This window comes from Lepus europaeus, chromosome 14, assembly GCF_033115175.1.
Source record: "Lepus europaeus isolate LE1 chromosome 14, mLepTim1.pri, whole genome shotgun sequence".
Taxonomy (NCBI): domain Eukaryota; kingdom Metazoa; phylum Chordata; class Mammalia; order Lagomorpha; family Leporidae; genus Lepus; species Lepus europaeus.
In genome coordinates, this window is record NC_084840.1 from 21894721 (window position 1) to 21965864 (window position 71144).

The 71144-nt window shown below is 45.2% G+C and overlaps 2 protein-coding genes across 4 annotated transcripts in view; both read left to right on the forward strand.

The window, feature by feature from the left end:
* Window positions 1-591: 591 nt before the first annotated feature.
* On the forward strand, window positions 592-31399 carry LOC133773163 (C4b-binding protein alpha chain-like). 3 transcript variants are annotated; one of them, XM_062210259.1, is made up of 12 exons: window positions 592-804; window positions 8556-8733; window positions 11041-11223; window positions 12014-12113; window positions 14189-14274; window positions 14432-14626; window positions 16997-17179; window positions 20493-20687; window positions 23287-23475; window positions 28833-29003; window positions 30273-30448; window positions 30985-31399. In XM_062210259.1, the coding sequence occupies exons 2-12, from the start codon at window positions 8592-8594 to the stop codon at window positions 31153-31155; spliced, it is 1791 nt and encodes a 596-aa protein (XP_062066243.1). In that variant the 5' UTR covers window positions 592-804; window positions 8556-8591; the 3' UTR covers window positions 31156-31399. The 3 variants fall into 3 exon arrangements, with proteins under 3 accessions (XP_062066243.1, XP_062066241.1, XP_062066242.1); XM_062210257.1 differs by having other exon boundaries at window positions 8565-8733; XM_062210258.1 differs by having other exon boundaries at window positions 8568-8733.
* Window positions 31400-44506: 13107 nt separating this feature from the next.
* Window positions 44507-71144, forward strand: part of LOC133773387 (zona pellucida sperm-binding protein 3 receptor-like) — a 34603-nt gene continuing 7965 nt past the window's right edge. The window contains exons 1-8 of the mRNA XM_062210756.1: window positions 44507-44663; window positions 45665-45844; window positions 47107-47206; window positions 51483-51568; window positions 52088-52279; window positions 54364-54546; window positions 55413-55610; window positions 61213-61413. Of these exons, the coding sequence (XP_062066740.1) occupies window positions 44507-44663; window positions 45665-45844; window positions 47107-47206; window positions 51483-51568; window positions 52088-52279; window positions 54364-54546; window positions 55413-55610; window positions 61213-61413 (1297 nt within the window). The remainder of the gene's footprint in view (window positions 44664-45664; window positions 45845-47106; window positions 47207-51482; window positions 51569-52087; window positions 52280-54363; window positions 54547-55412; window positions 55611-61212; window positions 61414-71144) is intronic.

Below are 71144 nucleotides of genomic sequence, written 5' to 3' on the forward strand. Positions count from 1 at the left end.
GGGGTCCTTACTGGATCAACATGAAGGTAAATAGTTTGTCTTTTATTGCATTCTTCTGAACAGCTCTCAATGGTAGAACACCTTCTGGAGGTCCTATGGGGCCCAACATGCAGTGGTGGTGATGGAGGTTAACATCAGTTGAGCCCTGAGTATGTCTGGACAACTGAACACACTGCAGGAACTCAATGAATATCTGATGAGTTCCCGTATTCCATACTTCTTTGGAATGGGATGGATACCAGGACAGGGCAAGACTCTGTCCCTGAGTCCCAGGGAAGCTCGCCAGGCCTGGTGTCATGGGAAGTGATCATTTCTGTAGAACTTCTCTGAACTCTGGAGCAGCCAAGATTTCCAAGCCAGCTGGATTACGCCGGCACAACCCTCTTGTGTTTGCAGAAAGGAAAAAGAATTTTGACATCAAATTCAAATTACCTTTCACTTAGGGGAAATGGTTGGCAGAGAAGAAAAGAAAACGATTGCAACATGTTATCAACAACGAGGAGGAGCGAAGAGGAAAGAGTCCAGGCCCGCTCTGCTGCTGCTTCGTTTCTGCTGTTAATCATTGACCGGGCAGGCAGGGAGTGTCTGCTCGTCCACTGCCATTCAGCTGTCCCTGTCCGGCCAACAGCATGGCAGCAATTTAGGGATGTCTGTGGCGGAGCGATTTCTGGCCAGCCTCGGGGCCTTGTGAGAGACTCTGACCTGCGGAGGAACTGCGGCCCGCAGAGGTCAAGGGTGTCTTGTTCCTTGGGAAACCGCGCAAAGCACCTTCAGAGTCTGCCACTTCTCCCTCTGCTGCTGCAGGTCAGTGGGCTACTCAGGGCTCGGGGGCCCTGGGGAGAGGCTGGTGGTTTGTGGCTTTGAAACGAGTGCAGGATTGTAAGGGTAAGACAGAGACAGAAACTGGCAGCAGGCGGTTGTGTGACTTAAAACGTGCTTTTATCCCCTCCTGATCCTCAGTTTTTTACATTATAAATGGGAGGATAATAATATTGCATACGAACAAGACAAACTAAAGAAGAAGAGCAGTGTAAGATGCGTGTGCTGGTCTGTGGATCGTTCACAACTCCCCAGAGAGGCCTCCCTAATGGCTCACGGAGACAGGGTTTTCACAATCTAGATTCTGAAACTGGGTGCCGCTTTCTAAGGAGATTCTGTAAGGCTCCAACTCCCCACCCTTGACAGCTGTGGCTCTTAGATTTGGCAACAGGAGGACACTGGTCCGCCTCTGGTAGGGTCTGGAGCGGGAAGTCCCAGTCGGCCTTGTGTCTCCCACCTGTTCTGAATTGGACAATGCTTGCACCTTCCTTACTGAAGTTCTTGGCTACCTTGGTTAGCCAGGATGTAGTTCCCTTCTCTTCTGTTTGAGTCTCCAGGCACTCGTCTCTTTGTTGGTTCCTATTCTGTCCCTAAATGTGGTGATACCAGGAAAATGAAGAGTAGAATGCACAGGAGAATGAGAAGTGTGAAAAGTTTGTATTAACCTATTGTGTCCCATCATCCTATAAAAACTTAAATTGAGCAATAAATATGCCCGTATAGTAACTTTGAAATAAATGTTATATTTTAGATTTCTATTCTTTTGGGAAAAGTAACAGGTGAATGATTATTGGAGTGTTTGAAAATATTTTAAATTTATTGCGAAATGCATAAACTTTACACATAAGTAACTTTTACTAAATAGTCAACTAAGCAAAAGATTATATATATACCCAGCATCTAATTTAGGAACTTCATTCATAAAATTATTTTCTAGAACCAGGTTGTCATTTCAAAGAATGCACTGTGTTTCAAGTGGTCAATGCTCTAAGACAGCTCTCCTATAAATAAGACCCTGGTTGAATGTGGCCTGCATGGTAGGTGCGTGGTAACATACTGCTGCACCATAGGCTCAAACGTCACTAGCTGTGTATCTGCTGAGAAGCTGTGACCTGTGTGTTTGTGAGTAGCTTTATAAATGCTTGAACTGGTAGAGATCCATGGTCACACCTGTTCTTGTTGATGGTCTGCTCACTGCTCATGACTTGTTGATACATCTTCAGAATACTGGATTCCTACCTATAGGCAGCATGAAGAAAAAAGACAAACTAAGCAAGTTTCCTCTGAAGTGCACAACACTGATGAAAACAGAGGGTCATATGATTACAGATTCGATACAAATAATGAAATCTTCATTGTAAAATGGTTAGATAACCAATGTGTCACTGTTGGAATGAACCACTATACAGGGGAACCACTTGGCAAAGCTCAATGATGGAAAAAAGAGAGTAGCACCAACGTGACTCAACCAAAGGTATGGAGTTGTAACAACTGCAGTGGTGACAATTATTCAGTGAATAAACATGACTGGTTTCTAGACATTCCACTTATCTTAGAGGTAAAACATTCTACTGCCCTCTCTTCATTCAAGTAATTGAGATGCGTATTGTAAATTCATGAGTTATTCACAAACTTGCCAACAAAGACAAGAAAAACCTCATAAATCGATTGCATTTCAAACGAGACACCTGCTTAGCATACTGAAAACTGTCGTGGGCTCTGGGCTCCCTGGCTTGGTTTGTTCCAGATTCTTCCCTCCACACGTGGACGAACTCTAAGTGCAGGCCCGGTGGTGCGGTGCAGCAGGTTGAGCCGACGCCTGCCACGCCCTGTTCCGTATCAGAGAGCAGGTCCCAGTTCCCGCTGCTCCACTCCAGCTCCCTGCTAACGTTCCTGGGAAGGCAGTAGAAAGTGGTCCAAGTACATGGATCCCTGTCACCCACTTGGGAGACCTGGATGAAGCTCCTGGCTCCTGGCTTCTGCCTGGCCCAGCCCTGACCCTCTAGGCCACTCGGGGAGTGAACCAGTGGATGGAAGATCTCTTTCTCTCTCTCCCATCCTCTTTCTCTGTCATTCTGTGTTTCAAATAAATAAAGTAAATCTTTTAATTAAGAAGATGTGCGGGGAAAAAGGATTTATTCAAAGCACAGGAAAAGTACAGGCAAACTGGAGAGAGAGAATGAAGAAAAATCCTAAACGCAAAGACTGACTTCAAACACGGAAACAAACCCTCACAAACAGACAAAATCCTCACAAGAGTTAGGCCTCTTTATACTATCCAGAGGACTAGGAGGTGATGGCTGGGGTGGGGCTTAATTTGCATATTCAAAAGAGTTGAGTGTTGTACATTTCTGTGTCTTTTTTTTTTTTTTTTTTTTTTTGGAAATATCCATGTCCTGGCATCAGGTGTGTGATAGGAGTGGGAGTGCTCCCCCTGCCCCAGTAATTTTATTATAATGGCATAAGGTCATTGCAGGGAACATTTTGCAGCCATACTGGATATTTGCAACTAGCGTTGGCTGTACATTTGCAGTCTTGGGGAACTTGTGGTTTCTACTGCGTGGGAAGGGGGTGTTGGTAGTGCATGGAAGGCTGCCTGGGATGGTGTGCAGGAAGGGGACTGTCACGTAGGCTGGGCCGGGCTGTCACATGGGGACCGGCCACAGCTGTCCCAAGGCTGAGTGTGGGCAGCTAGAGCCATCTCACAGTGAGTGGCTGTCAAACCGCAGATCTCTTAGAGCTGTCAATCAATGAGGTGCAGGTCTGGTCGTAGGCTAGAGCTGTCAATCAGCAGATCAGCTGCAGGTGTCAAACTGCCTTGTGGCTGCACCAGCAGGACCTCACCTCCTTTCTCTAACACTACCCAGCTGCCCACATCGAAACGATGCCAGGAAACACAGCAGGAGGAAGAAAGTGCCATACTCCTGGGCCTACTACTGTCCAAGACGGTATCAGATTTCACGTGAGAAGCTGTGTTATTCTCAAATGGCAAGAGCAGCGACTTGTCAAGATGAGCCATGCCATGTAAAACTGATAGCATATTGTCAGAAATTCAGTGTTGCCCTTTTGTCTGAAGTGTTTTGCTCCTTCCACTGGAAATAACTGTTGAACAGGTCATGACTGCTGTTTCTTTGTCCGTTGTGTAATGTATGGAAGAATATCGTAGTTGCCTGATGTCTTACTTATAGGACAGCTTCTATATGTAAGATTGACTATATGTGGGCCAGCACCGTGGCTCACTAGGCTAATCCTCCACCTGCGGCGCCGGCACCCCGGGTTCTAGTCCCAGTTAGGGTGCTGGATTCTGTCCCGGTTGCTCATTTTCCAGTCCAGCTCTCTGCTGTGGCCTGGGAAGGCAGTGGAGGATGGCCCAGGTGCTTGGGCCCTGCACCCGCATGGGAGACCAGGAGAAAGCACCTGGTTTCTGGTTTCAGATCAGCACAGCGCGCCAGCCGTATCAGCCATTTTGGGGGTGAACCAACGGAAGGAAGACCTTTCTCTCTGTCTCTCTCTCACTGTCTAACTCTGCCTGTCAAAAAAAAAAAAAAAAAAAGATTGACTAAATGTGTAGAACAATCTGTATTTTCATTCTTAACAATAATAAAGGGCATATAAGCTCTAGATTATGATTTCAATCCTGTTTTAATGCACCTGTATGAATTTTGTGTCAATATTCATAGAATATTGAGACTTAATGGGTTAAGCTTAGAAATACATCAGAAATGCAAAACAGGCATGGAAGGATGGAGCTGACAGAAATTAAGAGATTCTAGGAAGTGAAGGGGCAGTGTGGAAGCAAGTTCTGTTTCCAAATTTTTATTTATTTCATTTATTGAAAGGTAGAGAGTGAGAGAGACAGGTGGGAAAAAGAGAGAGAGAGAGAGAGAGAATGAATTTCCCATCTGCTGGTTCATTATCCAAATGCCCACAACACCCCAGGCTAGGCAAGTTCGAAGCTGGGAGCCAAGAACTCAGCCAAGGTTTCCTAGGTGGGTGGCAGGGACCTGAGTGCTTGAGCCAACACCTGCTGCCTTCCAGGGTGCTCGCTGGCAGGAACACCGGAATTGGCTCGCTGGCAGGAATACCGGAATTGGGAGCGGAGTAGCCTGGGCTCAAACCAGACACACTGATATGAGGTGTGGGTGTCCCAAGCAGCCTCATAACCGCTACACCAACTTCCTGTCTCGTAACTTCCGTCCGGAGTTTGCACGTGATGTGACTGAGAGTCCAGGTACAAGGAAGACAACACTCTCCCTGAGACCAGAGAGAATTATTTTTTCCACAGGTACCTGAAGGTTAAAAGGAGAATTTCGAGAAACACTTTAACTTAAAAATAACCTCTAGCAGGAGAAATTTGGGGACTGAAGATTTTCCTAGCATCTCTCAAACTGAACTGCCTTGACCGGTGCTGACGGCGTTTTTCACAAGACACGTGCCGGGTTGATAATTCTTGAGTTGGTTTCATTTGTCTAGGAATTAAACAGGTGATGTCATTGAAGTAGGAGGTATGGTAGTCTCAGCTTTTCAGTGGGGAGTTATAGAAAGGCAGAGCTTTTAAGGAATAACATAGATCCTCTACGTTTAATGTCATCACCCTAGAGGCGAGCAAACTGAGTTCCGGGAAGCAGGGGCTTCAGGATCAGAGAATTAGACCGGGGTGTTGCTGGAACTCAAACTCGGGGCCTCTCACCTTGCAAGTCCTGGCATTTCTCGGTGGGGTCAGGCAGTTCTGCACCAAGGAGGTGACGGTTCATCTGGACGGTGATAAAGGAGAGATTACAGGTAAGAGCATTGGCGCACAGGAGACATTATGTGCAAATGCTTGCAGGTGCTTAAACATGTCCAGGGTGTGTTTTGGGAACGGTGAGTACGTTCACGAAGCTGAAGCACAGTGTTCCACTTGAGAAAGGTGAGGGCAGCTGGGCGAGGAATGAGGACCTGCGTGAACTGGGGACCATGGGAGTTTTTAAGCAAAATGACATACTTTAAATTTCTTTTTTGCAATATAATGACATCTACATGGAAGCAGGCTGACAGATGTCTGGAGGCTTTTGCAGTGGTCTAGGTTAGGGTGGAGGGAACTGGGAGAACCTGATCCTAGACTGTGGAACTGGAGAGGAGGAGAGAGCAGATTCTAGTGCCGTGGCTGTGGCCAGCTGGACAGGACATGAGGCTCTAGGGACGGAAATGGGGCAAGTGAGAGGGTGCAGGGAGTCGTCAGATTTCTAGTCTGGAATGTTGATGAGAAGGCATGGAGGTCCAGGGGAGGTGGAGGAAGATATTGAATTTAGTTGGTGATCTGTGGATCTGTTGGCCTGCTTGAAAATACTGATCTGAACCTTAGGAGTTGTGAGTCAAGGTTTTTAAATCGTGGTTTTTTTTTTTTTTTTTTTTTTTTTTTTTTTTAACTGATATAAGAAATCTAACATGGTCAAAAGTTTTGATTTACTTTCGGGATTGCAGATGAAGAGGAAAATGTAATCATGTATTTCTGCATTTGCAAAGAAAACTCCTGAGTTTTCACAACTTTTAGAAAACAGAAGTATTCATTCAAATATTACATAAAATAATTTGCTAAGATAACCAGAATTGTAGATTTTATTTTTTTTAAGATTTATTTATTTATTTCAAAGGCAGAGTTACATAGAGAGGTGGAAGGAGAGAAAGAGAGAGATACAGAGAGATCTTCATCTGCTGGTTCACTCCCCCAGATGACCACAATGGGAAGGGCTGGGTCAGACTGAAGCCAGGAGCCCGGAACTCCATCCATGGCTCCCACAGGAGTGGCAGCGGCCCAAGGACTTGGCCCATCGTCTGCTGTCTTCCCTGGCACATTAGTAGGGAGCTGGATCAGAAGTGGAGCAGCCAGGACTGGAACCAGGGCTCTGTAGACACAGGGTGCTGCTGTTACAGACAGCTGCTTAACCGGCTGTGCCACAACATGGGCCAGGATTGCAGATTTTCTCAAGGTGAAAGGCCACTGTCAGTGGTAGAGCAACAACCTCTAAAGTCTAGGAAGGGCTTTTTGTTAGAAACAACAGTTGCAAGGCAGATGTTATCTGTTTCTCTGCAGCTACAGAGGGAGAGCAAAGATTTTCTGAGATTTCTTCCCCCCCCCCCCTTTTTTTTTTTGACAGTGAGAGAGAGAGAGAGAAAGAGAGAGAAAGGTCTTCCTTTTGCCGTTGGTTCACCCTCCAATGGCCGCCACGGCTGGCGCGCTGCAGCGGGTGCACCACGCTGATCCGAAGGCAGGAGCCAGGTGCTTCTCCTGGTCTCCCATGGGGTGCAGGACCCAAGCACTTGGGCCATCCTCCACTGCACTCCCGGGCCATAGCAGAGAGCTGGCCTGGAAGAGGGGCAACCGGGATAGAATCCGGCGACCCGACCGGGACTAGAACCCGGTGTGCCGGCGCCGCAAGGCGGAGGATTAACCTAGTGAGCTGCGGCGCTGGCCTGAGATTTCTTTCATCAACTTTAGAAAGGCTTATAGTTTTAAGGTTAAACCCTGCAATTCCACTAGTTAGAAACCTGAGTGAAGAAGACAGGCCTGGGGCCGGTGCTGTGGTGTAGGGAGTAAAGCCGCTGCCTGCAGTGCCTGCATCCCATATGGGCACCAGTTCGAGTTCCGGCTGCTTCACTTCCGATCCTGCTCTCTGCTATGGCCTGGGAAAGCAGTGGAAGATGGCTCAAGTGCTTGGGCCTTTGCACCCACATGGGAGACCTGGAAGAAGCTCCTGGCTCCTGGCTTCAGATTGGCGCAGCTCCAGCCATTGTAGCCATTTGAGGAGTGAACCAGAGGATGGAAGACTACTCTCTCTCTCTGCCTTTCAAAATAAATAAATAAATCTTAAAAAAAAAAAAAAAGAAGAAGACAGGCCTGATTGGTTGACAACTTCCATGTAGAAAGGTACAGGGCCGTGTAAGATAATAAATTATAATTTTTTTAAGATTTATTTATTTATTTGAAAGTCAGAGTTAGACAGAGAGAGGAGAGGCAGAGAGAGAGAGGTCTTCCATTCGATGGTTCACTCCCCAATTGGCCACAACGGCCAGAGCTGCGCCAATCTGAAGCCAGGAGCCAGGAGCTTCTTCCAGGTCTCCCACACCGGTGCAGGGGCCCAAGGACTTAGGCCATCCTCTACTGCTTTCCCAGGCCATAGCAGAGAGCAGGATCGGAAGAGGAGCAGCCGGGACTAGAACCGGTGCCCATATGGGATGCCGGCGCTTCAGGTCAGGGCGTCAACCCGCGGCGCCACAGTGCTGGCCCCAAGATAATGAATTACTAACAGCTGAGCTTATGGAGCGTCTGCAGGGCCCAGAGGTGTGCGACTGCTTCATTTATGATGGCCAAAGCCATGGATGAGCTCCCAGGGACACAGTGTTGGCTGGGGGGAAGAGGAATCCCTGGGACAGCCCCTGGGGGCCCTAGCATCTCTCTACTCTGGGCTTTGCACCGGGTCTCACTGTACCCAGGGTTGCCACGGAGACCAGACAAGAATTCTGTGTGCAGCGCTCAGCTGCAGCCTCCTGGAGAAGCCCTCTCTCCCCTGGGGGGCAGCCCCTCTGCCAAGCAGAGAGCTTCCAGGGGCCAAAACGCTGTCTCGTTTCGTCATGCTCGTGCCCTTGCGCTTTCTTCCACTGTAGGCTGTAGTTTCCTGGCAGACAGGATGCCCGCGTCATTGGCCCTAGTACCTTACGATCAGGAGCGATTCAATGACTTTGTCTATTACATTGAGTTCTTTCAGCAGACAGTGTTGGGGAAGCAGCTGATCATGCACATCCCAAGAGCTCCAAAAGGGACCTGTCCTAGGACGGAGGACATCGCAGCCAGGCCAGTCCCTAGGTCCTGGAAAGTCTTGGATCAAACTCTGTTCCAGATGATCTTGGTCGCTGCTCTGTTGGTTCCTGTTCTTGGTAGGTAATGGGAAGCAAGTTCAGACTGACAAGAAATTGTTCAGATCATTCGCATGCTCAGTTTGAAGACTGAAAAAGAGATGGCCGAGCTTCTAGACTCAGCGACAAGGGATTTTTTGACCTGCTGGAATTAGAGGAATTTTCTTTACGTGTGAAAGAGGCAGTTTTTTAGGTATTTCCTCCTAGAATTTCTTCTCCAGGAATTTCTAAAGCAATCTGTCTCCTAACCATGACCTGAAACAAATCTGTATTACTGATCAGCCTAAGTGAACACTTTGCATTGCCTGTGGGTTTATCCAGAATGGAGCAGTGAAGTGTAAAATGTCACTGGGGTTCTTAAAACCTGACTCATGGGGCCGGCGCTGTGGTGGAGCAGGTAAAGACTCCACCTGCAGTGCCACCAGTCCAATCCCGGCTGCTCCACTTCCGATCCAGCTCTCTGCTATGGCCTGGGAAAGCAGTAGAAGATGGCCCAAGTCCTTGGGTCCCTGCAGTTGTGTGGGAGACCCGGAGGAAGCTCCTGGCTTCAGATTGGCTCAGCTCCGGCTGTTGGGGCCACTTGGGGAGTTAACCAGCAGATGGAAGACCTCTTTCTCTCTCTCTCTTTTTCTCTCTCTCTCTCTTTCTTTGTTTCTGCCTCTCTGTAACTCTGACTTTCAAATAAATAAATAAATCTTAAAAAAAAAAAAAATGTAACTCAAGAGCAGGAGTTTGGCCCAGCAGTTAAGACATCGCTCGGAATGCCTGCATCCCACATCAGGGTGCCTAGTGTGGTCCAGCTCCGTCTCCTGCTTCCTGGTGACGCACGTCCTGGAAAGCAGCAGGCACTGGCCCAAGTAGCTGAATCCCTGCCACCCGTGCGTGAGACCTGCACTGAGTTCCCAGCTCCTGCCTTTGGCCTGACCCAGCCCTGGCTGTGGTGGGCATCTGGAGAGGGAACCAGTGATGGAAGTTTTCCCAGTCTGTCTGCATCTCTGTTTCTGTGCCTATCGAATAAATGAATTAAATAAATTTAAAAATTTTTTAAAAAGATAAATCAGTCCAGTATATAATTGATGCAAGGAAAGTCAGATTAAGATTTTATGTTTCAAAGACTACAAGTTTCCTTCTCTACATCATTCAAAATCCAAAAGTCACAAAACATGTACATTTAAAATGTCATTCTTGCCCATCTTCTAGCCACTCTGTTTCTTTTCTGTGAACAATATTATGTAATATTATTTTTAATGCAATAATATATTTCTGTTGAGGCAATATCATAGGAACTTCTGACTTTTTTTTTTTTAAAGATTTATTTATTTATTTGAAAGTCAGATGGGGGCCGGCACTGTGGCATAGCAGGTAAAGCCACTGCCTGCAGTACTGGCATCCCATATGGGTGCCACTTCAAGACTGGCTGCTCCACTTCTGATCCAGCTCTCTACTGTGGCCTGGGAAAGCAGTGGAGGATGGCCGAGGGCCTTGGGCCCCTGCATCCGCGAGGAAGACCCAGAGAGAGCTCCTGGCTTCGGATAGGTGCAGCTTCAGCCGTTGCGGCCAATTGGGAAGTGAACCAGTGGATGGAATACCTCTCTCTCTCTCTGCTTCTCTTTCTCTCTCTGTGTAACTCTTTCTTTCTTTCTTTCTTTCTTTTCTTTTCTTTTAAGATTTATTTATTTATTTGAAAGAATTACAGAGAGAAGGAGAGTCAGAGAGTGAGAGGTCTTCCATTCGTTGGTTTACTCCCCAATTGGCCGCAACGGCTGGAGCCACACCGATCCAAAGCCAGGAGCCAAGAAGTTCTTCCAGGTCTCCCAAGCGGGTGCGGGGAGCCCAAGGCCCTAGGCCATCTTCCACTGCTTTCCCAGGCCATAGCAGAGAGGTAGATTGGAAGTGGAGCAGCCAGGACTCGAAGCGGCACCCATATGGGGTGCTGGCACTGTAGGCAGTGGCTTTACCTGCTACACCACAGCGCCAGCCCCAGGAACTCCTGACTTCGTCCAGATGCATCAGAGTTAGAGAGATGGGGGACTTGATGAAAAATTCATGTTTGTCATCATTTTTAGGCAAATTGTCTCATATATAGTAGAAAAGGGATACAAAAAAAATCTATCTCTGTCACTATCGTTTATCCATATCCTTATCATTTATAAACAAATATTATTACTGGTCAATCACTGGATCCATTGAACAGAGAGAAAATAGGAATTATGATTTTTCTAGATTGGCGGGAAAAGATGGTCTTGATCTGAAAGTCAGTTAACTGAGGCACGAAGACGCTGTGGCCATGTTGTGACGCTCGGTACTCCTTGTCATTTCCGTGTCCAGGCGATTGTGGTCCCCCACCCCATTTGCTGTTTGCTTCTTCAATAAATGAATTGTCTGAGAACGAGTACCAAACCGGAACTATTCTGAAATACACCTGCCGCCCTGGCTATATGAAGAATGGTGTAAATCCGACTCTAACCTGCAAACCCAGAGGTCTGTGGAGCTACGAGATCTTCTGTGTTAGTGAGTATCAACGTTATTGTTTGCATGTCTGCCTGGCCCATATTTGGAAAATTGTCCCAGGTGCTACCTGAGTCTTTAGTCACCAAGAATCTTCCAGTTTGTGGATGAACACATGTGCTACTTTTTGAGAACTAAAACAAAACAGAATAAAGAAGAGAAAATTAAAAGTTAGCTAATCACATCGAGAAGTCTACTGCTCTCGGTGACGTAACTCACCGACACTTCTTTCAAGAAGTGAAGCACAAATTTCATTGTGATATCTTGAAAACCAGGTTGACTTTTACAAAAATTATAAGAAGTTAGGTGGCTAGAAAGGGGTAATACAGTTTCCCAAGAAATCTCACCCAAAACACCTGTGGTGTTAGCAAGAAGCGGATCTCCTGTTAGTTAGGAATGCATTCTGCAGTAATAAGGGTTAGCAATCTGTACCTTATTTTTGTGCCTTTTGTGACCAAGGACACACATTTTTGAGGAACCTCAGTTCAGTGAACCGAAGTTTCCCAGTCCCCTGGCCATCGTCTTAAATATTTGATCATAGATGTTTTTATCACAGTGATTAATTGTGTATTTTTCCCTGTTTGTTAAATGTATTAGAAAAAAGTGAGATCAAGTTTTGCATTCATTTTCCCTGTGAAATAAAAATCCAATGAGTCAAGATCAGAAGTAATTTGAGTCTGAGCCTCTCAGCCTTTCTGAAAGTGGCAGTGAGACTAGATCAATCGGTCTGCTTTTTGTCACCATACCTGCCGGTATGCGGAATCACTACTTATCATTTTGATTTTTCTCCCAGAGAAAAGATGCAGAAACCCAGGAGACTTACCTAATGGGCAAGTGGAAGTTAAGACAGATTTCTCTTTTGGATCACAAATAGAATTCAGCTGTTCAGAAGGGTGAGTGTGAGGTAATCTAGAAACAATCCTTTGAAGTTAATTTTTAAAGTAGCTAAAATGTGCTTATGTTTCAAAATGTAAATGATATAAGAAGGTATTCAATGACAATTTTTGCTTCCATCCAATCTCCAGGCACCCAATTCCCTCCTGTCCTCAAATAAGGATCCACTTTTATTCCCTCTCTTTAGTATCTTCCTAATGTTTCCTTACCTCAATACAAGCTAAGGGATTAACATATATGCTTATAACAAATGTAGTTTTGAATTGGTTTTTTTTACTCATCAATATATACTGGAGACATTTCAGGTTTGTGGATAGAGACGGCTCTGCCCAATTTCCTTCAACTGCACAAGAATTTCACATGTAGATGTGTCAAGGTTCGTCAACCTCTTTGATGGATGCCTGTGTATTTCCTATCCTGCACTATTCTGAACAACTCTCTGACGCATTACCTTATACCCAATTTGTACATATTCGTTCCATACCACCATCGCGCAAATCAGTTGAATTCTCATTTTGTTGATAAGCACTTTGAATATTTATTATGCTTCTCTTTATATGCTTTAAACATAAATATATGAATTAAGGTAAATTAACAATTTAAAAAATTGTTTTAAATATTACAAAACCGATTAATGACAGTTAATAGTATATAGTAAACATTTTTCTTATGTTCCATGTATTTTTGTTTGCACACCCATATAATATTTGTATTTCATTCAGTCATTTTTTAAAAAGAATTATTTATTTATTTGAAAAGCAGAGTTAGAGAGAAGGAGAGACAGAGAGAGAAATCTTCCATCTGCTGGTTCACTTCCCAAATGGCTGCAGCAGCTGTAATTGGGCCAGTCGTACCAGTCCTAAGCCAAGAGCTAGGAGTTTCTTCCAGTATCCCACTTGGGTGCAGGGGCCAAGTACTTGGGCATCCTCTGCTGTTTTCCCAGGCACATTAGCAGAGAGCTGGATCAGAAATGGAGCAGCCGGGACTTGAGCCCATATGGGATGCTGATGCATCCCGGCCACAACCCCTCATTCAGTCACTCTTAACCCTGACTGTCTTTGTCTTAGATCTATATGTTCAACGCTCCTTAGTAGTGTTTGTTTTTGTTGTTGCTAAAGCTGTCCTTGCCAGGTCTTGGTTACCTACAGCTTGTGGGTTTCTAGGAAGAAGCCTCAAGTGAACAACATTCCTCGAGGTCTTGCAGGGTCAAATTGTACCTGAAGCACGGTCCTGGCCAGATCACTGACCCCAGGCTCTTGCAGTCTGTGCGACATAGTCTCCTGCTGACTCCCAGATGTGTGGCTTACTCCCATACACCAGACACTTGCTGTTTTCAGGCCCCATTTCTGTGGCTCTCTTGAGTTTGTCTCACTGCTCTCTGTGTCTTGTGAGAACAGTGCTCATGACCGAAGACCACTGCGGAACACACTCAAGTGAGTCTTCCCTGGTCCTGCTTGAGCCCTGGCTGAGCTCCATGCTTGACATCTAGATGCTCAATAGATTACAGAATGAAAGGACAGACATGGCCGGTGCCGTGGCTTAACAGGCTAATCCTCCACCTTGCGGCGCCGGCACCCCAGGTTCTAGTCCTGGTCAGGGCGCCGGATTCTATCCTGCTTGCCCCTCTTCCAGGCCAGCTCTCTGCTATGGCCCAGGAAGGCAGTGGAGGATGGCCCAAGTCCTTGGGCCCTGGACCTGCATGGGAGACCAGAAGAAGCACCTGGCTCCTGGCTTTGGATCAGCGAGATGTGCTGGCCGCAGTGGCCATTGGAGGGTGAACCAACGGCAAAAAGGAAGACCTTTCTCTCTGTCTCTCTCTCTCACTATCCACTCTGCCTGTAAAAAAAAAAAAAAAAAAAAAAAAAAAAAAAAAAAAAAAAAAGGACAGACACATTTCATTTCATTGCCGGATGAAATCTTACTGCTTCAAGTGCTCAGTGGGAAGTGATGTCCCAGAGAACATTCTTTCTTTATTTGAATATTGACTAACCATTCTATTTGTTCTGTCTCTTTGTCCAATTTAATTTAGGGTAGGAAGAATCCCATTAAAATCATTGTTCCTATCTTAATTCAGATATATCTTAATTGGGTCAACCACTAGTCATTGTGATATTCAAGAAAAAGGAGTTGAGTGGAGTCATCCGCTCCCCAAGTGTGAAAGTAAGTATTTTTTCTAGCTTGATTACACATTATGTTCGGTGATTAAAAAGCCCTATGCATCTTTACTGCTGTTTGCACCCTGCAATAGGATTAGCATGAATTCTAGATTTGTGATGGGCCTTCTCTGATTGTTTCTGCCTTCCCTTACTCCTCTCAGTTGTCAAGTGTGAGCCCCCTCCAGACATCATCAACGGGAAGCACAATGGTGGAAATGAAGACATCCACACCTACGGCTCCTCTGTCACCTACAGCTGCGATCCTCGCTTCTCACTCTTGGGCGAGGCCTCCATCTCCTGCACGGTGAAGAACAAAACAGTAGGCGTCTGGAGCCCAAGCCCTCCTGTCTGCAAAGGTGAGCTCCAATGGTCAATTCTGTTTTGGGTTGCTTGTTCTCTCTCGTAAAAGAAGAAGGGTCCATCTATTGGGGAAATGGAAAAATTCAAGGACAAGCTCATTACTGCACTGTTGATTTGGCCACTGGATGCTCGTTGCGTGCTGTATTAGAATATAATACAACAAACAGCACCAAGATCTCATGGGTTGGTGAAGTAAAAGTTTATTCTCATTCATATCAAATCTGCTGCATGCCTAGGAGACTCTCAAGGCAGCAGTAGTCTATGTTAGTTTAAGAAGCAGCTTGGGGGCCAACACTCTGGCGTAGCAGGTAAGGCCACCGCCTGCGGTGCTGGCATCCCATATGGGCGCTGGTTCAAGTCCCGGTGGCTCCACTTCTGATCCAGCTCTCTGCTGTGGCCTGGGAAAGCAGTAGAAGATGGCCCAAGTCCTTGGGCTCCTGCACCCTTGGGCTCCTGGCTCCTGGCTTTGGATCTGCACAGCTCAAGCCGATGCAGCCAATTGGGGAGTGAACCAGCAGATGGAAGACTTCTCTCTCTCTGTCTCTGCCTCTGCCTCTCTGTAATTCTGCCTTCCAAATTGAATAAATAAATCTTTTTTTTTTTTTTTTTTTAAAGAACCAGCTCAGTAGTCCTGGTTGCTTTGATCTTATAGAACCGCCAAATCCAAATGGGCTCTCACGGTCTATAGAGAAACAGAGAAAGGCAAATTGTGCATTGGCGGTTAAGGGCTTTGGCCTTGAAGTGATCACAGAGTATTTTCCCTCAATAGTCTTTTGTCTAGAACAAGCAGCATGTAGGCCCTACCTATCTTCAGAGGACTGAGAAAAGTTGTCTTTTTCTGTTTAGGAAGCAGGACCAGAAATACTGGTTAGCACTTGTAATGTTAACCACATATGCCTACAGGGCAAGCAAAGCCCATTAAACAGCAGGTCAACAGGACAAAGCAAGCAGTCCTGGAGTTAGAAGGTATATTGTGATATAGTTCGCTCGCTAAGGCATTTCCCTTTACTGCTAAGTGCTTACATGTTACCACTTACTACTCCGTCTCGTCATCGTAGGACACAATCAACCTGGGTGCTGGGGAGAGTGTGATACTGCAAACAGTGCAAAGTGCCTGGAGTCAGGCCTGCAAGAGATGGCAATGGCAGTAGCTGATTGGACACGTTTACAGGGGACAAATCATAAATGGCCTTGTGTCACTTACAAGAGTTCAGAGGGAAGGTGAATGGGAGGCGTTGAAAGGTGTTAACCAAGGAAGTAAATGTGGTGCATCTTAGAAAGATAATTCTGGCTGGAGGATGAACAGCAATTTGAAATGGGCCAAAACTTAACTGATAGCCACCTGCTGTGACCTGACTGTGACCCTCCAAATTAATGTTGGAACTACCACGTCCTGGTTGGGGAGCTACTTTCCCTGGTCTGTGGACTTGTTTCTCAGCATAGAAATAAAAAGTCCAGGAGAGAGTGCAAGGGTGTGGGAAAGCAAACTTGTTTGCAATAAGTGACAGAAGCTCCCCTGTGTGGTAGAGGGGTCCCAGAGCTGGGAATCCTTTGTCCCTTGGGGCTGGTCTTTTGTGCTCTTTCTGTCTCCCTGCTCCCTTCTCTAGACGTCCTGGCCCCTCACCTAGTGCAGGTAGCAGGGGTCGTCATTGAATTGCTCCCTGCCTCTGTCCATGGGCACAGAAGGGGTCAGGAATTGGATCCCCCACCTCTCTTCACAGTGCAGGGAGAGGTGGTAGTTAGATCCCCCCTCCCCCAACCTCTGTCTGTGTGCTGGAAGGGTCGGTAGTTGGCTATTATTTCCCACTCCCTTCTCCTAGAGAAATAACACACAGGATTGCCAGGATCCAAATGACTGGATGTGGGGCGAGGTGGGGGGTGGTCTGTTCTCTGCTAGTGGGGCCACAGGTCTCTGCTGGTCTTGCCGCCTCTTCGTGGCCACTATACTGTCACCGTTGGCCACTGACCCACAACTAAGATCATTCGGGAAATTAGGCCCTTATCAGAGAACTTTGTAGACCTAGGGGATATGTGTTTCTCCTGGGTTACACAAGACTAGATTTTGTTTTTGGTAAGTTGAAGGGATTTTTTGCAATCATTTCATAGAAGAATGCATGATTTACTGAGGCTTTTAAAAGTCATTTTACAGAAGCATTTAAAACCTGAAATTATATATTAGAATATATACTATATATAAATATAAATTATATATTATATATTACATTAAAATATTTCCCTTCTATCTACTTGATATGTACTCATATCAGGTGTGTGTATTCTGCTTATAACTACATTAACAGCAGCAATAATATCCTGATTTCCATTTCCTTTTCTAAATCCTCTTGTCTTTTCTCGTGAACCTTTAGAAATCATCTGTTCTCCGCCAAATGTTCCACATGGGAAGATTATCTCTGGGTTTGGACCCACCTATAACTACAAAGATACTATTATGTACACCTGCATCGATGGTTTCGTCCTCAGAGGCAGCAGTTTAATCCACTGTGAGCTTGACAGCAAGTGGAATCCTTCTCCTCCTGTTTGCGAGCTCAGTGAGTACGGACCGGGAAGGGATTTCAATGTTCGCATCTAGAGGTAACCGGAAACGTTGGTGTAGGCACATCCTCGCATGAATCACAGGAAAAACGGAAGTTGAGGTTGATAACTTTATTTTTTCTTGTTGAGTTCACTCTGCAAAGGTCACTTGACATCACAGAAGGCTGCCACACACGACCGTGCGGGTAGTGCTCACTCCAGCTCTAAGACATTGCCATTGTGCTGGATTCGTTAATTTATTCCAGCAATTTCCCGCAGTTGATAGAAAATTGTCTTTTTCTAACAAATCATGGTATCAGGATAATTATTTGGGAAGAAATGATTAGTATTCTAGGAAGAGTGTCTTTTCTAACTTACAACTATTATATAGATGAGGTCAGAAACATACAGTTCTGATGCTCTGAAATAATAAGCTCATGCAGATCATTAAAATAGTGACAAAACAATAATAATAATTTGGGACTGGGTTTGGTGCATAACAAGAGTTAATGAATTCCACCAACAACTGTGGGTACTATTAGTGCTCCCCATTTACAGACAAGGAAACTTCTCTGAGAGCAAGTGACTTGCCCAAGATCAATCAACTGTAAGGAAAAGGAGGTACTGAGGCCTTGTGCTCTTATTTTTGCTCTCATGAGATGTCAAGAACCTTATCCTGGGAATGTCTGGAACATTGATATGAGGCGCTTGGGGGAAACCTCTCTCCTGGAGAGGCATCTAGTAATCTGGGCAAAATTAGCAAAGAAAATCGTCAAGGTCTCCAGAGATGGATCAAAGGGCTCGCAGCAAGTTGAGAAGCATCTGTTCAGCAAGGCTATGGAGACTTGAACAGTGGGAGGCCGCTGTGTTAGAACTAAGGACTGCACACCACCCCCAATGGTGCTAACTTGTAGGGGAACTGTTTGGTGAGTTCACAGTCAGTAGCTCCCACCTTCTCCAGCTCCCTGAGGTAGAAAAGATAAATTTGGCAGTCAACCCATATGATAGCATTTTCCAAAGTTCCATGCTGTGGATGGCTTGTATTACACAGGTACCAACAGCCAGATACCAGTGCCTGTTTGTCCATTCCAACTCCCTTTATATAGAGAGGATTCAGATGGAGCAGCTGATGAAGAATTCAGTTTCTCTTTATTGCATATCTCTATGGTACAGGAGAACTTTTCCCGTGGGCTTAACATCTGAGTGGCATCTCCCGTCTTCCCTGTCTTCCTAGAATGGAAGGGCTATTGAGGGTAGTTTTGACAGCTGGTGAAAATCAGCAATCCTCATTCTCCCGGTAGATTTGGAAGTGGGAACAGCTGCGGTGCAGAACCACTTGCTGCTCTACCCCTTCCCTTCTTAATGGCTCCTATACCATGATGGGTCATTTGGTGAAGAATGAGTTACCTTATTCTCCCCAGCCCCTATCTACAGTATAGACGTTATGCCAGGGGAGATTGGAACGTTCTTTAAGCTGTCAACACCCTGCCTCTGCCAAGGGACTTGACTTTAATTGGATCATACTGTGGAGCAATTTATGCCCCAGGGAGTTGTACAAAGCCAATAGAGCAATCAGATCACAATTACTGGAGGCTAACAGCGGTATGTAATACCAACAGAGGCAGATCGGCCAAAAGCTTAATGAGAAAGAGACAAAGAGAAAACCACGTCATACCTCATGGTTAGGAAGATTTTGTACATGCCCAAGGCTGTGTCTTCTGATACATGTCACTAGATGTTGTGGACTTTGAGGTAAACAGACTTAGCTGAATAAGTCCAGTCAAGTCACCAAAGTACTAACCAACCAAACAAGAAAAACACAACAGGCCCTGAAGGTGGTGAGGGAGAATCAGATCTGAAGTTGTTATATTATCTAATAAGTTTAGTTTTCAAAAAAAAGGTCAGACATACACACAAGCAGGAGAGAGTAACCCATAAAAATAGGAAAAAACTGACAATAGAGCCTGCCTTTGAGGGAGCCCAGAGGTTGGACTTAGCAGAAAAGAAGGTCAAAGAAGGTCAAAACAGCTATCATAGATGTGTTCAAAGAACTAAAGAGACAATATTAAAAGAGTTAAAGGAAGGTATTATGGCAATGTCTCATTAAAAAGAAAATATCAATCAAGATAGAAAAGATTTAAAAATCAAATAGATGTCCTGGAGTTGAAAAGTACAATGAGTAAAATGGAGAATTCACAAGAACTCAATGGATTTGAGCCATTTTGGGAAAGGGTTTTGACAGTTCCTCCAAAGCTTAAGCATAGAGTTACTGTACGACCCAGCAATTACTCTCCTAGGGCATCTACCCAAGAGAAATACAGATGTGATAGTATGATTCACAGAAGCCTAACAACCCAAATACGCATCAACTGACTAATGGATAAATTTTAAAATCGTGGTATTCCACATGACAGAATATAATTTAGCAGTAAAAATAAGTAAAGTATTGATACATGCTGCATCCTTGAAAACATCCTGTGAGAAAGAAATCAGCCACAAAAACAAATGCATTATATGATTCAATTTACAAAAATTAGGGAAAGGAAAGTAGATTAGTGATTGCCAGCACCTAGGCAGGAGGTGGAGAGGGTTAGGGAGTGACTATTAACAAATATGGGGTGGTAACATTATCCTGCAATTAGGGTGATGATTGAATAATTTTGTGATTACACTAAAAATCATTGAATTGTACTTTCTAAATGGGTGAATTTTATGTTATGTGACCTGAATTTCAATAAAAGTGTTAAAAAAGCAAATTGCCCTGTATGCTATCTCAAAAGTTTGAAGACAAAATCTTGTACACATCCAGCTGGGTAGATGTTTGTGTTCTGTTTCTATACCACGTAGATCGGCAGCACCAAGAAAGAGACAGAAGAATAGGCCCCAAAGCCCAGGCTAAAACAAATGCTTAGAGCTTGGCTCCTTCTTGCCAACCCCTTTACTAATGAAGTTCCTGGTGTTGTCTGGATACTGTTGGTTTTCCCCGATTATTCAGGAAACACAGATTTGTTGGTCTGTGACTGTTTTCCTGCCATGTTTACCTAGCAAGCCTAATGCTTCAATTCAGAAACTAAACTTCCCGACCTATAGTGAAGAGGAAGGAGAGTCAGTGTCATGAATAGTTGGCACAACACCCAGAAACCACTTGGTAGCATCTCGCTGGTGCTATGCACATTTAGGTGACTGGTTTCTCTTGTGGCTGATCTGTCTGGCGGCTGTTGCGGATTCGCTCCCGACTGAGGAACACACGCCACCCTTTGATGGGCCAGGTTCACTGCTGGGATAGCCCTGGTGACTTGTCCTTCTCCCCTGTTACTCTTTCATGAGCAGATAGCTGTCTTGGCTTACCGAATGTTCCACACGCTTCCCGGGAAGGGTATCAGTGGTCAAGAAACGAGGGCGTGTATTCTGTTGGAACAGAGTTAAGGTACAAGTGTCTTCCTGGCTACAAACCTGTTACAGATGAGCCTATAATTGTGACTTGTCAGGAAGATTTGAGATGGAGCCCATTCGCAGGGTGTGAAGGTGAGTTACCATTTTTAAGATATTTTTGTATGTTAAATGTGTGGCTGGTGCTAGGATTCTCCACCTTGGTGAATATAATTGTATTCCTCCAGATGAATGTAAAATATATTAATTTGACAGGATGGTGAGCTATTATTGCAAGAAAGGATCATAAAGATCTTCAGAGTTTGGGGTGCCGAGAAATGGAACCGTCCTCATCCCAGTTCAGAATCAAGGGAGAAATAGTCAGACGTTACGCAGACTGAGCATTAGCGTCATTGCTGGTAGAACGGAGTGAGGAAAACAGCTCAGTTGCTGTCGGAGTCCACCTCACCTCCCCAGGGGAGACTCCTGGGTCCCTGACCGAAGGAAAGGCTATGGAACCCTCATTGCCGCAAGCAGCTGCTAGGTGGGTTTGTCTCATGCCCCCTGAGCCGTAGGCTGGCAGGCTGACAGAGCTGCATCTCCAGACCTAGTCCTGGAGGACAGGTCCTAACTCCTGACCCAGGATTCTTCCCTCGGGGGATAGAAAGGAGATTTCCTTCAGTTCCGCTGTTAGGAACAGCACCTCTTTTTCTGTTTGTGGGAATGAGGGAGGGGCTTTAGGACATGGGAGTGCTATTTTATGGGCCTCAGTGAAATTGACAAGCAAAGGAGCGAACACCTTCTTCTACCCATCCATCAGAACCCTGCTATTTTAGAGGAGAACATGCTGAGAATTTTATGCTATAAAACTCAGGCAATTTTATGCTGCAGGTCAGAATCTGAAATATATGTGAAATACACAACTCACGAAAAGTGGTAGCGTAGATCAACCTATCAGGGTATCACTTGTTTAATATTAAGACTTAAAGTTTAATTGTTAGTATTGGACTCATTTTAGGGAAATAGAATGAGAAGTTTTAATAAAATGAATATAAATATAAATATATATAAAAATATATTTATCAGAACTTACTGCTGTTGTAGAGTGACAGTGGGAGAGGGAGAGACAGAGAGATCATCTATCTGCTGGTTCACCCTCCGAATGACTGCAATGGCTGGGGTCAAAGCCATGGTCAAAGCCATGAGCCAGGAGCTTCTTCTGGGTCTCCCACATGAGTGCAGGGGCCTAAGCACTTGGGCCATCTTCAGCTGCTTTTCCCAGGCCATTAGCAGGGGGCTGAATGGGAAGTGGAGCAGCCAAGACATGAACCCGCACCCGTATAGGATGCTAGCTTTGCAGGCAGCAGCTTAACCCACTACGCCACAAGGCTGGCCCTGAGTGTTTTTATTATAGCTCATGAAGAAATGAGCACTGAAAGAATTTGAGTATGCCCACAAAACCGTATTACGGTGCTCTGTCCAGCTTTTTATATGGAGAATAGAGCATTTTATTCTGTTCTATGTTTTATCTGACATCAGGCAATATTAGTTTCTGTCTTAAAGTATTTCTACCAATGAATCAAACAGCCTCCTCTAGGTCTGTCAGCCTCCTCTAGGTCTCTCTTGTGGGTGCAGGGGCCCAAGAATCTGGACCCCCCATTGCTCTCCTAGGTGCACCAGCAGGGAGCTGGATCAGAAGTGGAGCAGCCAGGTCTTAAACCAGCACCCATATGGGATGCCAGCATTGCAGGTGGCAACTATACCCACTATGCCACAACACTGGCCCCCACTTTATCAGCTCTTATTATAATAAAATATTAAAAAGTTAGAATCTGCTAGGCTGTTGGGTCACAAATTGTTCATTTTCAACCTGATAGAATTGGGTGCAGGTAGGTAACCTAGACCTGGGTGACATTTCTGTGCCGGGTGTTCCACCAGCTGGCACCAACCTTCACCAATGCCTCTCCTGGGACACACAAACTGACGCAACCTCATAGAGTGCAAATCAGGAGCTTCAGTTACCAGGGCCAGTGCAGCTGTCCGCATGTCGAAGCCCACTTATCATGGGCCATGTGGCATTCTGCACATCCACAGGTCTTCCCCTAAGAAATAGCTTCCAAAGGGGCTGTGGCCAGCTGCACTCACTTCAGAGCCCCACTCGCTGTCCAGGTGGGCTGTACCCTTATTTCCCCTCTAGACATCTTTTCTGCCTTCACCATCATCTCTGTGCCTTCTTTGGATCCTAAACTCCTAAAAACAAGAAACAAATCAAAGAATCCAAACTGCTATTTCTCTCTTAAAGTTTGCATCAAAGAAGAACTATGACAGCCATAAGCACTAACGTCAATTGATTCATGTACATTGTCAGCTGAGTGTACTCGTTGAGAAGGTCCATCTTCCTTGTGGCTGCAGAAATATGTCATTTGAGCTTAAGAATGATGCACACCTAGTGCAGCCCTAAGTAAAAGGCTATCATTTGTCATTGATGTTGGATAATTTTGAAAATTTTTATGCAAGTTCATTCTTATTTCTTGGTTTGGAGGCGCCTAATGAAAAGGCTTAGTTGGGGGAGAGGATAGCTGAGTCCTCACTGATCCGGGACAGGGAGGGTGGGCTCCCGGCATCTTATCTCTTCCTCTGATTCCCCAAACTCTCCTTGGTGGTGAGATCATCAAAAAGTAGCAATGCAACTGTTAGCTGTAGCAGCCTGCACACAGTGATTTTCTGACTACTGGCCTCGCTTTCTGTTTTTCAGCAATTTGTTGCCCACCCCCGAAGCTGGACAATGGTGCAATCACGGAGCATAGAAGAAACCGTCAGGCCAACAATTGCACCTATTTCTATAGAGACAAAGTTTTCTATTCATGTTATCAGAAGCAAAGGCCACCAGTCACTTGCCAGGCAGACGGCACATGGAGTCCCCACACACCGTTGTGTGGTCCCAGTAAGACTTTCTAGAATGATCTTAATAGCATGATGGGGGATTATTAAGAGAAGGGTTAAAATGTGATACAAGAGTTTGTATTTCCTGTGTGAGTCTTGGTGTGGCTCCAGCGCTCTCTTTTTTCCCTCCCCATTCTGTATATCCATTCTCTGGGTCTTTCTGGTCTCCTCTTTGCTGAATCAGTGAAAATAGACCACGTCTGAATGACACGCTGGAATTTTCCATAACTGACTTTGTTTCTTTGCATTCATTCTCTGTTCTCCCCTTAGTTCGTGTTCTTGTGTCATTCTTGGAAGAACAAGTCTTGCCCAAGTTGATTGACTGGCTTTTTCTGAATTTGCTTGTACCTCCTCCGATAGTCACTTACCCTGACTGTAAGTGCTCCTGGGAGTTACCTGATGTGAGAAGCCTTCCCCTGCCTGTCCCCAAGGCATGGGGGTGCTGGACGCAGCCCTCCCCGCTGACTCTGCAGTTGACAGCCTTAACTCTCAATGCTCAGGAGAGATTACTCTGCCAGCATAATAATTTCTCCTTTTGTTTCCAACGCCAAAGGAGCCCAGAGTGGCCAGGCGTTAGCTTCAGCTTATAAGTCAATACGAAAAATCCTATTTCCCATGGTAGAAATGTTTCCACTTTGCCAACTTTAGTTTTAGACCTGCAGATCTGAGTTTTGGGGAGGGTAAGCACAAATTTTCTGAATGAGTCATTTGGAAAAAGTGACTTGGTTTCTGGACCCATGCATTTTTTATACTGGAGACTCAGCTACATCAAGCTTGATCTTTGAGGAAAATTCGTAAGACAGTGCCCAGCTTTGTAAACTGTTGCCTCTCAGCTGGCACTTCATGGGCGCCTTAACACAGCATTCCCACATCTAACAGGTGTCAGGTTCTGGGCGGTACGGTGTGTGACTTGTATGGCAGATTCTATGGCCATCGCCCCAATGCCATGCTTTTTTTCCCCAGGTGGTTTCTGACACAGTTAACAGGGGGAAAAACATACAAATTTTATAAGTTTTACATGCATATGAGAACATGCAAAAGAAAGTGAAAACCCCCCAAAGTGCTGAAAGCAGAAAGCTTTTTATACCTTTTAGACAAACAAATTCATGAGGAAATGAGCATACAAAGGAATCTCATCACCCAGAGAAGGGGCAGTTAACGCTAGGGAAGGTGCTGGAATATATATGGCAGGTGTAAAGCCAGGGGAAGATAAGGTTACCGGAACAAGTGTCAGCCTGTCTCTGGCAGCAAAGCTCATCTTCTGGCACCGGTATAGGGGAGGCGTCTTTCTCAAAGGAATTTCCATGACTTACTCCACGTAGGAAAGGGCCAGCTACTCAGCTCTTTCTGCAGCTACAGCGTCTCAAGTGCCTTCAGCTCAGAAGTAAGCAACACCACAGCTTGGTGTATTTTAGGGTGCCGTGCCCTTAATTCCTTCAGTTACCAATTGCTCAGACTCTCTGTAACCCATCAGATAGGAGTATTGACTTGGGTCCTGCAGGCAGGAAAGGCAAACCTAGTCCTCTAATATTTGTCTATTTCTGTCCAAATAAATTGCTATTCCTTCTAGGGTAGAAGGAGTCCAGTATAGTCTGTTTGCTACCAAGTGGCAACAGGTTGTATAGCATTGTTGTTGGCAGATTGGAAGTCCAGAGGTAATTAAGTTGGGTGACTGGAGTCCCTGCTTTTAGGTCCATCATGGCCACTTTGCTCTTCTTCCTCTTGGGTCTGCACCAGTGAAGCCAATGACAGAGGGTGACTGGCTTCAACTAGCTGACTTATTTTCTGCTTGGTTTTTGTTTCTATTTTTAATATCCAAAAGGCAGAGAGACAGAGAGGTTGTCCATCCACTGATACACTCCTCAGGTGCCCACAATAACCAGGGGTGGACCAGGCCAAAGCCAGGATCCAGGAGCTCAATCTGGGTCTCCCATATGGGTGGTAGGGACCCAAGTACTTGAGCCATCACCTTCTGCCTCCCAGGGTGTACATCAGCAGGAAGCTTGAATCAAAGCAGAACTAAGACTTGATCCCAGGCACTCGGATCTGGGAAGTGGGTGTCCCAAGCAGTGTCTTAACTACCACACCAAATACTTGCCCCTCTGCTCGCTTGGTTGATGCTCTGTCTAGTGGGGATGCTCTGGTGTCAACATATTAACATACCAAATAAAAATCTTCAGACTTCCTGCCCACTCCTGTGTGCCCGCTTACCTGCTTCTACCCTCATTCCCGTTGAGCGCAATCTTCCAGACTTTGTCCTTACAGGACTCTGACTGCACAATCCATCCACTCCTTGCCATGAATCCTAATTTGATCTCTCTGTAGCCCACTTCTTTTCAGCGGTACCACCTACAGCTCTGCCTACCGGGCAGATTTCTGTCTACTACTGTCTTTCAAGACCACCCCGATTGGCTGTAATGCAGGCAGCTTACACTTGTTTGATCTTGTACACAGACCAGAAACATTCCTGTAGGGCCCAAGCTCAGGCTTCTCCCTGTTCTGGCAGTCGGCTATAAAGGATAACCCATGAGCCCCAGGTGGGAGCTAAGGGAGAGGCTCCCAGGCAGCAGTGGCTGGGCACAAGCATGGGGTAGACTTCCTGTCTGTGTAGCTCGGCTGTGCCATCCGGTTTTACTCCTGTGCAGTCCAAGAGGCCCCACTTCCATCTTAAAATCGATTGTTCCCCCACTGACCTTAAATTTCATGGGTCTGACAGACCAAGCTTATGACACATGATTCTGGCTACGGGGTCACCTGATGACCCAGTGTCAGGAGTTTTGTCTTTTTCAAGTTCAAGTGACATGCCAGGAATTATATTTCAAAAATCATATGATTCTCTGTCGCAGTGCTCGGCCATGCTTCAAAACCTCAAGGGTGTGTGGTATGGTTGTCCCATTGGTGTTGCGTCTTTTCTTATTAGAATCACCTGCAAAATATGATGAGCTTCTGCAGAGGTCTAAGGCTCAAGCAAAGGGATGAGTTCCTTGCAGTCTAGACCTGCTGCATAGTCATTTCTTAGTTTGGGCTCCACTCCAAACCTGGCACTCTTCTGTGTCCCCTACACACAGGTGAGAACAGCACTGCCAGCCATGGAGTGTGTCTCTAGGATCCTCGAGGGCCTACTAGAAGCTGTGCTTCCTTCTTTCTGGTGGAGTGTGCACTTTACAGTATTTTGACTTTAATTTTTTTAAAAAAAGATTTATTTACTTTTTTTAAAAGTTTTTTTTTAATTTATTTGAGAGGCAGAGTTACAGACAGAAGTGGGGGCATCCTCTATCCACTGGTTCACTCCCCATATAGCTGCAATGGCTGGAGTTGGGCTGAACCAAAGCTTGGAGCCAGGAGCTTCTTTTGGGTCTCCCACATGGGTGCAGTGGCCCAAGCACTTGAGCCATCTGCCATTGCTGGGAGCTGGATCAGAAATGGAGCAGCTGGGTCTCGAACTGGCTTCCACATGAGATACTGGTGCTGCAGGCTGAGGCTTAATCTACTACGCCACAGTGCCGGCCCTTTGACTTTAGTTTGAATGGGCTAGACTAGTGACCCCTAGATCCTGGACCTCCAAACATTTTATTGCTGTGGCAAACTCCTGAGAATTTTTCTTCTATAGTCCAGCGTATGGACACCTTAGCTACCTTGCTCCATCGATAGAATTAGTATGATGTCCTTGATAGAGTGTATCACTGTGGTGTTCTGTGGCTATCCAGGTGGTCTGTGTAGCTTCAGGCTGCATTGTGACAGGGGCTGGAGTGTTTCCCATAGCTCAGGGCAAAACTGAAAATGGATGCTCTCGACCTTTATCTGATACGGCTGGAAGCTAAGACGTTTGCTGAATCCGTGACCTCACTTACCTCTGCTCCAGCAAAGGAACCACATCTGGTGAAGTGGCTGCAATAAGGACTAAAGTGCAAATACACTGCAAATCCTCTAGAACCCTTCACTGGGGAGTGTAATGGACGGATGATGGCGATGACTCCCATGGGCCTAGCTCTTCAAGAGGGGAACTGATTTCCCCTCAAACACCACAAACTAGAATATTTTTGTTTTGTTTTGTTTTTCCTTTTCTAAATTTGCTTCTTTTGCCTTGGGGAGTTGGTGGAGTGGATAGGCGCTATCAGCCACTTCCACTAGGCCTTCTTGTATTCAGCAGCTCTTGTCACACACGCACACCAGGGTCCGGGTTTTATCTGTTCTGATTACACTTTCAAGGATGATAGAATGAGCACAGGGGGTCTGTGGGGAGAGCCACAGCGCTTCCAGCTGTCAAGGTCAACTCAAGCCCTCTGTCTAGCAGCCTCTGGATTACTGTGTACTTTTTAGCCAGCGAGCTGTTACCTATTGTAAATAAACGTAAGTCCTCTGGAAGCCCAGGGGGATTGGTCACTGTGAACACTTCCTAAAATCTGTAGTATCTCCATTCTTGGGAAATGGATTCCTTGTCAGTCAGTGACTGTCTGGCAAATTTTAGGCAAATTTCTCCATACCTCAACTTCTTGGTGGAGGGGGCAGTTTTGATTGGGGAATGATGTCCAAAAGGTTATGAATTGGTTTAACATTCTTATAGTTTCTCGATACACACATAGGTAACAGAGGAAAAAAATGTTTTTCATCAATCCTTATAAGTTCATAGTCGGGACACTCTCCTGAAACAATACGGCACATTTAACAATGCATGTCCCGCCCCTCATATGGGAGAAAAACTCTTTCTGGAAAGAACTCTTTGAAAGCCCTTAACTTGAGTGCTGTTTGAAATGACTAGGGTTTCGGAGAAGGGGTAAGACCAAGAAGAGTGCAGCTGGGGGGCGGGGTGGTTGGGTGGGGCCGCGGGAGTGGGAGAGGTCCTGCTGGCGCTATCATGGAGCTGCCAATCAAGTGAGAATTCACGTCTCTGCTCTCTGCTCCACCGGGGAACAGGCCAGGGAGAAAGACCTTTTGTCTTGGTGACTTTCTGTCTGGAAATCAGGCACGTATGAAGAGCAGAGAGACCCTCTGCATGTTCAGTGTTGTAAACTCCATCATCTTAAATACTTTAGGGCAAGAAGTGGTTTGGTGTTCTTCACAGATCCCCTTATTTAAGCTGAGATCTGTCCCATGTGTGACCTGTGTGATCTGGGACTGAATATGCCCTTCAGATGATGGCAAGAAAGCCTCAGGGCTTGGACCCTACAACTTCCTCGCGTTCCTCATCCTGAGGGTTCTGGGAGGGAGGGCAGCCGATGCCTGGGGCTGGCCCCGTGACCCCGTGGGCAGAGCTGGACGGCCAAGAGGAAGCCGCCGACAAACCCCACACATTCTAGACGTGCTACCTGACAGGTTCTACAGCCTGACGTGTTCTTCCTCCTGTGTCTCGCCACCAAGGTTGTGACAGTCCACCTCCCATTGCCCACGGATATCACAGGCCAGTGAGTTCCACGTTTTCCTTCACGCAGGAGGTGGTGTACGACTGTGAGGAAGGCTACACTCTGGTCGGAGAGAGGAAACTGTCCTGCAGTTCCTCCATCTGGTCCAAGGCACCGCCTCAGTGTAAAGGTAACTCCGCCCCCTCATGGGCCCTGACTCGGTGGGCAGGCACTAGCACATTCCTCCCTCTCAGAGGCAGGAGGAACACACTGAACTTGGTTCATTTGAAATAATTTGTATTTGCAGATGGCAAAGGGCGTATGCAACCCTTCATCTCCTTTCTGCCGGCCACAAAATTCAGCCTTCCCAGTCCCAGTTTCTTGTATGTTTTTCCTGACATAGTCTGGAGTCCTTGCCTGTTACACGCGTGTTGTTCGTGTGGGCCTGTGGCCAAATCTTCATGGAAACCTGCTGTGGGATGAATGTAGGCTCTCCTGGGCTAATGCCGCGCAGCAGGAAGGGAGAGCTGCTTCGTGCAGGCCACCACCTGCCATGCTGCAGGCGTGTGTATGCGCAGGGGACTCGCAGGCTGTAGTGGGGACAGGAGGAGTCCTATCTGGTTGGAGTTTTTACAGACATACACGTTATGTGACCAACATGCCCCACGTTGCTGCCGTTCTGCTCCTCCTCACAGGACAATAATAAGCCAGGGGGAGAATTTCGCACCGAGTCATGCAGCAGTCAACACTGGGAGTGGGGATTTGGAGCCACATTCCCTTTAAAGAATATCCTTTCGTGTTATTTAAAGATGTTTCCATCTTAGGCACGTTTCTTAATTTCTCTGTACCTCAACTTTCTTGTGATAAACTGAGAAGACCAGTAGTGATTTTGTAGGGCTCCAGGGGTCTTTAACTGAACAATCATATAGTGTTTAGCATAAAGTCTAGGAGGTTGCAGATCCAAGAAAAATGTGAACCAATATCATTATCAAAGTGACAGAAAAAAACAGAAAAATTAGTAGCAATGACATGTGCATCATTCTTTTTATTTTATTTTATTTTTTGACAGGCAGAGTGGACAGTGAGAAAGAGAGACAGAGAGAAAGCTCTTCCTTGTGCCATTGGTTCACCCTCCAATGGCCGCCGCGGCCGGCGCACTGCGCTGATCCAAAGGCAGGAGCCATGTGCTTCTCCTGGTCTTCCATGGGGTGCAGGGCCCAAGCACTTGGGCCATCCTCCACTGCACTCCCGGGCCACAGCAGAGAGCTGGCCTGGAAGAGGGGCAACCAGGACAGAATCCGGTGCCCCGACCGGGACTAGAACCTGGGGTGCTGGCGCCGCAAGGCGGAGGTTTAGCCTAGTGAGCCACGGCGCCTGCCTTGTACATCATTCTAATCCTAGCCTGTATTGTGTCTTTTATCCTAGATTTACTGATGGATTAAATTTTTTTCTATTATAGCTCTGTGTCCAAAACCAGAAATTGCAAATGGAAAGCTGTCTGTGGTTAAAGCCCAATATGGTGAGAAGGAAAATCTCACTGTGCGGTGCAACTCTGGCTATGGTGTGGTTGGTTCCCCAAGCATCACCTGCGCAGAGAACAGAAACTGGCAGCCAGAGGTGCCCAAGTGTGAGTGGGTGAGTGACACACTCAGGGGAGTTCTGTGCTGTCCACCCCCAGCCTGATGGCCTCCCCACGGAGCTCTGTCCTGGCCAGCAATGGGGACACTGACTTAGCCAAGAGTCATGTTGGAGCCATTCGGAGACACTCTCCGTGTTTGCCTTGAAGCACTCGGGTGGGGGAGGGTGGCAGGTTTCCCCGCCTTCACTGGAGATCAAGAAATGCTGAGCCCCACGGAGAGCAGGGTCCCCTAGACCCGGGAGTCCCAGCAGCCAGGCTGAGTTCCTGTGGTCTGTACAGATCCTGCTCTCTGTCTGTGCACCTCAGCAGAAATCGCCTCTGCCCCTGGGAGGCCTCTGGGCAGCGGGCCAGAGCACATCCATGAGCACTGAGGAAGGCTCTGTGGGACTTAGAGGACTGCTGGTTTTCCCTGCCCAAGCGCCAGGCTGAGGGTGGTCTGGGTCCTGACCCTGTGGCCCTGCCATCATCAGGGTGCACCCTCCCTCCAATGTGGAGAGAAACCACTCAGCCACACCGCCTGTGTCTCTTCCAGGAGGTCCCTGAAGGCTGTGAGCAGGTACTTGCAGGCAGAAGACTCATGCAGTGTCTTGCAGACCCAAACGAGGTGAAGATGGCCCTGGAGATGTACAAGCTGTCTCTGGAGATTGAACTCCTGGAACTGCAGAGGGACAAGGCAAGGAACTCTGTGCAGCTACCGCTGTAACTTTTCCCCGCAGAGAGGGGAGCGCAAGCCACCTGCTGCCTTCAGCGCAATGGGATCACATCATCCCAGCAGCTCTGGGTCTCTCTGGCACCAATATCCATGGTAATCAACACTTGTTAAAGTCTAGTGACTTGTGATTTTGGAACTAGTGATCATCCTGTGGCTCATATTTTTGCTTTTCTGGACATACAACATGCACACACAATATGTTTTCCCTATTAAAAAAGAATCTACACATCTGAAACTATTTTGTCTTGTGATCATTTGGTCCTTTGTGAGCTGAGGGTGCTTAGCAAACCCGTTCTGTAATTAACAATTCTGATTCACTGCGTAGATCTGCACTTGTGGTCACGCCGTGTGTCCCCGGGCTGCCTGGCCTCCCCTGTCCCACACCTGCGCATCCCTCGGGTCCCAGGATTCTATGAAATGCCGACACAGCCCCAAATTGTTGTGCACGTGGAGTCCCTCGGGCCCCAGTTCCACTGCTGCCCTCCTCCAGGGGTCCCCAGCTGTCTCCCCTCCTGCTCCCACCCTGCAGAAGGAGCTCTGCATGACCGACAAATGGGAAGCCCTCCCGCCGACCCACGTGCTTTCCCACGTCTTCCCTGTGGCTTGGTCACCGTTTCCCTTGCTGTTAAGTTACAATGGTTTGAACCACAGTACCCCACAAGAGGAGCAGCCCCACCCCTGTCACTTCATATCCCAGGGCTCTCTGGAGCTCTGTGCCTCTGTCATCGCTTCCCCTGATGTCTCTGTCTCATGGGATTGAACATCAGGCATTGCAGGGACTTGGATAGTTGGAGAAGCCCACTGTCACGGAACGTGCCTGCCCGCTGTCACGGAACGTGCCTGCCCACTGTCACGGAACATGCCTACCCACTCTCTGCGACATCCCCCCTTGCCGGATGTTCACTGTGGGGCTCTGCCGAGACACGTGTTTGTGGGCAACAAGTTTCCTTGGAAAGTAGTCCCAGAGAACCCAGTGAGTGAGTGGGCGGAAAGACTGGGAGGGAAGAATTTGGCGGGGCTTCCTATTGTCCCCCCCCACCGGGGGGGAGGGGGCGCTATCATGCTGAGGATGGGCAGGATTCGCACTTGAATGGTCCTTCTGGGGGGTTTGCTCGCCAGTCCCCTTCCTGCTACTTCTTGGCATGGGTGCCCCATACCCATATTGTGGGCCAGCACAGCAGGTCCTGAGCCTGAAGTCAGGGGTGCCCACGGGTTGCTGACCGAAACTCCCAGGGTAGGCCAAGGGCGTAAGTCAGGTCACCGGTAGCCTTTCCCAGAGCTGCCCCTGCTGGGTGGTTTTATGTGTCACCTGTCATTCTAATCGACTGCAGTCTCCCTGCCCAGCCGTGTCTCCTCTTCTCTACATTATTTCCTCAAAACATGATCTTAGCCAAGACACTGTTAGGAATCCGGGCCAGCCTAGAAAGCTGAGGGACGTCACATCAGAACTTACCGAAGAAGAACTTGTTCAACCTCCTGCTCAGTTTTAGTTTGAGTGAGGCAGCAAAGGAGTCTGGATAATTCAGAGCAGAAACTTAAAATACGTCTTAGAATATACAGAAAGATAATCACCATGGTCTAATCAGCAGGTGAGCACATAGATCACAGGCAAAGAAATGGAATTTTCAGTGTTGGTACACGTTTGCAGGAGCTGAGTGTAAGCAAAGCAGACAGACGTCTCTGTTGTTTGTGGGAGTGACGTCCTGCCATGGTTCTCCTTATTCAGCGACTGGAGGGGAAGGCGTGGACTTGTCTCTTGGGTTTAGATGTGGGTAATTGTCTGGCACTGTGATCTCACGCACTCGCTTTTGTTAATACTTGCTCACCAGGGCTGGTGTTATGGCACAGCTGGTAAAGCCACCTCCTGCAATGCCAGCATCCCACATGGGCCACAGTTGGAGACCAGGCTGCTCCACTTCCCATCCAGCTCCCTGCTAATGCACCTGGCAAAGCAGTGGAAGATGGCTCAAGTGCTTGGACCCCTGTACCCATGTGGGAGGTCCAGAAGACGCTCAAGACTCCTGGCTTTGGACCTCTGGGAGTGAACCAGCAGGCAGAGAGGTCTTCCATCCACTTGTTCACTCCCTAGTTGGCCGCAACGATCCGAAGCCAGGAGCCAGGATATTCTTCTGGGTCTCCCACAAGGGTGCAGGGGCCCAAGGATTTGGGCCGTCTTCTACTGCTTTCCCAGGCCATAGCAGAGAGCTGGATCAGAAGTGGAGCAGACGGGACTCAAACCGGCATCCAGATGGGATGCTGACGCTGCAGGCCGGGGCTTTGACCTGCTACACCACAGCGCCAGCCCCATTGTGTTCATTAATTTCTTCTTGGCTACTGCTTAATTTCCCCAGAGAAGAATCCTCTGGTCTTCTGCCTGCTTGCAACCTGACTTCACAGCTGCAATTTTTACGTTGCAAGATGAGGAGTTCGCTGTTTACTCATTCTTTTTGAATTCTGTTTTCTTCTATCCCTTAGCGGATTTCCATCACTGTCAACCTTGAATGAACCGTCTTTCCTGAAATGATTGCTCATATTCCTAGAAGCCAAAGCAGTTGTGTTTGTCTCCTTGTGCTAAGTGAAATATTTTTCCTTCTGGCATCACTAGTTCATCAGAGGTTCACCTACCATAAACCAGTGCAGTGAATAATTACACCAGGAGTGAAAAATGGGTAAAGTGGAGACTGGCGCTGTCACGCAGTAGGCCAGCATATGGATGCTGGTTCAAGTCCTGGCTACCCCTCTTCTGATCCAGCTGGGAAAATAGTGGAGGATGGTCCAAGTGCTTGGGCCCCTGCACCTATGTGCGAGATCTGGAAGAAGCTCCTGGCTCCTGGCTTTGGATCAGCCTATCTCTGGCCATTGCGGTCATTTGGGGAGTGAACCAGCAGATGAAAGACCTTTCTCTCTGTCTCTCTTTGTCTCTGTCAGTAACTCTACCTCTCAAATAAATAATTTTTTTTTAAAAAGTGAGTAACATTACATGGAATGTTAACTTGTTTCTAAAGTTCAGTTCAGCTTAAGAGAATTAACTACAAAACATTTGCTGTGGGGCTGGCCCTGTGGCATAGTGGGTAAAGCTGCTACCTGCACTGCCAGGGACCCATATGGGCACTGGTTCTAGTCCCAGCTGCTCCACTTCTAATCCAGCTTTCTGCTATGACCTGGGAAATCAGTAGAAATGGTGCAAGTCCTTGAGCCCCAGCACTTGTTTGGGAGACCCAGTAGAAGCTCCTGGCTTCGGATCAGCACAGCTCCGGCCGTTGCGGCCATTTGGGGAGTGAACCAGCTAATGGAAGACCTCTCTCTCTGCCTCTGCCTTTCAAATTAAATAAATAAATATTTATTTATTATATTATATAATAAATATTATTAAAAAGATTTATTTATTTTATTTGAAAGTCAGAGTTACACAGAAAAGAAGAGGCAGAGAGAGAGAGAGAGGTCTTCTATCTGCTGGTTCACTCTCCAATTGGCTACAACGGTCAGAGCTGTGCCGATCTGAAGCCAGGAGCCAGGAGCTTCTTCTGGGTCTTCCATGCGGGTGCAGGGGTCCAAGGACTTGGGCCATCTTCTATTACTTTCCCAGGCCATAGCAGAGAACTGGATTGGAATTGGAGCAGCTAGGACACGAACCAGTGCCCATATGGGATGCCGGCACTGCTGGCGGCAGCTTTACCCACTATGCCACAGGGCCAGCCCCAAATACAGGTGATTTTAAAATTATATTCAAATTAGTTATTCTTTTCCCTTGGAATGTTTACATTTCTGATGTAATGCTTAAAAGCAGTACACCCTAAAAGTGCATGCTATTTGTGGACATTTAATGTGCTCCCTGTGGGGAGAACTCAGAAACGGAACATTAGTAGACAAGAGCCAGTCCTCCGGGAGTGTGCGGGATTGGATCTATGGAGGTACGGATGCCAGAGGGGGAGACGGTAAGGGCACGACATGAGGTCAGGGGAGCAGACTGGGCTTCTCACTCCTATGACAAGAAGGAAATATTGGAAGTCCCATCCACAAATATACTACTGTCCCCCCTTTTCAGTTACAAAAGCCTGAGGGAGTCTGACCATAGCAGTAAGTGTTGACAAGGGTGGTCACAACACCTTTTTAGGGCTAATATTTGAGGAAGCAAATATTTAATAATACTGACATGTTCTAATCACCATATATATGTTTAAAATCGAGCTTTAATGCCAACATCAGATTTGATTTTAGACTACAATTGATATAGCCATGTGCTTGGATTTAACCAAATCCCCTTCTGAATCCAAATCTTTCGAGGGTATTTGGAAACTAAGGGTATTGCTAGATAAGTTATTACTCAGCATATAAAGTACTCAGCATATAAAGTACTAAAAATACTATAGTATTTCCGATTTTATCTGCCTGTCTGTTTCTGTCCTCCTCCAAAGACAGCTCTAATTTTCTCTAGAGATACCCTGGTCCTAGGATGCCTCACTCGCCCTAGAGCCTGCTTGCTTACACCTCCTCCTATCAGACCCTGTCCTTTCTTTTCAAATAACATCGCTCTTCCGATCTGTGGCCATCATTTCCTTTCTGTTATCTGTAGTATCAGAAAAATAAACCTAGAGCCCTAATTGCTCTTATCATAGATCTCTCTTTTTATAAATGGGGCCATGAAGTATGCATTACATCATGTCTGACTTCTTTTGCTTCTCTGGTGAGATTCATCTGTGTTGTGTGTGGCTGTCGCTCACTCGTTTTCATTGCTGTGTATTATACTATACTGTGGATAGACTGTGATTTTTTTACCCGCTTCATAAGGATAGAATTTAGGTGATCTAGTTCCCAGTTTTACACAACTGTGAATATTCCTGCACATATATTTTGGAACAAAAGCTGCCTGAAAAAGCTCGTATTCAACTTTCATAGAAAAATTTCCAAAACCTAGGTTTATGCCCTGGCTATAACCAGTTAAGGGCTTATAGGACTATTGGTAGTTATTCAAACTCTGTCCTTTACTCTTTGCTTCTGATAAAACAGAAAAAATTATACTACCTGTCTCAGGGAATTAGTAAGTAAACATTGTGCATACCTGTTAACTAATGGACATTCTCAATAATTATAATTCAATTGTTAAATATTATTGCTTCCATGTAAAGAATGGATGGAAATAACAATCCTCAGTATCTAAATATAATTTGCATTGAGTATTTGTATCGCCTGATGTCCTACATTCTTGGGTATTTTTTCCTGCACAACATAAGATGTTCAAAGAATACATTTTCAACATTTCTCTATGTCTGAAATCAGAGTGCCGATCTAGAAATTATCATTGTTTACAGCAATCAAATGTTGAGAGTCTAGTGTGTTGGTTTCCAAATAAAACCTGTTTCCAGAGACATGCAGGTGTGAGTGATATGTGGCTGTGTTCTATAACTTTTTTGTCTTTTCTCCTGAGAGTGTGGTCTTCCTGAGCCACTGTTGGTTGCTAGGACTGGATTTAATGTGGGTGTTATTTGCCAGTTGTTGGACCTCCATTGTGAGAGCTAGCTCTTTCAATTTTGTCATACTCTGATGAGTTAGGAATGGTGAATTGTAGTGCTTTCACTTTTCAGCAAAAAGTTGAGACCCCAGAACAGGGTGGACTCACATGCTGAGTTTTCCTAGCCTCTAGCTCTATGTCTTGGTGCAGTAAATAGCAGTTTTCCCTTGGGATCTCCAAGGGGCTTTGGTTAGGAAGATCAAAACCAAGGACACTCAAGTCCCATCAACAAAATGGCATACCGTTTGCATAAAGCCTAGGTACATCTTCCCATATACTTTAAATTATCTCTGGATTATTTACAATATCTACAACAATGTACATGCTATGTAAGTAGCTGTTATGGGGAATCATAAGAAGAAAAAATGGCCTGTACGAGTTCAGAACAGACAACCATCGACGGCCTAACCACATAATGCATGGTCAGTGATCGGCTGAATATGAAAACAGAACCTGTGCGTCTGGAGGGAGGAGAGGACTGTGTCCTTTCTGGATTGGTCAGTAGAACCACCTTTCCAGTTGTCCCTCCTTGGTAAAGACAGGCAAAGGAGAAAGTAAAGAGTATGACACTTACCAAATTTGAGGCCTGGCTAAGGAGAAGGGGGAGATGAACTATACACTGGCAGCTTTTCTCAGCGGTCAGTCATTTGCTCCTTATCCAGTCACACTCACCTTGCCCTGGGCAGCCAAACACCAGCCACATTGCTGGAACTCCAAAGATTTTTGGTAGAGTGTTTGCTTGAAAGGAAAGAATGTTCCGTATGGTAAGTTCTGTTCTAGAAGGGGCTGGGACCCTCAGAGATCAGAGAAACAGCCCAAGGCAACGCTAGAGTCTTCTCTTTAGTGGTGGACTAAATTCTCCCCAGGACACTCAGAGTCTTGAGTTTATTGTGAGTATCTTAAGGGAAAGGCTGAGGTTTCGTTGCTTTGAGACGTGCAGGATTCAAATGATGAGGCAGAGAAATATACTCGTGTCTACTCAGCAGAAATTCTTTCAAGATGATTGTATTTGTGGTAGAAAGAACATGGGTTGTGTGACACAGAAAGTACTTAGCACTTTTTGAAATGCTAAATTTATCTATAAATGAAGAAGTATAATTACCAATGAAATAAGCTGTAAAGCAGATTAGAGCTATAAGGTGTTATTTCTACTTGATTCTGAAATATAAGTGTTGGTGACTTTCCTGTCTACTTCCTATCCCTGAAAGTAGTTGGTGAGAAGGTAAAATGATGCAGTCACTTTGGAAAACAGTTTGATAGTTCCCAAAAATGTGAAACATGGAGTTAACCATATGATCCAGGAAGTCCATCCCTTGCTATATGCCCAAGGAAAAAGGAAAGCATATCTGAACATGAAAAAATCTACATAAATCTTCATAGCAGCATTATTTATGACATAGATGATCCCACCTTATGATGCGTCAATTTACAACTTTTTTTTTTTTTTTTTTTTTTTTTTTTTACTTTTTGGTGGCATGTAAGTGATACACACTCAGTAGAAACCGTACTTTGAACCTGGATCCTCTCATGGGCTGGTGATACATGGGACCACCCCATGGTGCTAGGCAGCTCAGTGCAGCGTGCAGGCAGCCACGCAATCATGAGGCCAAAGTGAGGACTCTGGGCAGAGATGAAGCAGCTCCTACCCTCTGACCTCCAGGAGCCCGTGGTTTGGTGGGGACGACAGCTTTGATTTATTTAATTTGCCCCAAAGTTGCTGACTGGGTTTGGAACAGAGGGCAAGGAATTCCTAGCCTAAACACATACTGGAAAACATTGGAGATTTGTGGCAGGCAATGAGGAGGGTGCTGGCAGCTCTGTGAGAGTAAATCTAATGATTAATGAGCTTGGACGTGCCGCTTGGCAAAGTAGGATTTGAGTAGTTCCTGAAAAATACTGATGATAGATTATCATGGGTGAGGCATGTAGCCATGGCACTTAATATTTTTTATTTTTGTTTTTTAAATGATACATAAAGATTATACTTTTTTATTTTTGTTTTTTTAACCGATACATAAAAATTATACATATTCTTGGGGTATCATGTGGCGATGTATGTATATAATGGAGAATGTTCAGATCAGGGTAAACATTTCCATTTTCTAAATATTTGTCAATTTCTTATTTAAAACATTTGAAATCCTTGAGTGTAGCCTTCCTTTGGTTTAAAAACAACACTACATTAGTGCTATCTAGAGTTACCCCACTGGGCACCAGAACAGGAGGATTTCTTTCTTATAACTGTAACTTAGTACCTATGGAGAGGCCAACCTCAGCTGTAAGAGAAGTCAGAATGAGAATGGGGTTATAATCAGGAGGTTTTAACTGGAATGTGGAGTTAGGACTGAGGGATGGGCGGGGCATTGAAAAGGTGCCTGGAGAAAAATGAGCAGGACTTGCTGGAGGAAGGGGTGGGGACATGGAAGACGCTGGCAGGGGCAAGAAGGGTAGGAAAGAATTTGGGAACCTCAGGTTGTGTAGGACAGGCAGAGCACAGGCATGGCCATCAAACTACTCAACACAGATTTGCCAAAGAAATCTCTTGAATTAGTACTGAATCCTGACAGATCACTGCCTTGCATGAATTTGCTAAATTGATCAAATTATTAGTTTTTTTTATTCTTCAGTAATTCATCTAAGGATATTAATGTATTTTCAAGAAGATAACCATGAATATATATACTTCTTAGCAGTATTTTTAAATGTTTAATCTGTAGAGCATGTAGAATTTAACGTGCTATGATCATATATTTATGGCTGTGTATAAAGGCTTCCATCATAATATGCATAATACATACATTTTTCTTATAAGTTTAAGTACATACTCTGAGAATATAGGAGAAATTTATACTTTAAAGTGTTTTAAAGGCATGTGCTCTTTTGCCAACATTTTAGTGTTATTAAGATTCTTGCCTGGATTTTTCCAACTTTACTGAATGATCCATGTATCATAGCTACCGAACTGCTGACTTCGGAGTCACTTAAGATTTTCTTTCATATGGTTCATGATAATTTTATTGCTGGCAAGGTTTTAATACATTGGCCAGTGACGCCATCTTGTTTTCATCTGTGCAGCTTGTCTTGCTGCAGCTCCCTCTGGCTGTGCTGGGTTCCCTGGGCAGACAAATTGAGAGGAAGCAAAGACCGGGGCAGGGAGAGAGGGGGCATAGGAAGCAGAGAAAGAGGAGCCTGAGGTGGCTCAATGGCCCGGTTTGCCTTGGACCGTCTTGGGTTTAGTATCAAGCTCCACATGCTTGGAAGCCCCTCACTGTGGAAACTCACACAAGTTGTCACCCTTCAAGGAAGAAGTGGAAGAAGCGTGAACGCCTCAGAGCTTTAAATTTCTGATTCTTCACGATGGTTCTAGATCAGACTGACCCGGTCAATGTAAATCACTATAAACAAATCGATATTACGTGAGCTGATTTTTTAGGGGTACAGCCATCCTTGAAGACATGAAAAGAGCATGTGGGATGGGAGGTATGCATGTCTGCAGGAAGCAGGAGACGGGATTGGAGCTGTGGCCTGGTTCAAGAGTTCCCATAGTTCCTTAAGAACCTGCTGTGAGTTTTCACTCGATGGATGAGTTAAGTCTGGCATACAGCGGGAGAGGCACCATCAGCTTCCTCCCTAACACCACCACCTCCTGCTCCAGAGTGGGCACTGCTGGCTTTGAGAGGGACTGTGAGAAGCCCGCCTTGAGTGGACACATGCTGGTGATGACTACAATTAAGACTAGATAATGATGTACACACATTTCAATCTACTTAACATTTTAGGGGAAAAAGTGAAATGATGTATGTCATTGAAAGTTAATTTTGTATATCACTTTGGGAAAAGATTTATTTGTAAAATTTAGGGTGAGAATTTTGCTCAGGGGTGAAAATGACTTTAAAGGCTTTTTCTTGAAGAAGTCTCTGCTTACAGGATGCCCAGAGCCAAGAAACATTATAGTAATGCTTCCATTTTCGTTTTTGTGATGGAAAGAGCCATGCTCAGGAAATTTTGCTTTGATCCAGTAGATTACTGCTTTTGTTGACAGTTGCCATAAGGAATTTGTACAGTTATATCTGAGCAATCTTTAGAAAACTCATGGGAAACTTATGCTATGAAAGAGCTATGCATAGATTTCAAAATTTTTTTCACTAAAATAAACTTATCATTCAACTCCATCTTTCTAGGACAATTTGGAAGTGGCTTCATACAGGTACATAGAAAATCACTCAGAGATGAATAGATTTCTCCAATTCATTTTCCATGAGCTTTTTGAAGTCCCCTCATTTTGGGACTTTTATTTTTTCAGCCAATCTGTATCTTTTGTTTTAATGTTTTCATTTGTTTACATGTGAGGTTATTATCGATAGATAAGACCATATAAGATGACAAGAGATAAGACAATCTTGTCATTTTATTCATTATTTTCTGATTTTTATCTATTCTTTGTTTCCACCTCTCATGTGATTTATTTTTGTAGTTTGATGATTTTATGTAGTGATAAACTTTGATTATTATCTCTTCTTTAATGTTTATTAATTTATTTTTATCCACTTGAAAGGTAAAGGGAGATAGAGATAGAGACAGAAATAGAGAGAGACCTCCATCTGTTGATTCACACCTCAAATGCCCATAGCAACCAGGGCTAGGCCAGGTGGCAGCCAGAAACCCTGAATCCCTTTCAGGTCTTCCATGTTGGTGGAGGGAGTCCAAGCACAAGAGTCATCATCTATTCCTTTCCAAGATGCAAATTAGCAGGAAATTGGGTCAGAATCAGAGCAACTGGCATTCCAATGGGGGATGTGGGCATTCCAGGTGATGGCTTAGCTCACTGTGCCACAATGCCCACCGCAGATATTTCACTCACTATTTATTTGAAAGGCAGAGTGTAAGAGAGGCACAGAGAGAAATATCCTCCATCTACTGGTTCACTCCTCAAGGGCTCACAACAGGAGGGTCTGGGCCAGAGCCAGTGCCAGAAAATCCACCTGCATCTCCCACATGAGTAGCAGGCATCCAAGTACTCAGGCTAGCACCTACTGCTTTCCAGGTTCATTAGCAGAAACCTGAATCAGAAGTAGAGCAGCTGGGATTTGAATCAGAATTCTGGTGTGGGATATGGGAATCTGACGTCATGGCCAAAGCACCGCATCACAACGCCTGCCCTGTTCTCTTTTCCATTTGTGGATCTGCTTTGCCAGTGAGCTTTGTTATTTCAGTTATTTCAGGATGCTGGTTATTGTCCTTCCAGTTCTAGCTATGGGATTTCTTCAAGATTTTTTTTTTAAAGATTTATTTTATTTATTTGAAAGACAGAGTTACAGAGAGAGGTAGAGACAGAGAGGTCTTCCATCCGTTGGTTCACTCCCCAATTGGCCGCAATGGCTGGAACTGCCCCGATCCAGAACCAGGAGCCAGGAGCTTCTTCCAGGTCTCTCACATGGGTGCAGGGGCCCAAGGACTTGGGCCATCCTTCACTGCTCTCCCAGGCCATAGCAGAAAGCTGGACTGGAAGAGGAGCAGCTGGGACTAGAATCAGCGCCCATATGGGATGCTGGTGCCGCAGGCGGAGGATTAACCTTCTGTGCCACGGAGCTGGCCCCCATCTTGTACTATTTTCAGAATTCTCTCCTTGTATTTGATTTTCGGCAGTTTGAATGGAACATGCTTCAGAGCGGCCCTTTTGGTTGAGTCTACCTGGGTTCCTCGAGTTTTCTGGATCTGGACGTCCATTGCTCTGAAACAGGGTTGTCAATGTTTTCCATTGCTCTTCTCCTTCTGCAAAACCCATAATTCAAATACCACTTTGTTTAATGGTGTCCCGTAAGTCTTAGATGCTTTCTTCATTCTTCTTCCTTTTTTTAAATATCTGCATTAATTATTCTAATGTCTTCAAGTACAGAAATTCTTTCACTTGGTCTGGTGGTTAAAGCTGTTAATTGTAATATTTTACTTGACTCATTGTATTCTTCAGTTTTAAGGTTTCTTTCTTAAGATGTGTTGAATGAGTTGTTTTCTTCATTTCATTGACTTTTCTACTGCTGTTCTCTTGTATCTTTCTGAGTTTCTTTAGGATTATTATTTTAACTCCTCTTCGGACATTTCATAGATTTCCTTGACTTTGTGATCTGTTTCTGGAAAATTATCAAGTAGCTTTGGTAGTGCCCTAAGTCCTTGCCTTTCTGCTATTCTTTTTTATTTTATTTTTAAGGTTGATTTATTTATCTGAAAAGCAGCCTGTAATTCTTATATCCCTTTGTTGATGTCTCTGCATCTGCTTTAACTGTTATCTTTCTAAAATTTTTCAAAAATATTTATTTATTTATTTGAAAGGCAGAATTACAGAGAGGCAGAGAGAGAGAGAGAGAGAGGTCTTCCATCTGCTGGTTCACTCCTCAAATGGCCACAACTGCCAGAGCTGGGCTGATCTGAAGCCAAGAGCCAGGAGCTTCTTCCAGGTCTCCCATGCAGGTGCAGGGGCCCAAACACTTGGGTCATCGTCTACTGCTTTCCCAGGCCATAGCAGAGAACCAGATCAGAAGCAGAGTAGCCAGGACTTCAACTGGTGCCCACATGAGATGCCGGCACTGCAGGTGGCAGCTTTACCTGCTACGCCACATTGCCGGCCCCTTAACAGTTATCTTTTCTATTTCAATGGAGTAGTTTTTACAAGGAAAGACTTTCTCTAATGGAAGGTTGTAGGGTGTGGGTTGGATGCTTCATTTTTGAGTAAGCACAGAAATGTAGCCTCCCTGTAAGTTCTTCAATTTTTAAGCAACACCAGTGATGTTTGTAAGTGCTTCAATGGTCTATACTGCAAGTGTGTATGGAGGTAGCAATAATACTTGACAATGTCCACAGGCTACGGGGTTTTATGACCTCAGGCTCTCATGGGCAAGCACAGATCAGTCGTGATGAGGCCTACAGTGGTAGGCACAGCACTGGGGGGTGTGGGCTGTAGGAGTGTGTCCCAAGGCTCTACAAGAGTGACGCCAGTGGTAGGCACGGCACGGGGGGTGTGGGCTGCAGGTGCGAGTCCCAAGGCTCTACAAGAGTGACGCCAGTGGTCGTGGGGACTCTGGTGGAAGCAGCAGCAGTGCTGCGGGCACAGGTCATGGGCTGGCGTGCCCTCAGGTCTCATCGGGGCAAGTGCTCTGGGCAAAAGGATTTCCAGGGGTGGCGTTGGCAGCAGCAGTGAGGTGAGGCTGCGCTCATCTGTAGGACTGAACCTCCCGGTCTCTCTTCACTGCCTCCCTCAGTGTATCTGTGCTCCTCTGCCACAGGGATCCTTTGGAAGCACAGTGACCCTGTCCTGCAAGAATAGTGGCTCTCCATTTAAAAACCCAACCTCCTAACATCATCACTGAAAACTCAGCCAAACCCATTCTAACCTGGTCCCTATCTTTACTACCATCTTCCTACACACGTCCCTTACCTTCTAAACAAGTGGAAGTAGCAACCGCTGTTTCCCAGAAATAACCTTGACTTTCTCACTGGTGTGTCTGTACTCAGCTTCTACCCTCAGTATAAAACGTCCTGTACCCAACATTCCAGAGTGCACGCCAATATCTCCAAATAAAGCCATCTTAAAAAATCCACTCCCATTTCTCGATCTTGAATTAGCTGCTCTCATGAATTATGCCCCTAAGGCAGTCACTGTAAAACTGTATTTGGCTGTAAATATTTGCTCACATTGTTTGTTCTTTAGTTCTTGATTGTAATCCTTTGAAGATGGTTCCCATGTGATTTTTCCTAGTAGATTATGACAAACAGTAATTCCGTGATTGTCTATTAAGTTGAATTCTTTCAAGCAGGAAAATATTGAAGAAGCCTTAGGGGATGCGTTCCCCAGGCGCCCCATGTGTGTTCCTTGGGAAGTCCGCTCTCCATAGAGGAGGGGACAAGGCAACGTGGCCTGTCTCTAGACTGTGGCAAGTCTTGGATCCAACTCTGTTCCGAATGACTTTGGTGGCTGTTCTGTTGGCTCCTGTTCGTGGTGAGTGATGGGGGGCACGTGCAAGAGTGTCACTACAGAACTGAGTTTGTCACACATCTTATTGTAAGACTCATCCAACAGATACTCACCTTTAACACTGTTGGGGTGGATATGGCCACCTGAAATATAGGGGAGTTTGTCATAATGTCCAAAAGGCTGTTTTTATAGACACTTTTAATACTCTCTTAGAATTTCACCTCAAAGAATCTCCAACAAACAATCTCATCTCAAAACAATCATATCATGGAATGAAAAAAGGGGAGCCCCAGAAAATGTATCTTATGAAAAAAGTATGCGTGAATTTCATGTTTTTGCACTAAAACAAACTTATTTGTTAATTCAATTTTTACAAACTTTTCAAAGTCCCTCATATGTAATCTATCAGCTTGACATTGGGTATCATTCCCTGCTGTGTGATTATTCGGAAGGTGGTGTCTGGGAAAGGCCCTTAGAACTTTGTGTTAGTATTTCTTGCCAGGGAAGTAGAAGTAAGATTTCACTTTTTCAAGGGTTTCAATTCGATGATTTTGAAAAACATTTTTATTTTTGAAGAATAGTTACATTTAAAATCATGTAAGTCTAAAAGAACACAAACGAAAATAGCCCTTCTCATCCCTGGGTCCAATTGGTCTTGTGTTGTTATTATTAACCAGAATATATTTCTGCCAAGGCAAGAGGCAGGGTTATAAGGTGCAACAAAGATGCTAGTGTCTGAATAGGCAGATGTGGGCAATCTGACAGAATGATGAGCTTCAGCTCTGTTTCATCAATTTTCCGATAAATTGTTGCATACACATCGAAGGATGGATGAATTCTTTTTGCCTTTTTCATTATTAATGTTGGTATTCCTAATCAACAAGCATTTATGAGGGATCACTCACTATGGTCCATCACAGATAGAATACAAAAGCATGGCTCCTGTCTTAAACATTGCGTACCGAACATTGAGATGCTCTGTCCCACGATAAAACTTCTGAAGCTCCTTGCCCTTTGGTATCCAGGTGACTGTGATCCTCCACCCATTATACCGTTTGCTTCTCCAATAAACCCGTTTTATGATTCAAGCTTCAAACCTGGAACTACTTTGAAATACAACTGTCATGCTGGCTACAAGAAAATCAATTCAACCTGGATTAGCTGTAATGCTAATGGTGAATGGAACTACAATGTCTTTTGTGCCAGTGAGTATCAACTTTTATTCTTCTTGCCTGTACCTTTTTGACTCTAGAAACTTCTCCTAGGAACTTTCTAAATTCCTTAAGTACTTTGATCAAAGTAGTCTTCAAAACTGAGATCTGTGCTATTTGGAATGGGTCAGTTGGGAACACACCGAGAGATATTTTTCTAATAGTGTGGACATAGAATCCATTTTTTCTTTTTTCTTCTGTCTGCCTGAGACCAAGGATATACATCTTTAAACTTCTGCTTGCTTATTTTTACTTATTTGAAAGTCAAAGGAAGTGAGAGCGGGAGGGAGAGAGACAGAGAGTGAGAGAGATCCTTGGTTGGCTGATTTATTCCTCAGACCTCCCAAGCAAGGAGTCTGGAACTCAGTCTGTTCTCCCAAGGGGGTGGCAGGGACTCAGCTACGTGGGCATTGCCTGCTGTCTCCAGGAAACGTATTAGCAGAAAGATGGGTTGAAGTAGAGCCAGGATTTGAACCCAGGTTCCAAACGCAGGCATTCTAAAATGGGATACAGCCATCCCAAGTAGTGGCTTAATTAGTGTGCCTGATCCCAAGGGCATACATTTCTGAAAGTGTGAATATAGGGGCCAGTGCTGTGGCATAGCAGGTAAAGCCACCGCCTTCAGTGCCGGCATCCCGTATGGGTGCCGGTTCTAGTCCTGGCTGCTCCACTTCTGATCCAGCTCTCTGCTATGGCCTGGGAAAGCACTGGAAGATGGCCCAAGTACTTGGGCCCCTGCACTTGCATGGGAGGCCTGGAGGAGCCTCCTGGCTTCCTGGCTTCAGATTGGCATATCTCTGGCCATTGTGGTCAGTTGGGGAGTGAACCAGAGAATGGAAGAACTAACTCTCTCTCTCTCTCTCTTTGCCTTTCCTTCTCTCTCTGTGTAACTCTGACTTTCAAACAAATGAATACATCTTAAAAAAAAAAGAAAGTATGAAGATATATATATATATATAAAACTATGAAACTATAATATATATATAAATAAACAACTGGTCAACAAACCACATTATTTATTATAACAGTGGTCTAACTGAGCAAATAAAACTAAGCACTTTATTTTTCTCCTTAAAATATGTCAGAAAAATGGGATACAAGTTTCCATTTATTTACCTTCAAGATAAATATGTTGGGATTAGAAATAAGCATTGAAAAAATATCTCTGGGATCAAGAGTTAATTAACTAGACTTTATTTTAAAATATCATATCTTATAATTGTTATCACTAATCATCATTTTATTGTTCCTCCTAGAGAAACAATGCAAAAACCCAGGGGAATTAATCAATGGGAAAGTGGAAGTTAAAACAGATTTTCACCTTGGTTCAATCATAGAATTCAGATGTTTAAGAGGGTGAGTATACAGGGTAACCTAGAAGCAGTGTTTTTCCTTTGAATTGATTTTTATGAGTAGTTAATGCATTCATATTTTTCAATAATAAAAATAAAGATTTCTAGCTTCTACCCCATCCCTGTTCATCCATTCGCATCCGTCTTCTGGCAGGAAGTGACTTTTGTTACTTTCTGGGTCATCATTTCAGTGCTCACCTATGCAGATAAAAGTGAGTGCAAGTTTTATTTATTTATTTACTGCTTTATTTGAAAAGCAGTAAGAGAGAGGGAGAGAGAGATCTTCCATCTGCTGGTTCACCTTCCAAGTGCCCCCAGGGCTGGGCCAGGCCAGAGCCAGGAGCCAGGTCTGCGTCTGGGTCTCCCACAGAGGTGGCAAGAACCCAGGTAGCTGGGACATCGTCGGCTGCCTCTCAGGGTGCGCGTTAGTAGGAAGCTGGATTGGGAACTGAGGAGCCAGGACTCAGTCCCAGGCACTGCAGCATGGAGCGGCTTCACCCACAGTGCCATACTCATCGCAAATTTCTTTATTAATATTTTGTCCCATTTGTTATGCAGAAGATACCTGACTGATACATTGCTTTGAATTTTACTTCATAATGTTGCTATGGACTCACCAAAGAAACCAAAGACAGCTTCCTTGCTCTCTCCCTCTGTGCCACGTGAGGACACAGCCAAAGGCATCCATCTACAAGACAAGAGTGCCCTCAGGGGAACTCAACCCCTGGCCTTGGGCTTCCAGGCCCCTTTGTGTTATTCAAGTCAGCCGGTTGAGACTATTGTGTGTATTAGACTGAACTATCTAAGATACCCACTCTGGATCCTTGATATTTATGCACCGACTGTTTGCTCATCCACCGTGTGTGTACTTACAGCTGTATAACTTTCCAGAGCAGGTATCATAGCTCTTCCTAGTTTTTCTAATGATCTCTACTGACAGACCTTTGTGTGTTTCCAATCTTGTGTTGATATGTATGGTGCTCTGACATGTAAGCTTCAATATGTATTACGTCTTATGTTGGAAGGAAGACAAAGGTCCCAAAGCCGGGATCATTGGATGAGAGACGAGATACTCTAAAATTTTGGTAAAACTTGTCAGATTGTTCTGCATAGACTAGGGGAAGTTTTGTAATTGAAACAAATGTCTGTTTCTCCAACACGCATGATTGATTATTTTATCAAACTTTTGAATTTGGACCTGTGAGGAGGAGAAAATAAACCCTGCTGTATTTTTTCACTTCTATTTTGAGTCAGTATAGATTTAGAGGCCATTGCCACAAGAAGCACATGGACTCCATGTGCCCTTTTTACCACCCCTCCCCAACCATACATCTTCCCTGACAATAGTTTGGCATCAGAACCAGAAGTTGGACACTGATACAATCCCTTGACTTTAGCAAGGTTTCACTGGTATTGCATGACTCGCTCATGTGAACGTGTGTGTGGTCAGTCTTGGGTGATTTTACGATGCACCGGATTCCAGTGACTGCCACTGCAGTCAAGTTACAGAGCTGCTGGACCACAGGATGCCTATGGGATGCCCTCACAGCCAAGGCCACCGCTCCCCCTCCCTAGTCTGCCAATCTCTAATCTCAGGTTACATGCATGGAATCACACACTATGTATCCTTTTGACATTGGCTGTTGCCACTCAGCATGATTCTTGCACCAAGGGTTGCATTTTACTGTTGAGCCAGTGTTCCATGGTGGTGTTGTTTATTCATCCATTGATGATTCACTACTGTTACCAGTTTTGCTTTCTAGTCCTAGTTTTCTGAGTCTTTTTTAAAAAAAGATTTATTTATTTGAAAGGATTACAGAGAGAGAGGGAGAGCAAGAGAGAGAACCTTCCATCTGCTGGTTCACACCCCAAATGGCCACAATGACTAGGAGCCAGGTGCTTCTTCCTGGTCCCCCATGCGGGTGCAGGGCCCAAGCACTTGGGCCATCCTCCACTGCCTTCCCAGGCCACAGCAGAGAGCTGGACTGGAAGAGGAGCAACCGGGACTAGAACCCGGTGCCCATATGGGATGCCGGTGCCGCAGGCGGAGGATTAACCAAGTGAGCCACAGCGCCGGCCCCTATAATGTATTTTTTAAAAGTGTTTCTGGATTTTGTTTGATATTTTATTCAGAAACTACTCACCGATGTTTAGGGTATCTTGATCTATTTTTTTTTTTTTTTAATGAAAAAAGTCCTGGAAGCAAGACTGGGACTTGTTAAAAACAAGAGCGAGGAGATGATGATCAAGGAATTAATGGTTGATGAGAGTCAGGCAAGTTTTAGAAGCCAGAGGAAGGACAAAAGTCAAAGTAATTAGTGTCAGTAATATATCTCGATCATTTATCCGTGGAAACTATGAAACAAACTCAGGTGAACCTTGTGCCTTTCATGTGCTGCTTGATTAGCATTTTGTAAAGAAAACAGTACAGGATTCAAACGGAATCTCGAGATTTTGGACACAGGGGCCAGTGCAGTGGCTTAGTGGGTAAAGCCGCCGCCTGCAGTGCTGGCATTTCATATGGGTGCCGGTTCAAGTCCTGCTGCTCCACTTCTGATCCAGCTCTCTGTTATGGCCTGGGAAAGCAGTGGAAGATGGCCCAAGTGCTTGGGCCCCTGCACCAGCATGGGAGACCCAAAAGAAGCTTCTGGTTCCTGGCTTCAGATCTGTCCGGCTCTGGCCGTTGTGGCCATTTGGGAAGTGAACCAGCAGATGGAAGACCTCTCTCTCTCCCTGCCTCTGCCTCTCTGTAACTCTGCTTTCAAATAAATAAATAAATCTTTTCAAAAAAGGATTTTGGGTGCAAATCTTACCACATATTCCTTATTGGTTATGGGTTGGAAGTGAAACCGGAAGAATCAGGCTGCTTGCCCCTGGAAGGCCCACTTCCCAGAGACAAGAGTTGATGTGAAGAAGTTGGGCTTATTCAGGCCACCAATCCTGGGCGAAAAGTGCACATCCCAGTCTCAAAGGGGTTTTTCCAATTGACCATTTAGCAGGAGAACTTTTGAAAGAAGGAAAGGGGCATTGGGAGAGGGAGGGAGGACGATGGGAGTGGTGGTCAGGCAAGTGTCTATGGTCAGCGTGAACCCCCTGGGGTGGTGGGCCCTGTGGGCTAAGGCTTGACCACTTACAGTGGGCGCTCAGGCTTGGAGGTTGCAGACCTCTTCCTTTCCCAAGGTCTCACAATTCTAGCCACTTCCCCGCACTTAGTCCCTGGAATTCTTCAGCCAGCATTATTTATCTGTTGAGTTAAACATAGGTCTGGGGCCGGCGCCGTGGCTCACTAGGCTAATCCTCTGCCTTGCGGCCCCGGCACACCAGGTTCTAGTCCCGGTCAGGGCGCCGGATTCTGTCCTGGTTGCTCCTCTTCCAGGCCAGCTCTCTGCTGTGGCCCGGGAGTGCAGTGGAGGATGGCCCAAGTGCTTGGGCCCTGCACCCGCATGGGAGACCAGGAGAAGCACCTGGCTCCTGCCTTCGGATCAGCTCAATGTGCCAGCCGCAGTGGCCATTGGAGGGTGAACCAACGGCAAAGGAAGACCTTTCTCTCTGTCTCTCTCTCTCACTGTCCACTCTGCCTGTCAAAAACAAACAGCCGGCGCCGCGGCTCACTAGGTTAATCCTCCGCCTAGCGGCGCCGGCACACCCGGTTATAGTCCCGGTCGGGCACTGGATTCTGTCCCGGTTGCCCCTCTTCCAGGCCAGCTCTCTGCTGTGGCCAGGGAGTGCAGTGGAGGATGGCCCAAGTACTTGGGTCCTGCACCCCATGGGAGACCAGGATAAGCACCTGGCTCCTGCCATCGGATCAGCGCCATGCGCCGGCCACAGCGCGCCAGCTGTGGCGGCCATTGGAGGGTGAACCAACGGCAAAGGAAGACCTTTCTCTCTGTCTCTCTCTCTCTCACTGTCCACTCTGCCTGTCAAAAAAACAAACAAACAAACAAACAAACAAACCATAGGCCTGATTTAGCCACAAAGCCTACTTTTACTTAGCAGAATATGAAAAGAGAGGGGAAAAAAAGTCCACTGTAGCTACGGTCACAGCACTATCTCTCTCCAAGAGAAAGCTTTGTCATGTGGTTTAAGTGAATGAGAGAATTTTGAAAAGACAGATAAGGATTCTGCTTGATGTGATGATACTTAACTGCAGCAGATCTGAATAGTAATCAGGGTGAGAGCATTACTTTTGCATCTTACAGTAGGAATGAGGAGCCCATGTATCCAAAATCTTAGCAGCAATCTATGTGTACAGTAAGATGACTTTGACTTCTCTTCTTCAGATATATCTTAGTTGGCTCAGCAACTAGTCGCTGTGAAGTCCATGGGAAAGGAGTTAGCTGGAGTGATCATATCCCAGAATGTGTAAGTAAGTAAAGACTTTTTTTTAAAATAACTACACACTTAAAACCATATTCGGTAATAACCCCACTGTGAAATGTTACTGTTTCTTACATCCTGCATTAGAGTTAGCATGCATTTTATTTATTTATTTTATTTGAAAGTCAGAGTTACACAGAGAGAGAAGGAGAGGCAGTGAGAGAGAAAGAGAGAGAGAGAGAGAGAGAGATAGGTCTTCCATTCCCTGGTTCACTCCCAATTGGCTGCAACGGCCGGAGCTGCACCAATCTGAAGCCAGGAGCCAGGAGCTTCCTCTGTGTCTTCCCATGTGGGTGCAGGGCCCAAGAACTCGGGTCATCCTGCTTTCCCAGGTCATAGCAGAGAGCTGGATCGGGAGTGGAGCAGCCGGGACTTGAGCCGGCACCCATATGGAAAGCCACTGCAGGCAGAGGCTTTACCGGCTACGCCACAGTGCTGGCCCCTAGCGTGCATTTTAGATTTGTAACAATGCCTTGCCTGCTTCTTTCTCTGCGCTCACTCATCGCAGTTGTCAAGTGCGAGGCGCCTCCTACAATCAGCAATGGGAAGCACAATGGGATCGAGGCTGTGTACACGTACGGCTCCACGGTCACCTACAGCTGCGATCTCCACTACTCGCTCTTGGGCCAGGCTTCCATTTCTTGCGTAATGGAGAACACCACAACAGGTGTTTGGAGCCCAAACCCTCCTACCTGCAAAAGTAAGTCACAGGCATGAATTCGGTTTGTTCTCTTTTGTTTAAAAGAAAAATATATTTAGTGGAGATGGGGGATGGAAAGATTTGGAGAGAAGTCATCAATGCAATGAAGAGGATGTTCACTTGTCCATCTAATATCATCGCATGTTATACAAAGCAGGATGGTGGAGGCTATACTGTGGAAATAATCCACACCCAAATCCCAAAGACTTTTTATAGAAAAAGCTTTTCAAGCTCCTCCTGCTCGCCTGGGAGACTTCCTATGGCAATGATCATGTATGTGGTAATCCAAATGACTTAGATCTTCTGATACCTCCTGTCCAAAGCTCCACAACTAGTTCAGCAGGGGAAGAGAGCAAGGAGGGTCAATTCCAACTCTTAAATTTTTTGACCTTGTTATTAGAGCCTTTTGGCCAGAACTAGCCCCTTGTTTCTGCCTAGTGCCAAGGAACTGGGTAATCATCTTCTTTTGCTTATTCTGGAAGAATTGGAAATCTGGGTGTACACTAAAAATCTCAACTCAGTATGCCTATGGAGTAGACAGAACTGTGCCAACATCAGCAGGTTAATCACAAAGGAAAGCCAAAGAGGGTTCGTCACCCTGACCCCTCTAGGGAAGCCAGAAGAGAGGTTATGTCAATATTACGAATGACTCAGCGTGCTGGTCTAGGGAATCTTTCTTTTCTGCAATTGAAGTGCCTTAAAAGCGCAGGCTCATTTGTTGCTTTGACTCATGCCAACACAGGTACATGAGTGAGCATAATAGCAAAGAGTTCAAAAGCCTGGAGACAGGGCTTTGAGAAGTGGAAAAGACAAGAGCTGAGCTGGAAAGGTTGACAAGGACCAGATAATGAAGGGCCTCATATGTCACTCTGGAGGGGTTTGGATGGGAGGTGAAAGGGAGCCCCTAAAAGGACAATGTGAAGTGGGGCAAAGTGTACCTGGTGAGTGCCTGTTGGAACCATCCAGCCAAGAAGGAAAGATGCGCTCAGCTGGAGGCAAGCAGACCTGCAGAGAAGGGAGAGGGAGCTGGGGGCAAGGCTGATGGGACCCCATGGGTGACGGGAGACTGCTCTCTGCTTGTGGGGCTGTAGGTCTCTAGTGCTCTGGCTGCCTCTTCATGGCCACCATATCACTACCATTTGGCACTGTATCAGTCACCTTCTCATCACTGTATCAACTACATGAGAGAAGCTACTCATGAAGGAAGAAGGCCTATTTCAGCTCATGGTTTTGGAGGTTGACAGTCTAAGATCATGTGGCCTCACCCATCCGGCATCTGATGAAGCACTGGATGGTGGAACGATTACAGGAGGATGACATGAACCAGGAAGGAAAGAGATAAGCTAGGCTCAGCTCGGCTTTTATAGCCAGTCTCCTCTTGAGATGCTCTAAGGGCACACCTCCAGTGACTGAAAGACAACCCCTCCCCAACCAGACTCATCTCTTATACACCGTAACTGGAGTAAGTCTCTACATTTAATTCATTAACCATCAATATTAATCTATTAATCATTAACAAGAGACTTTGTAGAATCAAGCTTTCAACACAGGGATCTTTGGGGAACACACAAACTAATACTCAACTCTAGCAAACCACTGACACACAATCAAATGAAGTTCTGATAATAGAAGGACTTGAGAACTTTGAGATCTAGGTTTTAGGGTTTAGATATTATTAGATTATATTGATGAGAAGTTTGGAGACCTTCATCCACATGACCAACATGGGACCTCATTGTATTGAAATTCCTAAAAAATGAAATGTGTGTGTATGTGTATGTATGTGTATGTGTGAATGTGTGTGTATATATATATACACACACACACCAAAGTATATGCATAAAATTATTGTATCTACTTGATCTATATATACACACATACACATACAAGTGCATCCGTTAGTGTAATGAAGAGTACATCATCAGGGTAATGAAGTGGGTGTTCACTTGTCCATTATTTCTTTTGTGTCTACTTGATGTAAACTTGCATCAGACCTCCTTGGAGCCACAGCCATCAGCTGCATTCATATGTTTATTGTTGTTTCTCCTTTATAACACAGATATCTTTTGTATATTTCTTTATAGAAATTTTCTGTTATCAGCCACAGATTCCAAATGGAATTTTTGTCTCTGGATTTGGATCCCTTCATACTTACAAGGATGTCATTGTCATTAAATGCAAGAAAGGTTATGCCCTCAGAGGCAGCAGTAGAGTCCACTGTGAAGCTAACAATGAGTGGCACCCTTCTGTCCCCACCTGTGAACTCAGTGAGTACGGACCACAGAGGAGTTTGAGTTTTTGGCATCTGCAGTTATCCAGGAGTGTGAGTGTAGTGTGCTTACAGGCACAATCCCAGTTTAACCCCAACAATCACATAAATTACATAGTTTTCTTGTTAAAAGGAAGATTTTCTTGTTGGTAATCTCTTAGTGTTATTGAAAGGATTTCGTATGTATTATATAATTGTGATGCCAATGACTTTGTAATTATTGTTATTTATCTGTTATGCACATTTTACATCAGTGAATAGGGAAGTTGCTTATCCTAACAAAATCAACGTATTATGAGTATTTTTGGAAAATGGAAATAACCCTCTCTTTAGACATTTCTCAGCCAAGTTCACATGCTTGCTCAGGAGTGGAAGCCACTGCTATGTTGTGGTTTGTGTATTCCCTTCTGCCATCACAAGGACTTAGGTGTCCTTCCAGACGTGTAGTCGTAGAAGTAGGTAAATATACAACGTGGCACTCATGCAACCCCTCTTCAATCCACATGGCCCTTCTGCATGAGTTCAAATAGAAAGAACAACACACAAGTCTGAGGCTCTGCTGCAAAATTTGAGTGGGGTTTGACCTGAGGCCAAACCGTGAACTTCCGGGTGATAGTGTCATCACCCAAGGCGATGTCTCTCATTTTAATTCCTCAACAGTACTGCACATGTTTAGCCTTGGCATTAGCTTTAGTTTATTGGGCCATGATGCTGCCACGTATGTTCCTAGAATTTCCATTTAGTTCTTACCATCTGGTTCCTTCGGAATGGATGTATGACATATTTTTACTGTTCAGGATCTTGGGATACTCTGTCCACCCCAATAATAATTTTCCTTTGCTCTTGTGCTTTCTTCACGATCAGATAGTTGTATTGACTTACCAGAACTTCCCTTTGCTTCCTGGGAGAAAACTGCCTATACCTCAAGGAGTCCGGAAATATTTGAAGTTGGAACTGAGTTGAAATTTAAGTGCGACCCTGGCTATAGAGTTATTCCAGCTGAGCCTCTGACTGTGAAGTGTCAGGAAAATCTGACATGGTCACCTTCCAAAGGGTGTGAGAGTAAGTGAACTTGAACTTCATCCCATGTACACATATGTGCATCAATTTTCTATGGAAAATACCGAGTTCAATCCTAATAAGTTGCTGCAAGTTGCTTCACTGAACAACATGCAATTAATTACTGTAAATCTTCAGTGTGCTTCAGAAAAAATGCATATTTTGCAGTTGTTGGTTGTAATGTACAGATATCAATTAAATCTAATTTTTTTAATGTATGGTGAAAATCTTTTATATCTACACTGCTGTCTCATCTGCTTTTTCTTTAAATTGCTGACAAATGTTGATCAGATTGTGGGTTTCTCTTTCATCTTTTTACTTTTTTAAAAAAAATTTTTTCCATTTTTTATTTTGAGATGACATTTAAAAATTTGAAGCTGCATGCTAAATTTAGAAAGGCATGTTTTCCTGATGAGTTTAACCTTTTATTATTACGAAATGGCCCTCTTTATTTCTGTAATTGCTTCACGTTCAAATTTTACTTTATGTTAATGTACCTCCATTTGAATTAATGTTTGCATGGTAAATCCTCTTGAAGTTTCTTACATTCAAACTTTCTCTAATTTTGCATGGTATCTTAGAAGCAGGATAATGTTGGCTACTCTAATCTTACCTGACAATTTCTATTGATCTAATTGGTGTATGTAAGCTGTGTGCAGATCATGTAGTTATTGATATATTGGAATTTGTGGTTTTAATATTTACTACATTTCTGCCTGTTTTGTATTATTTTTTATTGACTTCTTTGGAATTTATTATTTGTTGTCTTTCCCATTTTCACCTGGAATTTGATTGGTGTTTATCTACTTTTTACTTTTAATGCTGTGGCCAGGGAGTGCAGTGGAGGATGGCCCAAGTGCTTGGGCCCTGCACCCTATAGGAGACCAGGAGAAGCACCTGGCTCCTGCCATCGGATCAGCGCGGTGCGCCGGCCGCAGCGCGCCAACCGCGGCGGCCATTGGAGGGTGAACCAACGGCAAAAGGAAGACCTTTCTCTCTGTCTCTCTCTCACTGTCCACTCTGCCTGTCAAAAAAATAAAAAAAAAAAAAAAAAAGTTATTGTATACAATTTTTACTTTTTTTAAAAAAAGATTTTATTTATTTATTTGAGAGGCAGAGTTACAGACAGACAGAGAGAGACACACACACAGAGAGAGAGACGACTTTCATCCACTAAGTCACCCCCCAAAATGGTTGCAAAGGCAGAAGCTGGGTCAATCCAAAGCGAGGAGCCAAGAACTTCATCCTGGTCTCCCACATGGGTGTAGGAATCCAAGCACTTGGGCCATCTTCTACTGCTTTCCCAGGCCATAAGCAAAGAGATGGATTGGAAGAGGAGCAGCCAGGACTTGAGCTGGTGCCCATAGGGGATGCCAGCACTACAGGTGGAGGCTTAGCCCATTTCACCACAGTGCCAGTTCCTCTACTTTTTAAGCTTATTGTTTTGTCTCTTCCGAGGCAATGCAAAACCTTAGTACCTTTAACTTGACTTACTCCTTATTCTTCTGTGTATTTCAATTCTATGAGTATTACACCTCATATTCATATCTTACACTCCATATTATTACTATTATTATTATTATCTTAATAAAGCACATTAGTTGGGCAGTTCACATAATGATGATTACTGGTTTTTATTCTCCGCTGATTCTGCAGTCTTGTGTCTCTCTGCCTGGTGAATACTCTAGTTTCTTTTAGTGTGGTATGTTGCTGATGAATTGTTTGCTTCAATGTGCCTTTATTTCACCTTAATATCTAAAGCTATAATTGCTAGGTATAAAATTCTAGGTTGCCATCTATTGAATTCTAGGTTGACATGTGAAATATTTCATTCTAAACTGTCTTCTGTCTTCAGTGATTTCTGTTGGGAATTTTGCTGTTGGCCTTATACTGTTGATCCTTTGAGAGTTATCTGTTTTCTTCTCTATTTTTCAAATGTTCTCCTTGTCTTTGGGTTTTTAGCATTTTTTCTCTTTTCTAAAAGAAATTATTTTATTTATTTTCCCTTTATTTGAAAGGCAGAGAGACATAAAGAAAGATCAGATGGAGAGAGCTCTTTCATCAGCTGGTTCACCCCCAGATACCCATGACAGCCAGGCCAAAGCCAGGAGCCAAAAACTCCATACAAGGCTCCTACATGGGTAGTAGGGATGCATGTGCTTGAGCCATCATCTGTTGCCTAGCAAGATGTGCATCAACAGGAAGCTGGATAGGAAGTGGGGTAGCAGGGACTCGGACCAGGCACTCCAATACGGGCTGCAACCCAACCTCTGCACCACACGTCTGCCCATTGCAGCTGTTTGTTCAGATACGGTTGGATTCTTTGTTTATCCTGCTTGTGCTTCAGAGTGCTCATGGAATCGAGTATTGGATGCCTTTCCTTGATTTTGAAAAATTTCAACTTAAAACATTTTACCATTTCAAATATTCTCTTAAATTTTAATTTCAGACCACTTTTTTTTTTTAAGATTTATTATTTTGGAAGTCAGAGTTACACAGAGAAAGAAGGAGAGGCAGAGAGGGAGAGAGAGAAAGATAGATCTTCCATCTGCTGGTTCACTCCCTAATTGGCCACAATGGCCAGAGCTGTGCCAATACAAAGCCAGGAGTCCAGGAGCTTCCTCAGGTCTCCCACGTGGGTGTAGAGGCCCAAGGAATTGGGCCATCTTCTACTGCTTTCTCAGGCCATAGCAGAGAGCTGGATGGGAAGTGGAGCAGCCAGGACTTGAACCAGCACCCATATGGGATGCCGGCACTGTAGGCAGTGGCTTTACCAGCTATACCACAGGGCTGGCCCCTCAGACCACTTTTCTCTCCCCCTCCTCCTGGTGCCTCAGCTACATTCATGTTAAGCCTTCCTACAAGATCTTCTATATTTCCCATGCTCTTATCTGTGTTTTTGAATTTTCTGTCTCCCAATGTTTTATTAACAGTATAAAGTTCATTAATTGTCTCTTTACCTGTTTATAACCTGGTATTCATTATGAACGAATTTAGAGGAATTTCACCCTCTTTTTTTGAATAATTTGAGAAAAATTGGTATTACTTATCCTTTAATATTACAGGTTTCTGCTGGCGCTGCGGCTCACTAGGCTAATCCTCTGCCTGCAGCGCCACCACACCGGGTTCTAGTCCCGGTCGGGGTGTCAGATTCTGTCCCAGTTGCCCCTCTTCCAGTCCAGCTCTCTGCTATGGCCCAGGAGTGCAGTGGAGGAGGTCCAAGTGCTTGGGCCCTGCACCCGCATGGGAGACCAGGAGAAGCACCTGGCTCCTGGCTGCGGATCAGCGCGGTGCGCCGGCCGCGGCGGCCATTGGAGGGTGAACCAATGGCAAAAGAAGACCTTTCTCCCTGTCTCTCTCTCTCACTGTCCACTCTGCCTGTCAAAAAAAAAATATTACAGGTTTTTGCTTTGTGGTTACTTTAGGCTTACCAAAATTATTTCGATTATTATATCAAGTTGTCTTGAGCTGATAGCAACTGTACTTTTATTGTAAAGAAATGAAAAGAAACAAAGAAGAAAAAGCAATAATAGAATACACTTGCAGAAGTTAGTGTTGTGGCATAGTGGTTTAATCCATTGCCTGTGGTGATGGCATCCCATATAGACACTAGTTTGTCCTGGCTGCTCCACTTCCAATCCCTGCTAATGCACCTAGAAAAACAGCAGAAGATGACCCAGGGACTTGGGCCTCTGCCATCCACTAGGGAGACCCAGACGGAGTTCTAGGCTCCTGGCTTTGGTCTGGCCCAGTTCCTGATGTTGGGATCATTTGGGGAGTGAATCAGTAAATGGAAGATATCTCTCTCTCTGTCTCTCCTCCCCATCTCTCTCTCTAACCTCATCTCTGTCTCTCTATCATCACTTCCTGTCTCTCTGTAATTCTGCCTTTCAAAGAAATAAAATAAACCTTTAAAAACAATACACCTGGGGGCTGGTGCTGTGGTGCAGTAAGATAAGCTTCTGCCTGTGGTGCTGGCATCCCTCATGGGCACTGGTTCGAATCCCAGCTGCTCCTCTTCAGATCAAGCTCTCTGCTATGGCCTGGGGAAGCAGTGGAAAAGACCCAAGTGCTTTGGCCTCTGCACCTGTGTGAGAGACCTGGAAGAACTCCTGGCTCCTGGCTTTGGATTGGCCCAGCTCTGGCCGTTGCGGCCATTTGGGGAGTGAACCAGTTGATGGAAGACCTCTTTCTCTCTCTCCTTCTCTCTGTAACTCTGCCTCTCAAATAAATAAATAATAATATTAAACCAAACTAAGTCTTGTGATAGACTTGGTTGAATCGCATCTCACTGCTGACCTTTGACCTTCACAGACCTGGTGTCTCCGTCCTTCTCTAGGTACGAGAAGTTTTCTGTTATCTACTTTAATAAGCTTTCTACCACACTGGCATTCTCATGGCTATTTTGAACCACCATAGCCCCCAAAATTTACTCTTTTAACACTGTCCCATGGTTTCTATAGCTTCCTTAATTCTCTTTTTTAGTTTTCTTCTACCTACGTGTATTTTCAAATAGCCCATCTTTAAACCCACTAGTCCTTTCATTTGTTCAGTTCTGTTACTGGCATTTTCTATAGCATTTTCCATTTCATTTATTGTACTCAGCTTCGAGATTTCTGCTTGATGTAATCTTTTTTTCAATTTCTCTGTTAAGTTTTTCTGTCAAGTCTCTGAGTTGCTTCTGTGTTTTCTTGAAGTTTGCTAAATTTCATTAAAATAGGTCTTCTCAGTCCTCTGCTGTCACACACATCCATTGCTTCGTGGTCAGTCTCCAGCACCTTGTTCATTCTGTCCGGCAGTCATGGTTTCCTCAATGTTCTTGCTGCTCGTGGGTGTGCATCAATGTCTGAGAAAGGGAAATTAGCTGTTTATCCAGTCCTTGGACAGCATTTTCATCCGAGTAGTTTTTCAGATTTATGCTTTTGTGGATGGTCTTATTCTCATATTTTGTGCTTCCTCTCCCTCTGTTTTTACCTTTTACCTTTTTTATTTATTTGAAAGGCAGAGACAGAGACAGAGACACACAAGTAGACAGAGAGAGAGAGAGAGAGATCTGCTGGCTTACTTCTCAAATACTCACAAAAGCCAGGGCTTGGCCAGCTAAAGCCAGACGTTTTGAATACCATCCGGGTCTCCCACCCAGGGGGAGAGACCCAAGTACTCAAGCCATTACTTTCTATCTCCCAGAATGCACGTTAGTAGAAAACTGGAATTGGACACAGAGCTGGGACTTGAACCTAGACACTCTGGTATGGGATATGAGTGTCCCAAGTGGGATCTTAACTGCTGTGCCAGATATCCACCCCTCTCTTTCTCTTTTTAAATCGTAATAAAAACACTTAACGTGGAATCTATCCTTTTGTTAATTATAGACACTATGTCATTCAGCTTCTTTCCAGAACTTGACCGTCTCACACCACTGCAGCTTTGTGCTTGTTGAACAACTTCCCACGTCCTCGTCTCCCCTCAGCCCCTGTCAACCCCCACTCTGTTCTCGGCTTGCATGAGTTTCATTACGAACATCTACAGGAGGCAGTCAGGGCTTCAGCTATAGGTGCATCCACCGAGCGATTTTGTTAACCTGAGCATTGTTTTCATCTGTCAGGGGTATGCTGCCCAACACCAGACATGGAGAAGATCATTATCATAAGCGACAGGAGAGACTTTACTGGGATATGTGTCTATGCCTATGGAGACTACGTGTCATTCATGTGTGATAAAGGCTACTACCCGATCTCTCCTGATGGAAGGAGTTCCTGCCAGGCGGACGGCACGTGGAATCCAAAAATGCCCGAGTGTGAGCCAGGTGAGAATGTCAAGAGTATTTGATGATGTCATTTAGCTTCCTGAACGATCAAGTGGCTTACAGCCAGGTGAGGGTGAGGCTTTTCTCCTGAGATGCGTGGTGCAAACAGGGTCACAGATGCATAGCACTGGCTGCTCGCAAGGCAGCTCAGGACCGAGGACAGGGGGAGGAAAACCTTACAACAGTTATCTTGTGAGAGCAAACAGTGGAGCTCTCATTTTGTCTCATTGTGTCATTTCTCCTGTACACGTTGTTTGCACTACTCCACAGACACCTGACTGTACGAGGCCCGGAGCAGGAGTGACCCACACAATTCTGTGCGGGGAAGCTCCCGGGAGCAAGGAGTGACTGTGTTGGAGGGGGCACCTTCAGAGCCCGCGGAGGGACACCCGCCTTTCCTTTCCTGCTCGGACCCAGCCAGTGCAACCGTCCCCATGTTAAAATGCAAAGGGGAAGAACCCAGCCAATAGCTGGGGCGAAGACGCTCCGGCCCTGACCAGGGTCGGACCTGAGGGTGCCGTCCTCAGGGCGGGCTTCCTCCCCCACTCCTCCCCACGCACACGGTGCCACAGCTGGGCTGCTTGGGGAGGGCAGCTTGAGAACACGGCCTGGGAGCCATAGCTTGTTCGGAGGTGATCCCAGCCAGGGGAAGCCAGGGACCGGTGAGGGCGGGGAGGCGGGGAAAAGCTGACGGTTACAAGCAGCAGGGCCTCAATTCTTTGGGACCACTGAGAAGTGTGGAGAATGCCTGGCGAAATTATCTGTGTGATGGACGGGGGACCGGGCTATTTATCCATTGGTTTTCAGTCCCCACTGGTTTGAGATTGTCCTGAAGGCCAGTAACCGCTCCTCAGTTCCAGCTGTGCTCCTGCAGCTAGAGAACGCCCAGAGGCAGATGAAATGACAGATCCGATACTCTCTCCAGACACCATCATTATAAATCTAAGTCTGGGGGCCAGTGCAGTGGTGTAGCAGGTAAAGCCACCGCCTGCAGTGCCGGCATCCCATATAGCCACCGATTCGAGTCCCAGCTGTTCCATTTCCAATCCAGCTCCCTGTTAGTGTGCCTGAGAAGGCAGAGGAAGATGTCTCAAGTGCTTGGCCTCCTGCACGCACATGGGAGACCCGGAGGAATCTCCTGGCTCCTGGCTTTGTATTGGCACAGTTTTGGCCATTGCAGTCATTTAGGGGTGAAACAGCAAATGGAAGATAGAGCCCTCTCTCTGCTCCCCTCCTCTCCCTCCTTCTCCCTCTTCCTCTCCCTCTCCCTCTCTCTCTCTCACTCTCACTCTGCCTTTCAAATGAAATGAAATAAACTTACAAAAAAAATCTAAGTACACTCCACCTGACACTGTAATCCGAGGTGGCCCAAAACGCTGTGACATGACCGTGACATCTGCTCCACCACAACCCCCTGTCTAACTCGGTTCTGCTCCCACTTCACATTAATTGTGCAGAGTCACCGACTCTTCAAAGTAACTCTGGCCCCAGGCCTTAAAAATCACTGTAAGGGAGGGTGAGTGCCTTAAGTTCTCTCTGACCTTGAGGCTATTGTGGGTACTGGTAATATCTGCTGTACTACCCATTCTAGATTCTTCCCTACTTTAGCCAGTGCTTGAGTTGCTGCAGGTTGCTTGACAGATGAGCTCACCCTGATTGTCATCCCTCACAAAGAAGACGTCTTGGTGTCTAGTAACTGTCCGTTCACTGTTGCCTCCAGGTATGGAAGCATCAAGAGACGCTGGATTCCGAATATAGTCTTTCCTCACTCAATAATGTCACAATCATTCAGGCTCTTAGTGGTGACTACAATCTAATGCCCTACCCATATAGTAACGGTTTCTCTGCCCCCAAGTTTTCTCACCTGTGTGAAGAGCCCAATGCCATCTTGTGAGGACCACTGCTTCAAGCTTAGTGGGGTGTTTCCTTGTTGAATTATTCCTTCCCCTACCCAGTCCCTGGGAAGGACTTCCGGTTTAGGAGAGTCCAAAGTTGGAAGTAGGAAAAGTACATCCTAGATGTGGCTAACTGCATTAGTTATGCCAACCAACCTGTTTGGTTGCTGGCTCTGTGTATTCTAGTTACTGGGTGAACAGGTACTGGCAAATAGCTCAATGTCTACTGCATCCTGAAAGACAGTGCCCCATCATGCAAAGCGTCATTAACCCAATGATTTCTCATGCCATCTCCTTTTGGGTAATACATTCAGCAGGAAAAGCCAGCCTCAAACTTTTTTCTCCTTGTCATCTCTTCTCTGTTAACAGTCTTTGAAGCCTTAAGCTTTTTCTTTACTGTTACTCCATGGAAAATGTTCTCTTACTTCTCATCTACCAATCCAAGCTTTCTACCCAACTTTCCAATCTCTTCTCCATCCTTCTATAAAAAAATGTTCCTTTAATACTCTAGCTGATGCTATGTCTCTCTTCTCTATTGAATCTACTCTCTGTGTGAGCTTTTTGGTGCTTTATCATCAACTGGCTGTGACAGATGTCAACCATTCACATTGTTTAGGTTTATTTTCCTCACAGCATAGTTCAATGCTGAGCATATATATTTATTTTTGTGTTGGTAAAAATTGAAAGTTACCTTTTATGGAGTATTTGAAATGAATTTTGCTAAAGGTTATACATGAGCTCTAGACTTACCTACAGGTGAAAATGTCATGTCCACAATCAATGTTTAAAGAAAGAAATTGGTTGCTAGGGACATAGACTCTTACAAGGCGTGACCCTTGATATCAAAGCAGAGAGAAAGGAATGTGATGGGTACTATCAGACAGCTGTTAGACAGCTACTACAAAAAACAGAAATGCACTTGAAAGGGAGCGAAGACTGTGAATGGCGACAGATCTGAATCCAATCCTGCACTACGCGCCTAATAGTTGTGCTCCTGGGACAATGTCCTAACTCCTTTAAGCTTCTCTTCCGTTACATGGACAAGGATGAGGATGATATCCAACGCCAGGGTTGTTGTGAGGTTTCACTGGGATCCTGCCTGAAAGAGCTTAGCAAAGTATTTGGCACATGGTGAGAACTCACTAAGTAATCACAAGTAATTGACTGCTAACAACTGCTGTAAAAGGAAAGAGTAGACATTGTAGTCAAAATGTGCTTCACAGAGAAAATGAAATTCGAGTTCATGAATAGATACAAGATAATTCATTTTTTAAAAAGATTTATTTATTTATTTATTTATTTGAAAGTCAGAGTTACACAGAGAGAGAAGAAGAGGGAGAGAGAGAGAAAGAGAGAGAGAGAGAGAAGTCTCCTATCTGCTGGTTTACTCTCGAATTGGCCACGATGGCCAGAGCTGCACTGATCTGAAGCCAGGAGCAAGGAGCTTCTTCCGGGTCTCCCACACGAGTACAGGGGCCCAAGGACTTGGGCCATCTTCATCTGCTACCAGGCCATAGCAGAGAGCTGGATCGGAAGTGGAGCAGCTGGGACTCGAACTGGTGCCCATATGGGATGCCGGCACTGCAGGCAGTGACTTCACCTACTACACCACAGTGCCGGCCCCCAAGAGAATTCTAATAAGGAAAAATCACAGGAGGAAGTATGTAATAGAAACACATAGGGCGTATTAGGCAAGATGAGTTAACTAGTTTGTTTAAATAGGAACAATGCTGGGTGAATTTGTAGGGTTTAAGAAAAAGGCCAGTGGAGGCTTTCATCCCAATGTCCATGAGTCTCGCTTTATCAGCCTGGCTTCCTCTCGTCCTTCCACCTTCCACCATGTTATGAAACAACATGAAGACACTCACCAGATGCAGGAGCTATACCCTTGGACTTGCCGGTTCCCAGAACTATGGTTAAATAAACTTGTGTCCTGTAAGAATTACAGTCTGCGATGTTCTCCCATGGCAACAGAAAGCAGACTAAGGCACTTGCTTATTACAAAGCTAACTCTGGAAGTGACTGGGCTGGGTGTGGAGCCTAGTGACCGAGATGCCTGCCTCGTACGTCAGAACGCCTGGGTCTGATGCCTGGGTTTGCCTTGGACTCCAGATGTCTTTGAATTCAGACCCTGAGAGAGGGCAGGGAGGTTTCCAGTAGTGGGGTCCCTGCCACCTACATAGGAGACCCAGACTGAGTTCCTGGCTCCAGTTGTTTGGGCATTTGAGCAGATGGGAGCTCATTCTGCCTGTGTCACTCTGTTTTGTCTCTGTCTCTACCTTTCAAATAAAATTAAAAATGAAAAAGTGTGAAGGATGTAAACTTGGTAGGATTGCTGCGACTATTGACTATTTAAATCACACCAGTAAACATCAAGTCATTGACAGAGACAATGAAAATGAACTTTACTTCCCACTTCAGCCCTCCACAGCCACAACCTACCCCACGCATGGGCAGCCAGTCATGCTAGGTTCTTAGGTATCTTCCCAGATTATCTAGAGGCGACGTCTTGGGCAACTTCAGTAAGTTTTCTTGAGTCTCTTGAGTGAAACCCAACTATCCAAGAAAAAGGTATCTCAAGTGCTAATTCCCAAATCATGAATTGTTGGAAATCTCCACAAAAGCTTCATGAAGGACACCGTTGCTTTATGACTTTTCCGTTTTCACTTCAGATGAACTAAAAGTGATGCTGGTTGGTCTACCTGTTGTATAGACAAGAAGGGCCAAGAACCTGTCTGTCTCTGCCTTGCTCATGGTGCTTACATCCTTTTGCTAACAGTCAGCACTGTCTCTAGCTAACCCACGGAGACAAGGAGACAAAGACAGTGAGGAGAACTTACTCAGCATCATACCCGGACAGAGGATGCTGAGGGTAGGAATTAAGAGCGCAAATTCTGCCATTTGAGAGCTAAGGGATACCAAGGAAATTAACATTTCAGTTTCCTGGTTGGAAAAATGCTCATAATAGGAGCATGTAACTCATGGACTTGTGCTGAGGGTTAAGTGGGAAAGTGCAAACAAAAAAGATTAGCACATAGAGGGACATGTCGTGTTAGCTCACTGGATGTTAATTATTACTATTTCAATGACATTAATTGAAAGGGTATAGGATAACCTGTTGAATCTGAATGTAATTATGAACAAAAATTCCCATCATTGTTATTATGCAGTGCTGTCAGGATGTCTTTTTCTGAAAAACAGAGCATGCTTAAAATTGTTTCCGTTGCAGCGCGGTGTCTGAAGCCAGACATAAAAAATGCAAAGCTGTCCGTGGATAAGGATGAGTATGCGGAATTTGAAAATATCACCATCCAGTGTGACTTTGGCTATGCAGTGATTGGTCCCCCAAGCATCATTTGCTTAGAAAACAGAACATGGTACCCAGAGGTGCCCAAGTGTGAATGGGTAAGTGGCACAGTTTGGGGAAGTCCTGTGCTGTCCACCCCTGACCTTGATGGCCTCCCCAGAGGTTCTGTTCCTGCCAGCAATGGTGACGTCTGGCTTCGTCAGGATGCGTAAGTTTAAAAATTAGACCAGCGGTGAGTCGGGAGAGGCGAGTTTCCTGCTAGAGCCCAGATTCTCGAAAAGAGGGCTCCATAGTCCCAGGTATCCTGACGTCTCGCTCTACATTTTCTACAACAAACACCCCTTGTCTCTGGTTGGTCAGCAGCCCCATTCCTCAGCTGTGCAGGTGGAGGAGCTCTGGGGCTCCCTTGCAGCTCTGCCTCTTGCCTGCTGCAGCTGTGCGTGGCTGCTGCCCAGAAGATCTGGGCTTGGCCTGCAAGTGTTCTCCTGATCTCCTCTCCCATCAGTCCTCAGGGCAACCTCACTTTTCCCAGGAATCTCTCTCTCGAAGGCACCACCCCGTCCCATGCTTGTTTCTTTCCATCACTTTTAGGAGATGGCTGAAGAGTGTGAGCAGGTGATGGTGGGCAGAAAACTCCTGCAGTGTCTCTCCACACCGGAGGATGTGAAAATGGCCCTGAGTGTGTACAAGCTGTCGCTGGAGATTGAGCGCCTGGAGCAAGAGAACACGCAAAATGGCAATCAGAAATTCTCCAAAGGAAAGAAAAGTAAGGGGTCATTTTTACCCCTAAATTAATATGCAGAATCTGCGTTCAGCAACCCTACTCCTCTTTAAGCACCAGCATTCCTGTTAGTAAGTGTCTGGGCTCTGATAAGCGGATTATGATAATTGCTACAGAAAGCGAATAATTATCAAAAATCCAGCCTTTGATGCCTCAGGTGTCTATTTTCCTGGACTTGAAGTGCTGGGTAATAAATAAAAATCTACCACATATCAGCTTGTCTGTGTTGTCATCTTGATCAGCCTGTTCCGTCAACGTGACACGCCCCCAGTCCACAAATTCACAGCCTGAAAAGTGTGTAATTCACAGCACCTCCTCTCTTGGGTACCTCAGAAAGAACGGAAGCCAGGACATTCCCTTTTCCTGAATGTCTTCGTTCCACACCTCCTATATTCAAAACCTACCTACCCTTTACCTATAGAAAGAGAAACAAGGTCAAGAATTTTCAAAGCAAACATACTTGGATGGCAGGAAACCAGGGTGTGCAGCAGGCTGCAGCAAAAGCCCTTTGGAGCTCTCTTCCAGGCACTGACTCCGCACCCTACCCCTGCAAAAACAACTCTTCTTTCCTCGATTTTCACCGCCCAGAGCCGTTTCTCTTGTGACTCAACTCTGTAGAAACAGAATCACACCTTCCGCAGTCTTTCCCTCGTGAGCTTTTCTCCTAAATATTACATTGGTGAGAGTCGTCCATGTCGCATGTGGCTGAGGTTCACACATTTTCATGACTGCTTCGCATCCTAGCACACAGAACACACCGGATTGATTTCTCTAGTCTACCGATAATGGTATTTGTTCTTTGTTTTGTTTTGTCTTTCAGTTTTCCAGCAATTCCGAACAACGTTGGTATAAACGCATTGTTCAGGTCTTTGGCGGAACACATGCATTTTCGTTCAGTAGGTAGCTCCACCTAAGGGTGGAGTTGCTGGCTCAAAGGTGGTGTCTGTGTACCTGGTCGGTGATTTTCCAAAGTGGTTGAATCAAACCACACTTCCATTTTTAAAGCGTGAGCCTTCTGCACAGCACCTGCTATTGATTATGTCTCTTTCTTTTGAGAAATTCTGCTGTGAGGGGATATCACCTGGTGCTTTTAGTTTTGTTCTTTATTTTTGTTCTTTCCTAGTGGTTACTGAGATTGAGCTACTTTTCATATGCTTATTTCCCATTTAGATTTTTTTGTTGTTGTTATGAAGTGCTGTTGTAAGCCTTTTATGCCATTTTCTCATTGGGTCATCTACCTAATTTTAATTTAGTTGTAGGCATTTTAATATATTCTGTATGATAGTCCTTTGTGAGATATGTATTGCAATTATCTTTTTTTTTTTTCTGATTTAGGGTCTGCCTTTTAACTTCAGTAAGGCTTCCTAAGGTGTCTTTTCCTAAACATAAATTGTTATTTTTAATGAAGTATCACCTTCTGCATTACCAATACAATACAGTTGGCTGGCTGAGTGTGTGGGTTCTGCATCTGTGGATTCATCCACCTATGGGTAGATACTATTCAAAACAAAAATTTCATCTGTGGTAAATACACTTCTTGTTCTTATCATTATTCTATAAACAATAAAGTATACCTAATTTAGATTCACATTGTAGTAGGTATTTAAAATAATATGGAGTGGCCGATGCTGTGGTATAGTGGGTTAAAGCCCCAGCCTGCAGCACTGGCATCTCATATGGGCGCCAGTTCAAGTGCCGGCTGCTCCACTTCCCATCCAGCTCCCTGCTAATGCACCTGGGAAAGCAGTGGAAGATGGCTCAAATCCTTGGGTTCCTGCATCCACATGGGAGACCTGGAAGAAGCTCCTGGCTTTGGATGGGCTCAGCTCCTGCCATTGCAAGCCATCTGGGGAGTGAACCAGAGGATGGAAGATTCTCTCTCTCTCTCTCTCTCTACCTTTCTGTAAATCTGTCTTTCAAAATAAATAAAAAATAAACCTTCAAAAAATAATATGGAGATGATTGTAAGTACACAGGATGGGGCAGGCATGTGGCACAATGGTTAAACTGCTGTTTGAGATGCCTGAATTGCCTGTCAGAGAGCCTTGTTTGAATCCTGCTGACCTTGCTTCTGATCCAGCTTCCTGCCAATGCACACCCATGCGGAAACAGCTATGACCAAGTACTTGGGCCCTTCGCACTCAAGGGGGAAACCCAGATGGGCTCCCCAGCTCCTGCCTTCAACTTGGCCCAGCTCCAGATGTTGGGGACATTTGAGGAATGAACTAGCAGATGGAAGATTTCTCTGTCTCTGTCTGCCTTTCAATGAAATGAAAATAAATAAATAAGAATTGAAGTACACAGGAAGATGTACTTGGGTTAATATCCAGACACTACACTTTTAAGAGACTTGAGCATTGTGCAGATTTTGCTATTTGCATGAGTCCTGGAACCAACCCCTACATATATTGTGTATCAAGTGGTTCCCTGCTGATTCCTGCTTTTCTGCACCCCATTAAAGAAATCTATACTTAGTTTTAGCAAATTCTTTTTTCTGCATTCATTAAAATGATCCAAAACATTTTTTGTTAATGTACAGAATTCTCTAATGCCACTGATTGGTACATAACAACCTATCCTAAAACTTGTGGCTTCAAAGGGTAATGTGCATTTTGTTCACACATCCTGCATGCAGGATTTGGGGTGAGGGGTGGCTTTGCTCTGCTTGGCATCAACTGGGGCAGCTGAAAGACTGGGAGCTGGAATCAGCTGAAGACTTGCTCATCCACCTGTCTGGGGCCTGAGCTGGGAAGGCTCAGAGCTGGAGATAACAGCCTGGACCATCCTGTGCTGCTGTTCCCTGGTCATTAACAAGGAGCTGGATTGGAGGTGGAGCACCACCGACATGGACTGGTGTCCTTATGGGATGCAGGCATCGCAGGCAGTGGCTTTACCTGCTGTGCTACAACTATGGCCACGATAGCTTTGCTATAAGAAATTAATAGCAGGGCCAACACTATGGTGTAGCAGGTTAAGCCACCACCTGTACTGCCGGCGTCCCATATGGGTGCCAGTTTGAGTCCCAGCTGCTCCTCCTCTGATCCATCTCCCTGAAAATGCACCTGGGAAAGCAAAGAAAGATGGCCCAAATGCTTGGGCCCCTGCACCCATGTGGGAGACCAAGAGGAAGCTCTTGGCTCCTGGCTTTGGCCTTGCCCAGCCCTGACCATTGCAGCCATTTCGAGAGCAAACCAGCAGATGGAAGATATCTCTGTCTCTATCTCTACCTCTTTCTGTATCTCTGCCTTCCAGATAAATAAATAAATCTTTTAAAATAAGAAATGAATAGCGACAGTGTATGTGAAAGTTTGGAACATGATTAATAAGCACAAACTTCTGAGAATGGTGTTAATTCAATGATCATTATTTAATTATTTCAGTGACCTCCATGATCCAACATAGATTGTATTTGAGGTCTTTGTAAAAGGATGAAAACACATGGTAGGCTTATTTGCTTTCCTTTTTCTCTAGCACGGTTGAAATTTAGCTGTGCTGTCATCACTGTAAAGTGTTCCTCTTTATTTCTGAGAGCTAAGCACTTTGCTGTTCTCTGCCTATTGCACTCACGAGAGCTCAGCTCTGTGGTGAAGGTCATTCTCAAGCATTTATGAGTGTTTGCTGCACAATATCTCTGTATCTTCAAGTCACAGACAGTCACAACTGGTCCAGAGGGTAAAAGATGGGGAGAAGCACGTTGGCAACTTCATCTGTCTCCATGGAGACTAAGTAATCCTAACATAAGACCCAG

Coding starts and splice junctions, on each gene's coding strand:
- LOC133773163 (XM_062210259.1), top strand. CDS start 8,592: ATGCACATCCCAAGAGCTCCAAAAGGGACCTGTCCTAGGACGGAGGAC. Junction 11,224..12,013: donor CTACGAGATCTTCTGTGTTA/GTGAGTATCAAC, acceptor TTTTTCTCCCAG/AGAAAAGATGCAGAAACCCA. Junction 14,627..16,996: donor AAGCCCTCCTGTCTGCAAAG/GTGAGCTCCAAT, acceptor GTGAACCTTTAG/AAATCATCTGTTCTCCGCCA.